At 33.3% G+C, this 59,328-nt stretch overlaps 4 protein-coding genes across 5 annotated transcripts; 1 reads left to right on the forward strand and 3 right to left on the reverse strand.

Moving 5' to 3' along the window:
- The first annotated feature begins 15,330 nt into the window (after positions 1–15,330).
- Positions 15,331–23,480, forward strand: LOC120249976 (CD2 antigen cytoplasmic tail-binding protein 2). The gene is given in 11 exon segments (XM_039258696.1): positions 15,331–15,489; positions 15,573–15,780; positions 17,526–17,651; positions 17,727–17,879; positions 18,986–19,115; positions 19,391–19,432; positions 20,574–20,593; positions 20,595–20,775; positions 20,945–20,990; positions 22,587–22,664; positions 23,242–23,480. Coding segments are annotated over 11 exon segments (1,149 nt in total). The 5' UTR covers positions 15,331–15,409; the 3' UTR covers positions 23,327–23,480.
- Positions 23,481–24,068: 588 nt separating this feature from the next.
- Positions 24,069–26,248, reverse strand: LOC120283732 (pentatricopeptide repeat-containing protein At3g16610-like). Its single transcript, XM_039290457.1, is given in 2 exon segments — positions 24,069–25,430; positions 25,432–26,248. Coding segments are annotated over 2 exon segments (1,791 nt in total). The 5' UTR covers positions 26,224–26,248; the 3' UTR covers positions 24,069–24,431.
- Positions 26,249–27,330: 1,082 nt separating this feature from the next.
- Positions 27,331–31,575, reverse strand: LOC120250294 (UDP-N-acetylglucosamine transporter ROCK1). Of its 2 annotated transcripts, none has more exons than XM_039259093.1 (7): positions 31,387–31,575; positions 30,158–30,206; positions 29,869–30,014; positions 28,702–28,900; positions 28,478–28,621; positions 27,807–27,881; positions 27,331–27,714 (listed from the first exon to the last, which is right to left on the reverse strand). In XM_039259093.1, the coding sequence occupies exons 1-7, from the start codon at positions 31,548–31,550 to the stop codon at positions 27,553–27,555; spliced, it is 939 nt and encodes a 312-aa protein (XP_039115027.1). In that variant the 5' UTR covers positions 31,551–31,575; the 3' UTR covers positions 27,331–27,552. The 2 variants fall into 2 exon arrangements, with proteins under 2 accessions (XP_039115027.1, XP_039115026.1); XM_039259092.1 differs by having other exon boundaries at positions 29,788–30,014; positions 31,387–31,574.
- Positions 31,576–32,266: 691 nt separating this feature from the next.
- LOC120249429 (copper-transporting ATPase PAA1, chloroplastic-like) lies at positions 32,267–55,275 on the reverse strand. Its single transcript, XM_039257935.1, is given in 18 exon segments — positions 32,267–32,826; positions 33,527–33,607; positions 34,917–35,120; positions 36,465–36,702; positions 37,124–37,221; positions 37,896–38,013; positions 38,872–39,044; positions 39,129–39,179; positions 40,214–40,360; positions 45,037–45,186; positions 45,348–45,446; positions 45,896–46,129; positions 48,025–48,162; positions 48,165–48,307; positions 48,438–48,512; positions 54,062–54,215; positions 54,529–54,582; positions 54,728–55,275. Coding segments are annotated over 18 exon segments (2,766 nt in total). The 5' UTR covers positions 55,175–55,275; the 3' UTR covers positions 32,267–32,664.
- Positions 55,276–59,328: the final 4,053 nt, after the last annotated feature.

Consider the following 59,328-nt stretch of genomic DNA (forward strand, 5'->3'; position numbering starts at 1 on the left):
TGTGGGATCGAAAATCACGGCTCGTGTCGAGACAGGGTGATATTCGAATCGCAAATATTATTTTATTTCATTTATTTTTTTATCTTTTGTAGGTTCTTCATTCTAATAGATGCAAGCTCGATTATTAATCTACCTGGTGAAGTCTTGGGAACCTCCGTTAAGGGCTCAAGTATAAGTAAAGGCGGAAAAATTTGCGAATTATAAATTTTATTATTATTATATATATATATATATATTCATTACATCCCTTATATATGAACATATAACTTTTATATATATATATATATATATGTCACTGCTACTTGCTTGTGCACATTATTGCATTCTTATATCACTGCTTGCATTTGCTTGTGCGCTTATGCGCGTTGCATGCCTCGTTGTCACCTTAATATATAACTTATTATTGCCTTGAAATTTTATATATTTATTTTTTAGACATTCGGTTGCTTGAGATAATCTTTCTTTGCTTATTGACTTTTAGGATGAGTTCAGCTGCATTGGATTGATACATCGATTCTAGATAACTCAATCTTCACTCGGGTTGATATTTAGTGAGAACTTTGAAGTTGCAAAGCGTGTGCAACAATATAACGTTAAATGTAGTCGGGTCATGCATCTTCGAATGATCATCATTCTCAAAAATATATAATATATATATATATATATATTAATCCATGCTTATATATATATTGGATTTACCATAGGTCAAATGACCACTTCATCCGTGCCATGCATATGTATATATATATATATATATATATATATATATATATATATATATATTTTGATCATAACCGTCAACTTAGTCTTCACTGTCACATTTTATTCATTTCCATGAAAAGTGCACAAGTATATATATGTGCATGCATGCCATTACATGCATCTCATCATTTCTTATGTTTATGTGCATGATGGTCATGTATATATATATATATATATATATATATATATATATATTTGCATAGGTTCAGCCATTAATAATTATTTATTTTTTTATGGCCCACCATGTCCATTCCATGCAACCATCAATGGAGGCCCCACTTAATGAAATGGATAATTAAGCCTTCTTTCACGTATTCTTTGCAAATTTTCATGCACATGGGTAATGTCCATTTCTCCTTGAATGATATTTAATATATGGCAAAATTAGTCTTCTTGTCATTTTGTAATTCAATCTTGCATAATAATATGCTAGCAGCTTCTGTAACTCATGCCATTGTAACATAAATATTTTATATCGTTCTTTACAAGTTACATAAAGTTTCCCTTGGACTTGGCCTTGTGGAAGTTCATCAATGCTTCAAACAAGAGACTAGCTAGTTGATAATGCCAGGTTTGGATTTTCTATATGATTGTTTGCATACTTAAAAAAAGAAATGTTTCACTTTAAGCACAAGGTTGACTCCAAAACAAGTGTCTTCATATCTCTCAACGTCGGTCTTTATTAGGATTGCTCTGTAAAGCTTGACATATCTGCACAGGTTTTAGCTTTCCATGACAAATAACTATGGTGCAAAACAAGTTTTCATTGACCAACCACAATTTTCATGGCTTATAAATTACTCTGTATCAAGTTAATATCAAAGCTTGGAGGCCAGAAAATCCACTTCGTACTCGTTACTACATAAGCACCATCCACCGTATTGCTAATCAATTAGCTTTGCCTTCCTGAGTCTTTGTGATAACTCATGCAAAATGCTTGGGTTTTATTATTATTATTATTATTATTATTATTATTATTATTATTATTATTATTATATCCATACATACCATTTATTTATTCTCATGTGCATGATGAGACTTCTTTTCTTTTTATTATTATTATATTTTTTTTACTGAATCATGCACGTGGGTATATTACATGCAATTTCAGTTTCTTCTTAAACATATTTGCATGTGTGTCTCTAATCATTCCTCTCCTTTGATTGAGCAGCAGATTGCCTTTGAACATTTCGGCACAAACAATCTTGCCACTGCTTCAAGTGGGACTACAAATATTAGTTCAAATAACATCACGATGACATTATCACTTGGACCTTCTTTAGCTCGATTGCAATCAGTTTGCATGGCTCAAATGATAGTGGCCTCAGATTCTTTAGCGGTTTGAGATGCACCAACCCAACATTGGTAGTGCGAGTATGTGAAACATTGAGTGAAACCGAAGCAGTAAATTCTGAAACCAATTTCACAGTCTTATCTATGAGGTTGTTGTTTTAAGAAGTCAAGGAAGTAAGGTCTTTGATGTTCTTCACACCAGCATTAATTAGAGATCTACCATATGACTCGAGAGATCTGATCAACACTCTAACATATGGGTGGCCTCTGTCTTATAGATGGCAAATTGTATAAGGTAATGTCCTCCTTGGAAAGACTTTGAGATTTATGACATGTTTTTGGCAGGGATCCCTTTCGCGAAGATCTTCATGGAGTTCAAAAACCTTCGTTATGGTAGCAGAGGCCAGTCCTAGATGGAAAACTTGCAATAGGACTCTGGTGGGGATTTACGGTCTCAATATGGAGATTTCTGCCGGATTCCAGAAGGGAAACAACGCCATGAATGTGAGATTCATGATCTGTGTCTAGTATATGGTAATCTTCGTTGAATGTGGCTACTAATAATTGACGCGCGCATCTCCTTCTGGGAATCAGATCAGTATGACTCCTCAACAGCATCAGTCTTGCACTAGCAGTATCATCTTCTTCGCGACGGCAACGGACTTCAGGATACTTCTGGCTTCTCCATGAACTGATGTCACCTTCCTTGTCAGTCATTTCTCTCTTTCCGGCGGCAGCTTCAATATTTTCTATACGACGACGAGCTGCAACAGCAATGGTGGAGACAGCAACGACAATGGTAGCAATAATATCAACAAGCAGCCTCGGCAACAAGCAGCAGCAACGCCGGCGGGTAACGTTGGTAGCAACAATGGCATCAGTGATGGCGACCTCTCTCTCTTTTCTTTTTTTGTCCTCCTTCACAACCTCTTCCAGTCTGTTTTTAGAGTCCTTTGTCTTCATGACCTCTTCCAGTTTTTTCAGAGTCCTTCGTCTTTATGACCTCCTCATCAAGGGAAACAGCAATCAACGATGGCTAAGGCAAGCGGCAACAACACCATCGCAGGAAAGGCAACAAGCATCAGTGGCGAGCAGCAACAACATCAAGTGACAACGGCGACACCAGCGACGGCATCAGGCAACAGCAGTGACTTTGTTTTCTCTCTACATGTATATATATATATATATATATGAATATAGGTTTAGAGAGAAAAATGATGACCTTCTCCTTCTTCTTCGTCTTTCCTTTTTGCTCTTCCTTCTTCGTTCGTCCTCGTTCTTCTATCGTCTTTCTCTGTTCCTTCGTCTTCTTTCCGTCCTCTTCAAATCTTCCTCTCCTCTCCTTCCTCTTCTTCCCCCTTTTAAAACATTTCTGGCAACTGCAACCGCTGGCATCATGGGGCAACCGCACAACCACGCCACCACGTTCTCATGAACCGCCCCACGTCTCCCTCTCTCTTAAACACACACACACACACACATATATATATATATATTACATTATATATATATTTTTTTATTATATTATATACGTATATATGATATTTATTTTTATTTATTTCTATTTTATTATTTTTATTTTTATTATTTTTAGTTATTATATTTATTACCATTATTATATATATTATCTTTTTCATCTGATTTTTATTTCTGTATATTTATTAGATATGTATTTTTATTTTTATTATTAATATTTTTATTATTATTTTTTTAAGATATATATATATATATATTGTATTATTATTTGTTTTACTTGATTTGCTTAATTGATTTGTTGTTATCTATATATCTATATCTATATATATTATTTTTATTTAATATATATATATATATAATTATTTTATTTTATTATATTTATTATCATTATGACTATTATTTGATTTGATTTGATTGATTTTTAATTTATTATCGGGTTTTTATTTTTATTTTTAATTATATATTTATATATATATTACTTATTTTGTTTTAATTTATCTTATTATATATATATTTATTATTTATTTATTTTTCTTTTACGATTTGATTTATTTTATTTTATTTTATTTTGTATTTTATCTTATTTAATTTAATTTAATGTTAATTTAAATTTTTATTTTTATTATATATATATATATATATATATATATATATATATATATATATATATATTTGCCCGTGATTAGTATTCGCGGTTGATCTTGGTATTGTGGTCGCATCAAGATCATTTGCTATAAAGCTAGTCTTGAAATTTGGATGCCTCCGAGATCGGTGCTCTTTTGCTTATCCGGAGATTTGAATATTTAGATCGCCTCGAGATCGGTGCTCTCGGTGATCTTGGCATTTTGAATATTTAAGATTGCCTTGAAATATGTTTTCTCGGTGATCTTGATATTTGTATATTTTTGGATCGCCTCGAGATCCGTGCTCTCGGCAGGATCTTGATATTTGGATATTTTGTATATTTTTGGATCGCCTTGAGATCGTATGCTCTTAGGGCGATCCGGATATTTGAATATTTTTAGATTACCTCGAAATCTGTGCTCTCGGCAAATCTTGATATTTTGAGTACTTTGGATCACCTCGAGATCGGTGCTCTTGGCTTATCCAGGAGATTTGAATATTTAGATCGCCTCGAGATCGGTGCTCTCGGCTGATCTTGGCATTTGAATATTTAAGATTGCCTTGAAATATGTTTTCTCGGCTGATCTTGATATTTGTATATTTTGTATATTTTGGATCGCCTCGAGATCTGTGCTCTCAGCAGATCTTGATATTTTGAGTATTTTAGACCGCCTCGAGATCTGTGCTCTCGGCTGATCTTGAGATTTGGATATAGGAAATTTATTTATTATTTATTTATTTATTTATTTTTTTATATGTAAACAAAGTATCCATTAGGTTTGAGATAGATAAAGTTATAGACCATGAGATTTAGTTTTGAATTTAAATTTAAATTAATTTTATTATCAAATTAATTCAAATTAATATATAATGTATATGTATATATATATATATGTATATGTATCAAATTAATTTTATTAGAGTTGCTTTCCATCATAAATGGAAGTGTCCAAAATGGCCCCTGGGCGAAGTGTAGCTGAACTTGATGGTACAAATCCATCACAATGAAGATCAAAACATCCTTTATCAGAATGATCACCAACATGTAATATTTTTGGTATAATTCTTTAAATGATCTTTTTTATTTTTTTAAATTTACTTTTTTAGTCCTTCAAATTGTAATTTTTTAGTCCCTCTACTAATTTTAAGTAAGTCATGTGTGCTTCACTTAAAAGCAGTAGAATGATTAAAAAGTTATACGTTGAAGTAACGGACTAAAAACATAAATTTAAAAAAATTAAATTAAATTGAAGTGCGGAGTGCCCACATCTCCATTACTGAGCCAAATTACAGATGCACTTGCTTGTGTGGTTTTAATTTGAGGTAAACCATAAATATTAAGTGATGCTTTAGTACCATAATATGTGAGCCCCACTCCTTAAATTAGATCCTAGCCCGTCAATGCAAGCTTTTTCAATCGAGCCATTGATTTAAAAAGATTTTTAAAACCCTTGCTCTTATCCTTACGAGTTTACCAAATATCACGATCGATTGCGACTCCACCACCACGATCTCTTATAAAAAACCCTAGCCCTCTTTTCCTTTATTTCATGGTGAGTGCGGTAGCGAGGACGAAGTGGATCTTCTTACTCGAGAGTTGTTTTGCTTCTTTCAAGGTAGGATCTTTTAAAGCTTTGTGCAATTATTATTGATGTCGGTTGGCTCTAGATTTTTTCTTTACGAAACCCTAAAAATTTGTTCCTATTTGTGATTCACCTTTAAAACTTTTAGATTTAGCCCTTGAGTTTCTAGGGTTTTGTTCCCAATTTGTGGTTTGAAGGAGTTTTTGTTTTCTCTTTTTGATGTGTGCACTTAGGATCTTGATCACTGATGTTTTTATGGATTAAATCACATCTCAAGGATGAGATCTTGCATGATATGTTTGATGTAATTTGAGTATAGTTGATTGAGATACAATCTTTCGACGTGTGAAAGGAATTGCTAGTTGTTTTAGTTTGATAGGTTTCGATTTTTCGTTTTGACTATAGCGAGAAATTCCTCTCGATTTTAAGGATATTAGAGGAAGAATTTGAAGGAGAGTAAAATATAAAAGTTGTAGATTCGATGTTACCTAAATACTGCAAAATTTCAGATTTTTATGCATCTATAGTCCGTGAGATATAGCACTTATTAATATAATTGTCTCGGATGATATTTACATGCGGAACTTGAAGAATCGTGACCAATTTTGATGATCGAGGGAGATTGAATTAGATAAATTGAAAAAAATAAGAAAGTCGTTCATTTTTAGTTGTCGATTGTCGATGAAAAGTTTCATTACTTTTTGGAGTTGTAGGGTTGAGAGATATGCATAGTTTAAAAGTATATATACAGATTATAAGTTTCTGCGAAATACTTGGAGATTGATTGAATGTTACTGAAATTGAGTAGTACTTTCTAAATTATGTAATTTCGGATATAGTCATAGTGTTAGGTGTCTATTATTCCCAGAATTTTAAAATTTGTGATTTGGAAAAATATAAGTGAAGTTATGAGAGTTTTAGTACTTTTTGATCATGTTGAAATTATTGATATGGCTTTTAGAGTGGGTAATGGCTATTGTACCCCCACAATAATCAATATTTGGGGGTGTAGAATAATAGTTTGAAATTTTTACATTTGTACCCTTCTAAAAATCTTTATATATTTATATATATATACTATTGCTTGTTAGCCTTGATTTTGTTATTTAAAGCTAATAGGATCTCTTCCCAAATATAGGACATGCCAAAGGTGTAAGGTTTGAGAGTATTTTTTGGGCGTTAATCAGGTAAGTATCCCACATATAAACCCTATTATATGTATATACTTGAAAATTCAAGTTTTGTGAACTTTTGGAATTTTTAAAGAAAATTTCTGATTATTTGACATATATATTTTGAATTATTTATTATTATTATTTTTGAAATCACTTTAAATTATTTGAAATTTTGAGTTAATGATATTTTTATTTTTGGATTAGAATTATACGAAAGGTTTAAATATTTATTTTTCTATTCGGATTATTTAATTTCTAAAATTTTTAGATAGTTTATCTAAATATGTATTATTCAATTATGAATTTTTAGATATGTTTTTTAGTTAATTTTTTTGATTAAAGAATATTATTATTTTTATTATTTGTTCATGTTTGTACTCCATTAACTGGTGTATTTTGATATGACAAAAATGAGTTCATGTTACTGTAAATTCTTGTACTTTGCTTGTTTTGAATTTTGTTAGTTCATCGTTTTGTGAACGGAAAGTATTTTGACATAGAAACTAGATCCCCAAATAACTGCGATAACCTTCAGCACTGGGGTTAAACGCTTTGGCCGTGTCGACCGTATTTTTGTTCTAGAAACTATAGTTTTCCCACGCTTTCCGTCGGTGAAGAATAACGAGCCTCGATGGTTTCACCGCTTTCAGGGTAAAAATATGACTTTTGTTAAATTTTATCTCGGTCACGGAGGATAAACATATGAATTTTTGTGATTTTTGTTTTTGGCGATAATTGCTTGGGGGACCTATATGCTCGGTTTTGACATCTTTGTTTCTGGAAATAATTACGGTTTCCGATTTTCTCATTTTTGATAAAATTATGATTTTTGTATAAATGATCCCAATATTTTTTTAGTGGAGTGCTTCTTTGGGTTGTCAGCTCATAAATTTTGTTGATATTTTTCGGATCGAGAGTACATGTCGGTGGCGAGATAAACCTATAGAGGATCATTGGGCCATCGCCGTTTTATTTAGCTTATAATAAGTCCCGTTGTTGTGGGCCTAGGTTTTTATTTCAATAAGTTTATATTGTTTTTGCAATCCACGAGTTTGATCCTGTTTTTGGATCGGGGATTTGGGGCCCTGTATGTCCTACTTGGTTTCCGGCCTTGTGGGTGTACGGCCGTTTGTCGACGTCCGGATCCATAAAAGCTGGGTTCGAGTGTGACATAATATGTCATCGAGGACTAGTTTTTGTAACCCGATCACTTTGTAACAAAAATTAAAAATTATATTAAAAAAAATTCTATTATAAAATTGCGGGAATTACATGATATCTAAGATCTGAATCACCTTCTTTAATTGCTCCAAACTTTTACTATTTCATTGTTTAATTTTGAATTTTCAACTTCCTTCTACAAATCAAAATCTTACTTCACAATATATATATATATATATATATATATAATAAATAATAAAATAAAATAAAAAACAAACAAAAAACTATACCTCTTCCAATTGCTCAAATAATGTTCCATGAACTTGATTGCCAAAAGACTAGAAGACATGTGAATGCTAAGGAGTGGATCAAGGAGAATGAGATGGACATAAACATGATTAATTTAAATTAATTAAGAATCTCTAAGCTATAGAGTTAATTTATAGATTATTAGTGGAAATTTTTGCTTTTTAAAGTTGAAAATATTGAGATTTTGTTTCCTTTATTTATTAATCCTTGAGTGAGATATTATTATTTAAGAAGCAAATGATTTTTGAGACCCCAAAAAGGAAAAGCCAAATTAAATACGTTGAAAAATTTTGAGATTCGTTTTCCTTTAGTTATATAATCCATGCTTGAGATATTATTATTTAAAAGTAAAAATAATCTTGGAGGCTAAAAATGATTGCCATATTAAATAAGTGCATTTATGGGTCAAAATTACTTGCTTGTTTTGGTGAAATTTTTTTTCTTCAAAATCTCATATTTTTAGGTGCTGTTTGTTTGCCATGAATGGAATTCAGTAAAAATGAGATAAGAATGAAAATAAGAGGGAATGTATTAGGAATGGAAAAAACTTTATTTAGTTGGAAGGTATACGAGAGTAATTCATTGGGAATGGAAAAAGTAGAAATATGTGAGAAGTGTATCTCTTGTACCTTTATTAAGTGAATGGAGTATTAAATAAATAAATATATTAATTAATAATATTATTTTATTTGTAATATGTTATTATTATTATTATTATTATTATTATTATTATATAAAATGTTTTTATTTTTATAATTAATTTTACAATTAATCTTCATTATTATTATTATGGTTGTTTTTACAATGTTATCATTTTATTTTTGTTATTTTATAATTAATTTCATTTTTTGTTTTTATTACTATTGTTTTTTTGGCTTTTTTTTTAAATATTGCATTTTTAATTATATACCAAAAATAAATGTCTTTTAGATTAATTCATAAATCTTGAAAAAGTATCGATGCGGTGTGCTTGCAGTAGCTTTTTCTGACCGTAAGTTTATATTTGATTTATTTATTTTTAATTTTTATAATAATTTTTTATAAGAAATTTTACATGTACAACCTTACAAATTTTTAAATTAATCTCAACTCTATTTAAATTTTTACAATGTATATATATAATATTTTACGTTTTAGTCCTTATAATTTTTAAAATTAAAAATTTTTTCTCACATCCCTATATTTACAATGGTTTTTTAATATAATATTTTACGTTTAAATCCTTATATATATTTTTTTAATTTAATTTTTTCTAACATATATCATTTGTAATAAAAAAAAGCACATATCATACTCTAAATGGATGAAAATGATAACATATATTATAAAAAGATTACGACAATCGCATATTATGAACGACTACTTGGACAGGGTACATTGGAACGATTCGAGCGACTATGACCTTCATTTCGACATAAACCACTGCAGCTTACTTGTCAGACTTCTTATATCCATTTCATTCACGAATTCTTATAGAGTTGGGACGCCCTCTGAAAGGTGCTTTGCATTTGTAAAAGTCGGGGACGTGAGACGTGGACCATTATACGATATGTGCTTTTTTTTTATTACAAATGATATATGTTAGAAAAAATTTAAATTAAAAAAATATATATGAAATGGATGAAAAGGATATATTATAAAAAGATTACGACAATCCATATCATTTTACGTTTAATGATGGCTTTTTTTTATTACAAATGATATATGTTAGAAAAAAATTAAATTAAAAAAAGATATATATAAGGACTTAAGCGTAAAGATTATATTAAAAACCATTGTAAATTTTTAAATAGGGTTGTGACGTAGCGTGGGCGTAACGAAAACAAAACCAAGTGGGTCTTTGGGTTTAACCTAAAAATAAATATATAAAATTAATTATATTAATCCAAACTTACGATTATAATAATTAATTTAAAAAAAATATAAAAATATGCATACCACTAATGAAGTGGAAGTTTAATCCTTTGGCTTTGCATGATACAAATCGAGACCAAAAATAGCTTCATCATCAATTGTTTCAAACACTTGCTGATTCGATGTGCATATCATCATATCATTCAACCATTCATCTCCTATCTTATTACGCAAATCGGTTTTGATGATATTCATGGCAGAAAGATCTTTCAGCTGATGTTGTTGCCATTTGGTAAGATTAAAAGCCAATTTAATAAGGTAATAAACCAACGAAATACCAAATGCTTTCGACTTCATCACCCTTCACCCAACTCATCAACCTTGATTGAGTTGATAGAAAGCAAATCCTAAATTTAGATAACATGGCATAATTAAAATAAATAAATAAATATAGTCATTGATCTACTCACTTTCACTAGAAAAGAGATCAAAGTTCAAACTAGTATAAATAATTGAAATCATTCCAAAATGTGTAGTTTCAGAGTTTCAGAATATTTTGACAAAAAATAATTCCAAAAATAGCATTGAGTATTCATGTGATTAATTAATTGAACACGCACATGATTAAGCAAGCCAAAAATGGATTAAACAAACCGACTGAGTATTCATGTGATAAGTGATTAATTTATATGGACCAAAGCGTCCAGCTGTCCAAGACTCAATTGTCCAGGAGGACCCGAGCCACTTTGTAAATTTTGAATATAATGGTTTAAAATTGAAATGTCTTTTGAGTGGAAATTGGAAAATTGCAAATTTTCTTAGTGTGAAAATTGAATACTAGCAAATTCTTATTATCATGATATCATGATTATCATCGAAGTCACGAGGCCGAGACTAGCCATTGCTTTTCATATGTCATTCATAGTCCAAAATTCCATGATTTCCATGATTCCATAATTTCCATCAACCGATTAAAAATCCCATATTTTTACAACCATGAACCATCCAAATTCCAATAATTCCAATTTCCAAACACATAAACACTCCATCATGTCACTAGATCCCTTCCAAAAAAAAAAATATATATCACTCATGTATCAAATACCAAACTAAACAAGAATAAAAATCAAATCCAATAGACCCTTAAAAAACACACAAAAAAAGGAAAACAAATAAACAATTAAAGCACCACTCACCAGCTTGTCGATTAGGCGATCACCAATGTCCGATGAGGCGATGACCCGATCCGATGAGGAGATGACATTGAGATTTCTTGCTCAACGGTCCAAACTCCGACCTATCTTGGTCGATTGTTTGTGAATTATGATTGTTGTGTGAGATTGTGAGTTTTAATTGGATGAAAAACTTAGAGAGAGAAGAAATATCGAGGGCAAAGACACAAAGTCACATGCTTCAGGTTGGTTGTTTAACTTTTAACAACATCGAGATTTGTGTACGAATCTCATCACACAATATAATAAGTACATAACCTTGATTACTTGACTTTAACAAGCCATTATCAATCCATTTTATATGCTTAATGGTGGATGTTAACATAGGGCGATGGGGCTTAAATGAAATTTAAAGGGTGCTACTCTTTATTTAGGCAAGGAGGGAAGGATTTTTCCTAAACAAAGGGGTGCTCAAGCACCCCATGCCCCCAAGATAAGTACATAACCTTGATTACTTGACTTTAACAAGCCATTATCAATCCATTTATATGCTTAATGGTGGATGTTAACATGACCAGTGGGGCTTAAATGAAATTTAAGGGGTGCTACTCTTTATTTATGCAAGGAGGGAAGGGATTTTTCCCATGCAAGGGGGTGCTCAAGCACCCCCATACCCCCTCCCTTCGCCATTTGGTGATGAGATTTAATTTTTAAAAAAATTATAAGGACTAAAACATAAAATATTATATAAAACCATTGTAAAAATTTAAATAGAGTTGTAAAAATTAATTTAAAAAAATTTGTAAAAGTCGTAAATGTAAAATTTCATATAAAAAAACTATTATAAAAATTATAAATATAACTATGGTAATAGAAAAAGTATTATACAAGTACACTGCATGACATTTTTTGCGCATTTTAGTAATTAATCTAAAAGATACTTATTTTGGTATATAATTAAAAATGCAATATTTAAAAAGCCTTTTTGTAGTATTATTTTTATTTATAATATGTTATCTTTATTATTTTTACGATGTTTTGTAACATTTTTCTAAATATTATATATATATATATATATACACACACACAAAGAAAAGGACAAACCATGATGGAAAAAGCAATTGAAGTCGAGGGTAAAATGGACGTTTTCGAAATCCGGATTAGGCGATCCTCAAAGAAAATTGGAAGAATCCCGATAGAGGTTCTCCCTCGTTTCATTCCTCAAAGACTCCTCCCTCATTATTATGGCTTCCAACCAAATAAAGGATTAGACCCATTCCCAATCTAATCCAACTCCACTCCTTACAAACAAACAATACCTTAGTAAAACTATACCATGGAATCATTGTCAGCTAAGTATTATGTTATGAGTACCAATAGGGACTTTGTTGAATATTAATGAAAATAAGTAATTTTTGCATAACGAATGGTTATGTTCATAGGGTGTAGATAGTTCAAGGTTATTTTTTTTTTTCCCTATATGCCTCTGAAAATAACTATAAATTTTTTATTTGACAAAATTAAAAAAATAAAAAATAAACTACGGTGCCTCTATTTAGATTTGACTAATCTAATATGAAATTTATAAAATGACTAATAATTTATATGAAATATGAGAAAAGAATTGTTTATAATTTTAAGTTTCTAAGCCCTTCCAAAACTTTATTAAGTGTTTCAAGATACTTCAAAAGCAATCATTTTATTGTTTATACTTTTATAAATAATTTAATTTAACATCAATTTTTTGGGAGATATTTAAGAATATAATAACATTTATCAATATATAAATTTTGATCATCCTTTCTTTATAAATCATATCATCAAGCGAAATAATTCTTATAGATTAGCCATATAAATTTAGTGAATATATATTTTTTTCTTATAATTAGTGACAAAAACACCTTTTTATTTTTCATTGCCTGGAGGGTTTTGAGCTCGAGGGCATCTTAAGCACTAAGGTAGAAAACCACTAGCCTATGCTCCGTTTTTTTCCTGAATATTTTATTTAAATTTTATTGGTAATTCAAATTTTTATATTTTTAATTGTGTGAAATTACTTTTTGGTCTTTGTAATTAATTTTTTTTTCTTTATTCCATCTCCACAATGAGGTTGGAGTGAGCACATTCAACCATAAAACAAACCATTGGCGATCTCAATCTAACTCTTGAGCTCAATATAGTAGGTGTAATTAGCCTTGCTTGGTTGAGCTCTTTGGGAGATGAGTAGCTCTCCTTCCCCTAAATAAGCTTGGCCTAGACAAGGGAAACCATCCATGTATGTGGCCCCTCTATGTTGAGGCAAGTGTAACCGATTCTAACATCTACCCTATTCCAATGAGCTCACCTATACATACAAGCTCACCGTGTCTCGGGTCCGACCAACTACAAGCAAGTCATAGAAGTTTTTGGCTAGGGCAAGCTTGTTGCAACTAGTTTGTCGCATGAGAGAATATTTTTATTTGTTTTTAGTTAAGTGCAACTTGCACAAAGGTCTCATGGTTCTTTATTGTATAATTAACTCATATACTATCAATTACATGATTTAATAGGAGTCACTATAAATAATTTGTTAATTAGTAACAATTATATATCCTTACACTTCTGTCATCGATTGGTATAGTTGTTTTTGTATCAATGGATTGTTGTATATGTTAATAAATGAATTAACTACACCAACATATGATGAATATGTGTCAGCATAGAACTTAGGTTTTATAACCCTGCTCGCTATAAAAGTGTAAGTGTAGACATGGCTATATTAACAAAAACAATTAACCATTAATATAGTTTATATAATATACTCACAGTCCTAGAATAAGTGTTGGTGCAAGTTTAATATATATATATATATATAAAAAACATCCATGAGTGTAGGAGTTCTACACCAATCAAGTCTTACATTACATATGTTGGTAAATTCATCGACAATACTAATAGATGTGAATATGCGTTACTGTTGACATAGGTTTATATCAAGGCTCGTTATAAATTTTATTTATTTGAATTGCGGAATTAAATAAATTCTAAAACTTCAACAAATAGATATATCAAAGACATTGGTGTGAAAAGTAAATGGCCATCAAGAACAATTCTAACCAAATATGCAATGAAAGAAGATCTTATAGTAGCCTAGGAAGCTACTATTAACAAATTATTGTAATACTCTCTCTGTTCTTTTTTATATGTCGTGAATAATCGAGATCTCACATGATCAGAAAGTTGGTTATTTCACATAATTTAATAAAAAAATTAGTTATCTTTCAAAAATTACATACAATTTATATCTTGGCATTTCTCTCTGTATTAAATTTCGAAAAAAATTGAAATTGAGTCTTTGAAGTAATTTTGGATAATAAATATTTTTTTGATATTTAAAAAAATGACGGATAAAAAGAAAGCATGAGTTTGTGAGCGGATAAAAAAAGAGCGGAGGGAGTATATCCTCTTTTAATTTAGGTGATATTATTAGTTATATAAATAATTAGTGCGCATATGTTTCAATTAATGAAAACAATATATACAACCACATTTATTCTTTTTTTTTAACAATTAGAGACGAGTCAAGAGTAGGATTTGAACATTAATTTTTAATTATGAAAACTATATAACAACTATCTTCTTATAGGAGGGAGGGGTACATCTTAATTGGTCAAACCATGATGTAACTTAATTTTTTTAAAAATTATTTAAATAAATATATTTACTTGTTATTTAAAAAAATATATTAAATATAACTAAGCATTTACTCCTTTATTTAAAAAATATTTTAATATTAAAATAATAATTATTAGTAGATACAATTTCAAATAAAGCCTTTTTTTTTCAAAAAAAATTATTTAAAATTTTGGAGAAGAGCACACACAAGTCTTCAAGATTCGTGAACTTCGATCCAGAAAGGACGCGAATCTTAAAGAACAAATGGCGATTCTGAGAAACACGAAGAAGCTCCACCGCCTCACCGCAAAGAGGAGCTCGGAGAACGTTGGAGAGAACGGTGGCCATGGCGGAGAGCTCCAAGAGTTCTCATCGGAAGCGCTCTCTCGATGACCTCGACGATGTTGATCTCGAGCCCGCGCCCTTGTAAGATTGCTCCTCCTTTGAAACCCTAGGTTTTGGTTTCTTCTCATTGAGTGAATCCTCGTGTTATGCTGGCTTGGTTTCAGGGAGAAGAAGGCTAGGTTTCCCAAGGGGAGGAAGACGAAGAGGGGTGATGATTTCTCGGAGTTGGAGCAGGACGAGCTTGCCACTAGTCGTCGCGCGCAGCAGGCAGCCAAGGAGCGTGCTCAACGGCGGAACCAGAAAAGGGAGCAGGATCTCCTCCTCCGGGATAGCGATCCGGCTGATATCTTCGGGGCCGAAGTTGATTATGAGGTTTTTCTTCTTTTTTTAGTTTCAGTTTCGTTTTCAATTGGCACTAGTTTGATGGCTTGTTCCTGCTTTCCATTTGTTTGGAGATGTTTGTTATGTAGCTCCGTGGGAGATCTTCTAAAACCCTAGTTTTTTAGTTGCACAATAATCAAAACACTTGCTTATGCACATAGGAAGAAAAACTGTGGTAAACTTGAATAAATCTTGGAGCAAAATGGTGCTAATATTGGGGAGCTGTTTTTGAGTTCTTAGTGATTCCTATAGTGGGTGATAGCGTAGGCGTAGTGTGTTTTTTTCCCCTTTCTTTTGGCACAGGATATTTTGGCCTTGGATTTCAAGACATCGTTGGCAATGCGGATGACAACTTTTTCCTGTGCGGGGTTTTTTTTTTGGATAGTATTTGAGTCTTTAGTTGAATTTGGACTATATCTATCTTTATCTGATTTCTTCAACAAGAATGAAGAATGCACAAATGACACAGAGAGGATTAAGATATGTCTGAAAAGCATTGTTTATGTTTGATTGTCTCTTAAAACTTTACTTATTAGGCACCTCATGTTTGGTGTTATCGGACCTAAACATGAAAGCTTCTTGCATGCGCAATGCATGATTCGTTGATGGTATGTATTTGAGGAAGGACATGGCATTGCTGACATCCTAGGCTCATGTTGTTTACTCCTTTGTCTTACATGATGCTGCGGTTTCTCAACCTGGACTTATTGATCAATTGTTGCTAAACACGTTCTTGTATTAAGGAAGACATGTCTATTGAATAGTACTCTAATATTTTGTTGTAATTTGTGCATTTTAAAAATTTCTCCTTCAGCCAGTGTTTTGGAAATATTTATAGTTGAAGGTTGATGTTAAGATTACAGAATAACACAGATAAATTAAACTTGCACTGCAGCACTGCCACTGAAAGTATGTTGAAACATACGTCCACTTTGTCATTTAGAAATGTTCTTTGATAAATAACTTCCGGAAAAGCAAATCAAGTTGGTTATCTAAAACTATTCCCAAGTTTTCTTGTCTTTGATTTGTTGCTTTTATCTTTGTTAATGCTGTTAGGTGGTGTCAAGGAGCTAGTTTTTGTAACCACTCAGATGGACCACTTACTGGTCTTGGCAGTGTTTTTTCTGTTTCTTTTTTCTTTTTTCCGGAAGAATAAAGTAGAATACCAGGGCAAAACATACTACATAACTCAGAAATAGCAAATCATCTGCATAAGGATATATGGTGGATGACCATATTTTAACACTAAACTTTGTAGGTTTTGATGACTAAGGATTATACTTTTTTTTGTCATATTTGTGTTGCGGCTTTGCAATTTTGTAATGTTTGTACAAATAATAGTTTTTGTATTAGTTTTATCACATAATGGCTTTGAATTGAGTTATGTTGAGCTTAATAGGTCTGAGTTATGCCAGATATTCACAACTAATCTGCTGCCTTAAAACGTTAAGGTGGTTTTAATTGAGTAATTATCTTTAGTTACCTACTCAGCAATCTAAAACACTGTGCTATAACAAGCTTAAAGCCTATTTGGCACCTGGGTCCCCTTCAACTAATCTGCATACTCATAATTTCTTGTTACTTTTTAATTAATTTGTTTATGTGGTAATTCCTTTAGAGTTTGAGGTTTCTCAAACTTATGTCTCTTTTTTTTATTCATCATTTAATACTGTAGCAATAGCTTTTAAGTCTGCCAGTTTGTGATCAAGGGTAGAACTATGAATTGCTTGTGGCAGGAAAACACAAATTTTGTTGATGATGGCATTCAGATAGAACCGTTCAATCTAAAACAGGAAAGGGAGGAAGGATATTTTGATGCTAATGGGAATTTTGTTGAATATGCAACTCAAAATCAAATAAAGGTACTTCTGCTTCCCGCATTTTTTTCCATTTAATTAATGAATTCTTTCGCTCGAGTTTCATATTTAGTGTTCTAGGATGCATGGTTGGACAATCTCGAAGTTGATGCAAGATTTGTAGAGAAAAGCCAAGCAAAAAAGATGCCAGAAGAGGATTACCAAGACATTACCTCAGAAGAGATAGGAAGGATAAAGAGGAACATTGCTAATGTACTTGAACCTGGAGAAACGGTAATCCGATGCTTGCCTACTAATTGTCTGCTCTTTCATATGTTTAGTGTGAATAACCAATCAGCCTGCATGATTAATTTGATCAACTCCCTTTCCTATGGTTGTTTCTTAAAATCCCCTCTATGAATTTTCCATGCAAAAAGCTTTGTCCAACACCTTCCCATTAAGAACAATTGAATCACTCACTCATTCTTTATATCTTAATTATTTATTATTTATTATATCCAGTATGGTACACAGCCAAAATACCTTCTTAAGGAAAAAAACCTACCTCTGTTTGTGACAATAATAATCCAGTACCACCATCTCTGTGCATTTGTTACCACTATGTAACTATTTTAGGGTATTTAAGTGCCTCTATACTTTAGCACTAGGTTGAATAGGCATCAGTCGGGAATTTTTTTTTTCTTTTTTTCTTAATGAAATGAAAGTTGGGAAAAATATATATATATATTATATATTTTAATAAAGATAAGTAAGGAAGGTCTTTGATAGCAATTATATAATGCAAGGGTTTATTGGCAAAAACACTATTATTACAGCAACCCAGTTAGAAATCAAGAATGTTATTGATGAAAACTACAATGAGCTTGTTTATGTGAGAATGAATTTCATGTTTGCTCATGGCTTCAAGTAATACACAGGCTGCTCTGCATCTTTTTTGGGTGTAGTTTACAGTTCTTATCTTGTGCGTGTGTGTGTGTGTGTTTATGATTATTATTTTTTTATTTTATATAACTAACTTGTTTACTTAATTGTACCAGGTAGGTTATTCTTTAGTATGTTCTAATGATGTTTATGTCCCAGTTTTCATTAGAAAATGATTGGTGCTAATGTAGGTTTCTCATATATGGTGTTTACACTGTCAGATTGAAGTCCGGAATGCTGACTAACAATCATGGTGCATTTAGTTTTAGCATATGCCAGGAGATGATTTTGTTGCTTGATGTTTTTGTTTTCATTAATTTGTTATATTTTTTATAAGTTACTTGATTAGACTAAGGAATTTGTTAGGTTGCAATGTAGTTTTGGCTCTATAAAGCATAAAGGGTTAGAACATACTGGGAAAGTTAAAGTTCACCCTGTGCCTTGTTTATGCTCTCTAGATTATACAAGCTTTAAAAAGATTAAAAGGCACTTCAAGTGACAAACGGGGTAAGATGTCTGAAGCCACTAAACAAATGTTTGATCAACTCACTGAAGATGCTATGAAACTCATGGAGAATGGTGAATACAGTAAGTGTCAATTCTTTCAATTGAAATATTATCTATCAGTCTGCACCTCCTGACAGTTTTTTTTCCTTCGTGAAAGATTAAATATCTGGATTTGCTCTTTAAAGTTCATGTTATGTAGGTCTTATATTCTAACAGGTGATCATATTAATATGCCTAGTATTGTTTATTTGTACCTCTTGTTTGTGGCTGTTGACTGTTGTTCTTAGTTCCTTGTTACCTGCCATCCCTTCCTATGTTTGGTTGTCTGGGTCTGATGTAATTTTTACTCTTTGCAGATGTTTACCATGAGGAACGTGAGACCTTTGAGAGAGAGGCAGGTTAGATGTTCCTTTATTCTTCTCCAATTAGACCTTGAAAGTGTAATCTTATGTCTGATGTTTATAAGGTTGTCTTCTCATGTTGAACAGCCTGTTTGCATTCTGTATATGTGGTGCTAATTAAAATTAATATTCTGTCTCTCTCAAGATTGAATATTGAACTGATCAGACCATTCACTTCTGTGTCCAACCATCTTTAGGACTTGAAATTTTGTATATCAATCCCAGAAGTGGTGAAATGAGAGGAGTACATTATAACCCTTTTTTATTCTCTGAAGTGATGCTGTGCTTGAATCCTCAAGTTTTGAAATGTCAAGATGTTTAACTCTAATATAAATAATATATTTTCTTTGAAAAGGGATTATATGATAGAGGAAGTGTAGCTCATGACTTGATATTGGCATTTTCATAACTTTGGAGCAAGCATTCTAGCATACGTGAGATTCCTGTGCCTCAAAGACTGTCTTTGATAATTAAGTAGAATTAGATAACTTGTAGTGATAGCATTTCTTCAGTGAGCACATTATTTATTGGAGTTTTTGTAAAATATGTTAATGCCAATTTTACAAATTCATGAGATACTGTTCAGGATCTTTTGTTGTGATATTCGGTGTCTTACTATTCGTACTTATAGTGCTTGGAAGTTCATGAGATTCAATTTTTTAATTATTTTGTCAGCACTTATATTCTATTTGCTGATTGGTTTGAGTTTCAATCTGTGTTTGATAAGTAGAAATCTTACTTCAAATTTTGGCTTTATTTTTTCAGTAATTCATTTATGAATTTGTTTCTTGCAAATTGGCCTACTACTGTACTGTGTTTTTAACGTATGTGGCAGACCCTTTTTATTGGTATAGCTTTAATTCAATTTTCTATGAATGCATGGATCTATTACATGCACTGCTTTTGGCATAAGCTTTTTGTTACTTTTATTCTCTTTTCATTTCTAAAAAAAAAAAACTTTTTCTTACTAACATAAGTTCAAAAATTTTGATTTTTCTGTTACAATTTAGTTTCATGTACTTTCTATCAATTTATTAGACTGCGATTCATTAGTCTGTTTTTATTAAAATAATTGGTGTTCTTTTTTCTTGAATTAGTCTCTGAATGTTCCCTTTTTTTCATTATGACTTGTGTTTAGAGGGATATGAACGGTTAGTTTCGTGCCAAGGAGGCTTCACCTAAAAGCAGTGAGAATTTTGATATGTTTGGGGAGGATGATGAAGAAAATGATGTGAATGCGCAGCTTGATGCTAGTGTTGTGGATTCTGGTTCAGGTTCTGAACAACTGCCTAAATTGACATCAGAAAATTCAGACCCATCTCAAGAGCTACATTCTGGAAGTAAATTGTTAACTATATTGCATTTTACTCTATTGTAGCTGGACTGGCCGTTCTCTATTCTATTTATGAAAACTTATTTCCTCTTAGAAATTCCTTTTTGGTTTTCGTATTTAGATATTTATGAGAACTTATTTCCTTGTAGTAATCACCTTTTGTTTTTTGTATTTAGATGTTAAAGGGGGGAATTCAGATTATGTATATGATCCAGCATCTGGGTAAGTTGTGCCTCCTGTTGATTTAGTCTAGATTACCAATTTATAGTGATGAGAAATGTTTGATCTGCCAAGCATAGGGATATAAGAATCTATAAATTTTTGTTCACATCTACATAATGCATTAAGAGAATGCTAAAAAGATTGTTTTCTAAATGGTACATGTTAGCTGGCAGCTTGTTGATCATGAGCCTTTCTCCATGTTCAGCACTATTAACCCTATTTTATTGTAAACAATTTGAATTTCATGTTTTGCTGTTCTTATTGGAAGTTTTTTCCGTTTATGTGTTGTAACAATTTTGTTACCAAATATCATACAACCCAAGTTTCTTCATTATTTTTTTCAGAGAAATGTTGATTTTTTTGTTTGATTGATTTTTTGTATTTTGAGGAATGATGGTTAAATGATAATGAGTGATGTCTGTTAGAAATTGGTTGATAAAACTCGCCATCAAGATGATTAATACTAATATCCATCACCCACAAGTTATATTTAGTACTTTGAGGATTATTTAATTACTCATAAGCAGAGAATATCAACCCTGGGGGAGATGTTCCTCATCTGCCAGTAAATTTCACTCCTTGGGAAAGCCCTTGTTTTGCAAGAAAATGAGCCTAACCATTTTACTTCATTTAAAGCTTCTTCATATGACTCTGTCACATATATTAGCTGTAATGTCCCAAGGTAGACTAGGATTATATTCGTCTCATTAATTTATGGCAAGAAAACTAATCTAAAGTTAGCTAGAAACTTACATAAAAATTTGTAACCTGTGCATGTCTTGTCCAGATGGATGCTGTTCATCAATGGTGTTAGATGATTCTTTTTTTTTTTCTTTTGACTCGTCTTTTCTTACTGGTTCCTATACAAACCACCTGGACTCTTTATTTAGTGGTAGAAAACACCCTGATTCAAATGCAATTAAAAAGCTAAGGATTATAGGCTGTTGTGGAGCAGATCAAGTTAATGTTTGTCCCTTCCCCAAGTTTAGTGTTTAACAGGATTAATACACTTAGGCATATTTAGTTGAAATCATTATCAAGTGGTTATGGCTTAGGACATAGGAGATTGACTTGGAAAAAATTTGATCTACAAGGATTCTTGATCATCAAGTCTTATGATGAGTGCCACAGGACTGTATATTTTTGCTGGCTATGTGCAGAAGCATTGCACCGGCTCATATGAGATTACACTTAATTAAGAAATCAAATCCTGCATCTGTGTTGCCGTTATTTTGCAGAACACATAGCCTTTAATGGAAACTGAACATTTGGATTTTGAGTTCTATGAAGATTTTGATTTCTTTAGCTTGTTTGAATTCATAACATCTTGATGTAATATATTTTCCAAGCAACAATTTGTGATCAGTCTGTTGCACAACTTCTGACAAGACAATTATTTAACATGGTTCACAATGTTAGCTGTAAGTATCTGTAAAACCTTTGTAACAGCATCCTTTAATCGTGACTGTTTACGCAAATGTAATGGTTATGATAATATTCATTCTCATTTTTCTTTAATGTTGCACAATTTTAACATGCACTGTTGCAAATTTGATTGTCTCATCATTATTTGTGTTTTGGTCTCTTTTCTTGCAGTTATTATTATAGCAATACCTTGGGATATTATTATGATCCAGCTTCTTGTTTGTATTGTTCTGCAACAACAGGGAAATGGTGAGTCAATTTACTTCCGTATTTAATCAGCTGATATTGTTGCTAATAAACTATTATTCAAATGATATTGCATGGACCGTGCAGTAAATTCAGAACAAAAATTAATTTTATGACTACCTATTTTTTGTTCTTTACCCTGTTGGACCTCAAGACTTTGTATATCACCTGACTTGGCAATTATGTGTTATAGGTTTTCAATATTATTTCAGTTAGGCATCTTTTAGACATTTTGGTTTAAGATATTGCATGGACCCTGCTGTAAATTCAGAACAAAAATTAAAACCATGACTACCTATTTTTTTGTTCTTTACCCTGTTGGACCTCAAGACTTTGTATATCACCTAACTTTGCAATTATGTGTTATAGGTTTTCAATATTATTTCAGTTAGGCATCTTAGACATTTTGGTTCAAGATACTCATAGTTTGGAAAACCTTTTATAATGTTTGAGCAAGATAATTTTCTTGTGGACTGTATCTCAGGCATTTAGATTATTCATTGGTTACTTGCTTTTCCCTTGTTTCTATTTCGGAGGTTGTTTAAATATATACAATTACTTCCATTGTCCCCCTTTGCAGGTACTCATTTGATGAACAGAGTGGTGAATATATTGAGTGCCAAAGTAATGATGTGTCCACTGAAACTGAAGTTGCCCAGTGCTGACATTTGCATTCCTGTTTTCTCTCTTTCTTTAGCCTCTTGAATTTGTCTGATGTATGTTCATTATATAAGTCTCTTCGCCAACAAAGGTGCTAGAATAGTTTATAAACTTTAAATGTTATGAATATTAATGTTTTTAAGATGTGTGTTTTATATATTTATTCGTTGAGTGGATGAAGGTTAAAATGTGACATTAGTGCTAGTTTGCATTCATGTGCTATTTCGTCACAGATGTAATGTTTGTAAATAAGATGCTCTGATGCTGCTCTCACTTGGAAGTTCAAAGTTCTGAGAATCTCAAATGGTGAAGTTAATTATATATGGTCAATTAACTTATCTGGGAACCATCAGATTGTATACAGAAAGAAAAAGATACAACCAAACATCAAATATTACAGATTGAGGGTAATAATCCAGAAAAATGGCTTAGGTTGCCACCATTCTTCAAGTGGAAGAACTTGCAGATTAGTTGTTAAATTTCTGCCACATTATGTCAATGTATGTAGAAATGATAGATTTTGTATAAATATGAAGCAATAAGAATTTATGATTTTGTACTCCAGCCAAGTATTGGTTTTAAGTGGATGAGAGGCTTAACAGTGAATAAATACAACAATGCCATAAAAGGTGGTTTTGGTGTTCAAGTGATAGCTCTGTCCATCTTTGTAATGAAGTTGGATCTATTGATTGATAGTAGGTGAAATCACATCAAAAAGCATAAGCCACACACACACACACTTGGAAATGATTAAACATTCTATGATTCTGAATACTGTTACAATAAGGTTTCCCAAATGCAATTCTTCAACAGTACTTCTCATCAAACTATACACAAGTCATGAGCATAATATACATCCAAAAAATGTTGGTGTCTGTCATCCCATTGATTCTACTTTTTGGTCTAAATTTACAATCCCCACCAATCCATAACAACTGGTCTAAAAAATCAGGCCAGAATGTTGTTGCATATTCCTATGTTAATATGTAGGGACAAAGGAAGGTGATCAACATAATTGACATGACTAATAATAATCACCAACCTATTGTTTATATATATATATATATATATATATATATTAACAATGATATAAAGGAATATTCATTCCAATTATTTGAAGCAATCTCTTGATTCAATTCTACTCCATCCAGGCTCTTTAAACAATCTTCTCTTATCCACCAATCCTCTCAACTCTGATGCTTCTTTCCACTTCCCCAAAGAAGCACAAATATTAGCCATTAACACATAGTCCTCACTGGAATACTTACACTTGGAATCTAAAATTCCTTTTGATGCAAACTCTGCCAGTTTATTTTCATGATGATCTCTGAATACACTTAGCAAGCAATGCCACACTTGATTTTGTGCTTCAATTGGTACTTCATGGACAACTTCAATTGCAGCATCAATGTCACCATTTTTACCAAGAAGTTGAACAATGCAACAGTAATGCTCAACACTAGGCTCAATGCCATAGTCTCTTCTCATGCTGTAAAAAAACTTCAGTCCTTCATTTACCATGCTGCAGTAGTCACAAGCCAGTAGAACACTAGTAAAAATAATTGCGTCCGGCTTGATGTTGCCGTTGTTTTCTGTTTGCATTTTATTGAATAGAGACAGAGCTTCTTGTCCCATTCCATGGCAAGCATATCCATTGATCATTGTGCTCCATAATGCCAAATCTTTACAAGGAACTCTTTCAAAGATTTCCTTTGCTCTTTCAATGTTCCCACACTTGCAATACATTTGAATCAAGGAGGTACACACCTGCAAGTCGAGAATGAGATTGTTAGCTTTTGCATACTCTTCGACCTTTTCGCCAATGCTTAGTGATCCAAAATCAGTACAGGCTGAAAGAATGGTAGAAATTGTGGCTTTGTTTGGCTTGATGGATGAAGTTAGCAAGTTTTCAGATAAAGCCAGTGCTTCACCAGAACACCCAACATGAACATATCCACTTATCATGGAAGTCCACAATGATACATCTTTCCTCGGCACAGAATCGAATACTCTTCTCGCAGATATCGTGTCATTGCTCTTTGCATATGCATTAACAAGTGAGGAAGCAATAATGGTTTGTCCTCCATCAAAACCGCATTTTTTTATCAAACAGAGAATGGACCATGCATACTGCAAACAAATTCCCAAGCAAAACACAAGCTGAAATAACACCTAAGAATGCAACAGAGTCCAATTCAATCGCTTCTCGAAGCATTGTCTTGAACAGATTGAACACTTGATTGAAATCTCCGGCCTTCACATACCCACCCATCATCACAGTCCAAGTGACAATAGACCTTTCCTCAATAGATTCGAATAAAAGGCGCGCATTTTTGAACAAACCAAGCCTCACATAAGCACTCATGACAGCATTCAAGAACCTCAAATCTGAACCAAAGCCAACTTTGATCCCATAAGAGTGAACTGATGAGGTACATTGCTTCAATGCCAACATTGAAACAATACTAACCAAAGTGCTTGCACTGGGTCTAATGCCGACACTCCTCATCTCATTGAAAAGCCCCAGAGCTTTAGGCATGTCAGAGAGGACACTGTAAGCATGGATCATGGAGTTCCAAGAAACTAAGTTTCTTTGAGGCATTTCATCAAACAGCTTCCTTGCATCAACAAAACAAGAGCACTTGGAGTACATGTCAAGCAATGAAGTCTGGACAAAGGCATTAGATTGGAAACCAAGAAGGATAGTGTGGGCATGGATCTTCATCCCATCCAAGATGGAACCAAGTTTTCCACAAGCTTTTGCAATGAAAGGAAAGGTGAAGCTATCTCCATGGACATTGGAGTTGATCATGGAGGAGTAGAGGTGCAGGGACTTAGAAAAAAAACCATTTCTTGTTGATGCTTGGATCATTAGGTTCCATTTCTTGTTAGGATTTGGCATTTGGGTTTGCTCTTTTGGTTCTTTTTTAAATACACTTATCATATAATTAGGCATTGAAATGTATATATATAAATATATATTTATATTTATATGAAAAAAAAATCAACTGCAGACGTTCATAGAATATCCAGTAATTAAGCACATTGGACATTGAAGAGAGAGACAAACATAAAAGATTTATTTAGTTTAATTGTTGTAGATGCTAATCACAGTAACACAAAACAATACTATGCATTTGAATCATTCAGATTGTTGTTTGACGATCCAACGACTGAGACTTAATTTGCCTATATTTTAAATCTAAGTATGTTTATAGATAATACAATCTATATATCTATACGAGGACCCATCATCTAAGTACGTCTCTAGATTTAAAATCTATAGACATCAACAATAACCGTTGAATTACTATCAAACGACTACTACGATCCATTCATATAATTTCAAATAGTGTTACACAGTAATTATGCACGGTAAATATGTATAATATCTATATGAACAATAACGGTTGAATCATCATTCAACACCTGTAAATAAACATTCATAGCAAATAGTCATCTACATACATATACAAATGACCTTTTAAACCCTATATGTTTTTGTTGGTTCCGAGGGTCACTATTTAGAAATACCTAATAAACTCTCACTACCTTATATATTTAAACCTACATTTTTCAAATTAACCAATTTGAGGCTATTAATTACTTTAACAATAAAGATGTTGGTTAATTAGAAACTACCACAGAGGAGAGAAGGCCTGCTGCAGGTACTTCTAAACAATTGCATGATTTCTGTAATTATTTATTTTAAATAAATATAAACATTCATAGCAAATAGTCATCTACATACATATACAAATGACCTTTTAAACCCTATATGTTTTTGTTGGTTCCGAGGGTCACTATTTAGAAATACCTAATAAACTCTCACCACCTTATATATTTAAACCTACATTTTTCAAATTAACCAATTTGAGGCTATTAATTACTTTAACAATAAAGATATTGTTAATTAGACACTACCACAGAGGAGAGAAGGCCTGCTGCAGGTACTTCTAAACAATTGCATGATTTCTGTAATTATTTATTTTAAATAAATATGTTAATATATGTTTTGAATCAGAAAACAGTGCAAGCGTTTTCTCAATAAGACAAGCAGTATAGTTCTTAGTTCACTCATACAACCGGTAGAACAAGCACCGGCAATAGGCAATTACATCAGTCATTAGAAACAACAGCTGCAGTTTATTGTCTGAGTGGGTTAATTGGATTTCATCATGAATCTGGATAGGCAGAGAAAGACAACAAAAAAAAAGTAGCTCTTCCATTGTTAGTCTTTCTTCTTTCGTTCGATATACGGGTATTTCTGATATATGATGATGCTTGTGACAACGAGAGGCAGTGCCAAGAGGCAGTAATGCGATGGAGGTTTGCCGTCAAAGACAAACTGCAGCAGTGCTGTCACAAGTAACGCTGAGACGATCACGAAACCCTGCACAGGATGAAAAGGTTGCAGGGATGATTAGAGAATATACGGGGGAAGAGTTGCGAGGTTAATGATTCTTTTCATGTGCATCTACTAACCTTTCGAACACCCCCAGCATAGGCTGTGACAAGTCCCACAAGAATCCCACCAACTGCATTCATTGTAACTGGAACCTGGGACAAAAGGTTCATGTAAGAGAGAAATGGCCATAAGATTTTCGGAAAAAATATGGGAGGAGTTCAAGGAGCATTCTTCAATGCTCATGCATATCATTATACTTTCAGAGATATAAGTTGAGACTTCTTGTCAATTTGGAAACCCAGAAGCTTGAGAGATGTCACGAACATTCGGACTAAAGCTCATTTCTCCTATGAAGTAGAAGTTAGAAGTTTAAAATGTTTGAGTTTTCAATGTGAACCATTACAAGAGTCTCATGAACTTTAGTCATGAACCTAGGCTTGGTGTTTATTTAATAGGAAATTTCAAGGGGAAAAAAGCATAATTCAGTAACTTCAACTCACGCTCAATACTATCAAAGGAATACTTATTCAGAATTTGCCACGCTATAAAATGGTCCTACTTGATAAGTTAATTATACATGATAACTGCATAAATACAAAAACCATATTTGGTAAAGTAAAGAAGGTAGTATTTTATGTCCATGGCATCAGTTCACCAACAAAGGAAAAAAAAACTTCATAATGGTCGAAACTGAAACAGGAATACAGCAACAATAGCCATGAATAAAGTATGGTGGCAAAAACATTACCAGGGTCCAAATAGTCCACCCATGAAAGAACCCAAACTTTCTGATGGCCTCTCCATCAGGTGATTTGTGGGTGCTTGCCAACAAGCACAAGCTTCCAATCAATGACATTTCAACTGTCATCAAGTATGAGGTGTGTTTCTTTACCTGGATACAGAAATACAAAACAATACGAATATTAAGACTGAAAAAGAAAACATTTTCCTTAGTAAACAGCCACAACTAACCTGAGAAGCCCACTGGCACAAAGAAGAAGCCAAGCCAGAGAGAACAGAGGCAACAAGCACAGGAATGATTCCTAACAGTACAACTTGATCAGGGTTATTACCACTGGAACCTTTGCCAGAGCCCTCGCCAATACTCAAAAGAATAGCAGCAATAACAAGCAAGACTAAGGCCCCGACTTGCTGACGAGATTGCTTATGCCTGAAGATTGCACCCAAAAAAGTTCACAAATGATTGTCAGAACATATATTCTCCTACTTTACCTGCATTAGCACAAACAAGCTAGAATGTTATAAAACACGAGCATATATCATTCACAATTATAGATTATAATTTCCTCTGAAGTGAAATAGAAGACAAAAATGCCAGAAGATGCATTCTCTTCTAAACCAAGTAAATGCTGTATTAGTTAACCAAAATTGGCAAGTCAAAGAGTAAATTAAACTAGTAACATAAATGGTTCATGATTATGAATGAAAAAGTGAGAAAAACTGATACAAATGAGCACAAATATTAGGAACATATTCAAAACATTCGTTGTGGCACTTCCATTCAACCTTATTAGACTAAGGAGTAAATTAAACTAACAGCATAAATGGTTCATAATCAGGAATGACAAAGTGAGAAAATTAATAGAAATGAGCACAAATATTAGGAAAAAAAATTCAAATCATTCATTGTGGCGCTTCCTTTCAACCTTATTAAACTTAGGAGTTTGTGCAAAATATTATATGTTTATATCAGTGGAATGACAATGCATTTTCAAATTAAAATTTAACTTGATGTTCTCATCATAAGTGGTAGAAGTTAAACAATTGAAGTGCACTAATTTCCAAAGCCTCACATTATGGGAATTTTATAACAAAATCTCAATAACCTATTAGTTTTAAATCCAGGAAGTTAGTGGACAGCAGATTTAATGTAATTTCTTTTTACTTGTTAAATAGAAATAAACATCTGTATTGACATATAAAACAAGTTCAGGCAATTGTCAATTTTAAAAATATCTAGAAACCAAAAATAATAAGCATGTGATATTAGATAAAAAAAATATATATATTTTTCCTATATTCACACCAAAAACATACCCCAAAATAACATATGTAAATAATGCTGTAAAAATCAATTTCGTCTGGTTTAGAATAGAGAAACTGAGTGAATCTAGATTCCTGTAGGAAATCTGCAACAAACTGTTCTGCAAGGCATAGATTGCCGCAGGAAGACCTGAAGCAGTCAATGAGCCAATCAAGGTCCACTGATTGAATGACCTCTTCAAACTGCCTTCTTTGGCTAGGAGAATTAGTGCACATATAACCTGCAAACAAATGGTCACTTCAATGATAGGGAATAATCTTGAAACGGAAATGTAAAAAACACACATGCACAAATAAATAAATAAATAAACAATGTAAACAATAACAACAACAACTACCACCAAAAGAGAGATGTTAAAGTTACCTTTGCTACCTCACATGCTAAAACCAATGAAGTCACAATAGCTTCCTTCCTGCAACACAATAAAAAACAGAGTCATTGAGAATAGCAATTGCAGAAGGTCAGCCATCAATTTAGAAAGAATAATAGAGAAAAGCAAAGTTCCAATCACACAGTTAATTGTCAACAATCCTCATCAAATTGCGGCATAAAAATTCAATTTGAAAACAACTCATGTGCGTATTAGAATTAAGCATATAAAACTAGAAAATGCACCTTTTTAGCAAAGCTGACAAAATATACAAAAGCCTGACCACACAGAACCCTACTTGCTTCAGATTGAAAGAAGTTTATCGGATCTTTAAGGTTACTTAAATCAGAAACACCGTGCTAATTAACAGATAATCAACAAGTGAAGCTGAACGAAACCATGAATAAAGCATAATGAATTCGAAAGTGAAGCAGAGAGCAGTAAGCAAAGGTGTAAGCTTATCATACTTGGCATTCACATTATAAAATGCAAAGATAACATTTTTTTACGACCAGGCAGCCAACAACAAATTTGATGATGCCAGGGCATGCATTAGCTTGAAGAAATCAAGCAGATTAGAACAAAAGAAGACAAGCAAACAACTTTATAGAAATATGAAAAGAATAGACTGGTGCAAAAAAGCTCCTGCATGTGCAGATGAGATAGAGGGAGGATTAGCTGTATGCAATTGCACCCTTCTCTCTCTGCAAGCAAAATGACAATTTTCTCTACACAAACCTATGATGCCCAGGTCTTTGACATGCAAACTCAAAGATACACAAAAGGCCATCTTTGATGCATGTCTCAAAAAAGATCAAGATTGAGGTCGACTAATATGAGACGAGATTAATATAAGACACCAAAATCAAAATACCGCATGTTTCCATATTGCCAAATCTCTCTAAAATAAACAACCTTTAACAGTGCACGAACGCAACAATGCCAGATAACCTTAACTAATGCTAGAAAACAGTAATAAAGGCAGGATTAAAACAAAGAAAAATTGCAATAATTAGTCTTTAACTTGAAACCCTAAAAGCAAGCAAAGCATAAGACAAAATGAAATGTCAGCAAAATCAAATCAGCTCACAATCAAATGCCACAACACATCCAGTTTTAAGAATGAACTAAATGAAAAGAACGAAACTAAAGATTGGAGAACAAGAGGAAGTGAAAAAAAAAAATTAGAAAGTCACAAGAGATGAGGAGAAGGGAACGGCACCCGACGAAGCGCTTAGAGACGAGTGGCTGGGAGCCGTACTGGAGTGTGAGGAGCACGAGGTAGAGCCAAACCCTCGCCTTCCGGGCTTCCGATCCGCGGGCGGCGCCACCGCTGCGCGGCGGGGGATCGACGGAACCCATCGGTGGCGCGCGAAGCCCTTGCATTGTCAGCAAGAACTTGTTGCTTGCTTTGATGGTTAACGTGATAAATGTTTATTCATTTTTTTTTTTTTAATTTATAATTTTTACAGATATTTACATTTATGCCACCTGTAAAAACAAGTACAGTGCCTTTTAATGTGAATTATATAATATATATATATATATAATTTTTGTTTCATTATTTTTCCATTGATTTCCTTTAATTATCTTAAATCTTATGAAGAGATGCTTTTTGTTTTGAGAATGAGAAAGGAAATTACAAAGATTTAATAATGAACAAAATAACCAACGACCAAATCGTCTATTGGCGGTTGAATCTCTATTAAAACTTTTAATAAATGACAAAATTTTAATTACAGGTAAGTACTTATTTTTAAAAATATAAATAGTGATTATATACAAATTGTACCAATGTTTATATATGCACTAACCGCACTCTTACTTGTTTCACTGAGATTTGCACATGCCTCTACATTTTTATAGCAGCCTAACAACTTATATTGAAAAAAAAAATACAAATAAATTGATATTACAATAAATGAATTGGTATTTTATTTCAAGATTCGAGAGTTAATATTTTATATTTTTCTTTAAATTTGTGGTTTGCTCATATTTAAAATAAAAAACACTTTTTTTTTTAAAAAAAAAAAAGTCACAAGAAGTTTTCTGAGTTTTAACCAAAAGCAAGTCATTATAAATGGAACAAAAGCAAAGTGAAGATCCATTGTAATTGTTAAAGTACTAAAATAATGTGAATATCCTCGGTCATAATGACGAATAATGTCAATTGGTAATGCAGATGCCCACTTATTAAAAGTAGGGGACATCAACAACGTTCATAGCTGATGAAAACTTAGCCTGTGGAATAAGAAAACAGTATTACATCATGAACTATGAACCATAAGTATATATATATATATATATGATCAATTGTTAGGTTGATGTAATGGATTCACATCTTCATTATGCTTGATTTTTTAGACCGAGGGGTCCTGAGGTTCTTATTGCTGATCAAGCATTTCTCCATTTTGCGCTGTGAGGTCTCGCTGAACTGCTATTGATGTCGATGATAACATTTGAGACCGACGCGGAGTCGATTTCCTCCTTGAGTACATGATCATTTTGGTGTTTCTGGGTTTGAGCCTAACTTGAGTCGTAGAAGAAGAGAGTTCGTCATCACTCCCACTGAACTCAACCCCATTAGAGCTCCGGCAATAGAAGGTGTCAACATTGTTCCGGTTACCGGCAGCAATGCTCCAGCAGCGATCGGAATTCCAACCTGCATAATGGATTCACTCCATTGAAAAAGTATGTACATGCCCGAAAACATCTTATTCTTGTACTATTGGAGAATTATTTTTTCAAGAGGCTAATAATGCATGAGAGCAACATCTATCCATTCATTTCACTGTTTTACGCCTTCCTGTTTTTTTATTTGTCATATTTACCTAGTTCACACTGATTAAAAAAATTTGGTTAAAGTTTGTTAGTTACCTATATTTTATAAATAATTTCATTATTTTTCAAAACTACCCCTATTTAAAACTCCACTAAGTAAAGTATATGATTTAATATTTAGTTGATTGTGATTTATTAAAAATTGTACAAGTACATTAGATTAAAGTATAAATTTTTAAAAAAATTATTTAATATTTTATAAAAGTAAAAAGGAACAAAGAAAAGGTCCAAAACGTGACAAGTAAAAAGGTACGGAGAGAGTATCAGATTGGCATGATTGATGAGATGATAGCAACAATATTTCTCACAAAAACCAGTTTAGAAATGTGAATATTGTATCGATGTCTATAGTGAAAATATAATTAACTTCAATCAACAAATTACTGAGAAAATTGATGGGCAAGAGACCTTCAACGTAACGCACTTCAAGGTATTTTCTTGAATATAATCCATAACAAAAACTTAATCAATGTCACCAGCATAAAAAAATCATTGAGAAAATGAAACGCAGCAAAACTTACAATGTTATATGCAAACGCCCACCAGAGATTTTGCTTGACAGTCTCCATTGTCAATTTGCTCAATTCCAGTGCATCAATCAACTGAACAAATGCAGCAACATTGCGAGAGATTGCAGAATGCATTAGAAAATGGGAAATAAGGAGACTGAGGTTAGCTTAGCAAAGGAATAGAAATGTATGCATATGTTCCTTTACTCACAGTGCATCAATGCCACATTGTTTGTTAAATTACAGGGGATAATCGAAAGTAAGTTAAAAATTTCACATCATAGTAAGAGCTGCTGCAACTAAAAATATCATAGGCTCATGGTCTACTTCAACAATGTCAACATCTGACTGTTTGTCTATGGTTCCTACAAGTTGAGAACATTAATGGCAGTGAAAAGGCTTCACATTTTGTAACCTTTTAATTAACTTGTTTCACACCAAAGGCCTAGAGATAAACCAGTTCACCAGGATGAATATCAATGACCAATCTATTGCATCAGCAGTGAAGCGAAGCAGTTTATGAGAGGCTCAAAGTTATGCAACAATATAGCAATTAATACAGAAGCCATGTAATGCTTAGGCAAATACAGAAGAAGACTATCAATTATTGTGAGAGATTTGGGATTAACTAAAACATCCAGGGAAAATTGGTATAGGTACCCTAATAATTTCGATTTACTAACCGTTTGAAAAAATGGCATGAGACAGTATGAGAGTAATCAAATTGGCAATCTTTTGACCATCAGAACACACCAGATAAACAGAGTAGCTTCATTACTATCTCCCCACAAGTATACATCCAAGACACAACTCATAAACAACCAAACATATACAAAGTTAACCAATATGAGAGGTAGACGGTGCGAAAAAGATGAAGTGAAAGCGGAACCTTATTTATCAAAGGATTTGAAAGGATCTTATATTAGAAGCAAATCATCAAAGACCTGCAGACTAATTTCCTAAATTACTTCAAAAGAAGCCAGATATACATGAATAAGATAACAACAGCTAAAACACACTAACCACAAAAAAGAAAAAGGAGGAAAGCAAAGTTAGGCTATTATGCCAGAGCATGAATTCTCATGAACCACTAAGAAGAAAAAAAAGAAAAGAAAAAATTGGTAGGTAGAGAAGGCCAGAAGTCAGTCATGATGTATCAAAAGAAAGAAACAAAAAGCAGATTATTGGGTCAGATATCAATGTTCTTTCATCAGTTGGCATCTGTTAGTAAGCTAAAAAGATCAACAAATGATATATATATATATATATATATCTAGAACATAAAAACCAAAGAAGTGCAACTTCTTAAGGCTATAAAAGAAATCGTGGTCTTTCAAAGTTTAAGCTAGAAAATCACCACATCAAATAGAAAAAATAGTTTAAAATATGTCAGATCTAGTACCTGTGATAATTTGTTTCCCATAAGGACAATGGACGACACATCACTAGCTGCACCAACACCTTCACCCATGGCAATTCCAACATCTGAAGAAGCCAACGCAGCAGCATCATTAATACCATCACCAACCATTGCAACACCTTTTCTCCCCTTCTGAAGTTCACATATGAACCTTTTCTTTTCTTCTGGCTTGACACCTGAAAGCACCTGACAAATCCAAATTCACATTCAAAAGCACATAAATATAGATATCAAATTCTTGGGAAAGAAAAAATTACTAAGGAATCAATGGCAGGACTCTATTTCAACTTTTGGCTTCCATTTCCTTGTTTAGTCCTTTTACAGTTCACATTTAACATCTGTTACCCAACAAACATCATAATTGAGTAAAAACTGTGAAGAGGTACCTACAGGAGGAATAGTCACCTTCCAACCACTGACACAAATGTGCATTTTTCTGATTTATAAACTGGAGTAAAGTTGACAAGATATGCCTTTTGATTGAACAATCAACTTTCTACGTTCATAATTGGATAAGTTCATTTTTTCCAACAAACTTTGAACCATCAACTCTCAATCAGTTTTATGGGCTACGCAAAAAGAACCATCTGCTCTGATATGCTCTTCTTCATTATAACACGATGTTATAATCTCCCCAAATATTTATACTAATGGTGTTCCCTAAGATATACATTTCCTGTTTGGATTCCTTTTTGCTACAATATAGGCATCTAAAATTGTATTTAGTCTTACACTTTAGGCTAGTCTAAGTATTACATCCTCCAAGCAGAAGTTCATATGCATGCAAAATGCGTCATATGTCATAACCACTGCAAAGTGACATGTCCTCACCAACCATTTTAAGTAATTATATTTGGAATTGGTCTTAGACTCAAGCTTTCATTGAAATCCTTGTGCCAAGACAACGGCATCTGGGGTATGATTTTCTTTGACATGGCTAACTCATATAAAAAGTGTAGTTGACAACTATGACTTACAAAACAATTGCTTTTAGAATGAAGTTTGTCTGCTAGTCAATTGCTGGCTACCTCTAATACAAATATCAGACAATACTGTAAGACATTACACCAAGAGGTGCCAGATTGCCATACATATGGAGCATCACTGAATGAAGTCACTAATTTTGAGAGAACACTGCCCATGAGGAAAATGTATGTTATCCGAAAGTGACCAAGCAATAAAATGTTAAACAATAAATATTACTTAATGAGATATCATGTCCATAAGGTATGTGATCTCCAAATTCCTTTCCAACTCGACTGAAATACAGAAGAGTTCACAATCATAAATAACTAAATAAGGGAGAGAGTAAGGTATCATCGTATTTGAAAATTAAGGAATGCACAAATATTAAATTTTTGCAATTCAATGAAACTTTAACTTGAATAATGAGCCTTCATTGATTTTATAGGAAAGAAAGAAATCAAATCCCTAACCAATAAGAATCAAAGGTAAACTTCACTGTATCTGTAGGCTCCAATAATTTTAATAAAGGAGGTTAAAACTTAAATAATTAGAAAAGAAACAGACCTTGTCCTTCGGTATGCCAACCACTGATGCTACATATTCAGCAGTACTCTTCCGGTCTCCAGATAGCATATAAGTGGATAGTCCCTGCTTAGTCAAGGACTCAACAACTTGTCGAGCATCTTCCCTGATTTGGTCTTCAAGGTAAATAGTTCCAACAAACTCGCCATCAACTCCCACATATACAACCGATTGATTGTTTAGTTCTGCCTCTAATGGCATGGGGTGATGAATTCCGTGCCTGTGAACAAAGAATTGATCATGATTTACTAATAGTAAAACTTATTCAGTTCATCAGCTATGTTTTAAAATAGTAACAAGCTTTGTGCAAAACAGGATCGTCATTTTCTATGAATCAGGTTATAAGGTCGACAGGCTCAGCAGATAAGTTGCATTCTCAACATGAGTAAGAAACTAAGACCATTCCATTATAGTTCTGTCTCTGTCATCATTTCTTCAAATACACAGCTTCCACTTATTAGTTGTTGTGGGTGAGCTAAAAGAAACCACTGATACAGGTTATCAATAAACAAGCCAAGAGCAGGGCTTGGTAGTAAAGATTTAAAACAATTTAACATGACACATTTCATGGTTTACAAAATTATAAAGGAGACCAATAAAAGTCAGAATGAATCTAATAGAGAAACTTTTTACGGGGATACCTGCTAAGCCAACTAAATGTCCCAACCACAACCATCTTGCCCTCAACGGTAGCCACCGCACCAGAACCAGGCTCCTCCTTAAACGTTCCATCAGTGGCCTAACCATAAAATTTTCATATTGAAATTAAGGAATAATCTGAGGAAAGAACTGTGTGTGCGAGTGAATTTGTTCCAATACTAGCAAAGACAACAATTGGGATCAGAAGCACTGGGATTACAAATGAAAGAGCTAATATAACTATGCTCATGACAAAAATAATAGCTACAAAGAAATAACATGAAAGACCAAATATAGTTCAAGTGCATTACTTTGGAGGAAAATTCTACGAGAAGCTCTGCTTACAGAATATCAAGATGATCATCATACCAACTCTTTGAAATGAAAATTTCCCACATCCACTAAGCATGATTCTAGTCCTAAGATTAATTATTTTTATTTGTTCCAAGGCTTGAGTAACTGGACTCTCCTACAAAAAGATTTGATTCTTTTACATATGCAAGAAGACTTCCAAAATGAACATGACTTAACTCTTTACTTTGAAATTGTGCCTTTGAATTATTTTTTAATGATCTATCATACAAATCTTTATTTGTCGAAATGAAACTCCTTCACTCTTCCAAGCCCAGCTTGATTTACAAGGCTATTCAAATGAAGGAAAAATGGATGCAGGCATGTGATTGAGGTGATGTCATATTCAAGATTTTGAAAGGAGAAAAGACATAAAAAGCTGTAAAAAGTAAAGTGAAGCCAAGTGCCAAGGACATAAATCACCTTCACATTATGACAACCGGCAGCACGAGCAGCTTCTGTTATAGCTTTTCCAACTGGATGATTTGTATTTGATTCAACTCCAGCAGCCAAGTTTAAAATTTCATTTTCTGTCCATTTTCTGTATTCAGATATCATGTCCATAAATGCTTATGCTCAATATGGAAATGCAGTATATAGTATAAAATCAAAGAAAATTTAGGCAAATACACAGTTAAAATTTATGACAATGGGAAGTCCAGCTTTCAGCTTTCAGCACCAGATAATAACATTATATGCTGAATTCTGACACTCATGACACAACACTCTGAAAAAGATCTTTGCAAACAAAAGGAAGTGTTAGAAGTATCATCCACCAGTAATTGTGCAACAAGTTACAGTAGAATGAAAGAAACTTCTCATTTCAAAGGAATTTTGAAGAAAACACTCCTTGATATAATGTATGAAGGACACTGTCTTGCAATTTACTATAATCTAGGTTTACCTATGAACACCAATAAATGCATAATTATTTCAACAACAGATTATTAATAATAATAATAACAAAAAAAAGCATTAAGCAATGCTGTTTAACAAAAAGGACATCCTACACCATTCCTCAAGAAAACAAGGATGATAACTTTGTACAAGGCCCTTGAGACAAAGCAATAAAATCATTGTAATAGAACTTGAAAATGAGCTAAAAAGTAGACAATTATTTTGTAATTTTTCCTGCAACCACCTTTCTTACTAAGAGGTGAAACCAAAGGAGCTTCTTGTGGCATATCATGATAACAAAAGAAAGGATAATTTTAAATGTAGGAATAATCTAGCCATAGAATTTATTTTCTGGACTATTAGTCAAATAAATGACAAATCAACAATATTCTGAAGATGATACCCATCAAAATAACTGAGGATGATGTATCCAGTTAACAAAAATAATAATAACTAACATAATGGTATTTGGTCAGATGATTTAAAATTGCTACCACCTAACTTTGAAAACTTATTTTCCTCAGGTTGGGTAGTCAAAATGCTGGTCACCACAGGTTTCCCAATTGTCAAAGTCCCAGTTTTGTCAAATACAATGGTGTCAACACCTGCAAATTTTTCAAGGACATTTCCACCTCGTAAGAGTAATCCTTTGGTTGCTCCTAAGGATGTTCCCACCTGAATATTTATTTTCAACAAGATAATATTTTAAAATAAGAAATTAAATTGTTTAACATGTTAGCTGTGAATGTAAGCAGGTACCAGCACGGCAGTTGGTGTGGCAAGGCCAAGTGCACATGGACAAGCAACAACCTGCACATGAAAGTGAAGGTATAATTAAATAGGAGCATCAAACTGATTACAAAATCATGTGAAAAAGAATGATAACAGCATCAGTGATGCAAAAGTATGTTAGTCAAGCAATGGCACTATGAGTGTGAAGAGGCACAAATACAGCAGAATTTACAACCATCTGATGAGTCAATTTCTCTCATGCTTAAATGTGAAGCAATGGTAATGCTTCTTCACTTGGACCAACGTAAATAAAACTTTCTTAATGGACTTACAGAGTCTTTACTAGGGCTTTGAAACAATTGAGCAGCTCTTTATTAGATTACTAAATTAATCTAGGTTCGATATGATTATTAATTAATGAACTGAGCTCAAGCAGGATACGTAAAAAAAGACTGATATAGCCCAATTTGACATACATATATATATATATATATATATGTATATATATGCATCTACAATTCTATATATGCACTTTTTCAAGCTAGCACCAAGTTTGGCTGAATCAAGCTAGTGACAAATTTAAATCATTTACAGCCCTAGGCTATAGGTGTATGGAAATTTCAATGATATGAGCAACATTTAAATTCTTAATATTTGAGTAAACTCCAAAAATATTTAAAAACATTGAAATATATGGGAAAAACCTTCACATTCTTTCCTCGCTAAGAGGAATCAAAAGATACCATTTAAATGACCTGGATTAGATTAAACCATCTGAGGTCTAAGACAGGTTGATCATTGTTAAATAATTTCTAGATAGAGGCTCAGTTTATGCTAAAAGGGAATCATATTTGGGTTGGAACTTGGAACTACTCATTTCAAACAGCAGCAATGATTAACCAGATCAATGCAGCAATCATCCCCATGCCTCCCTTCATCAGAGGTGAAGGTCAAATAAATTTATTATTGGCCTTTAAATCCTTTGAAATTCTGAAGAGCATGCCTGGCAACTAAAAGCAATATATGTGATAATTGCAAGAAAATTATTCTAGCTTAAAGAGGCATAAAATACTTTTTATATGACAAATTTCACTTGGATAGAGTGTTTGTACCAAAACACTGCAGGAAAGTTGCAATGCCAAAGATATAGGACTCCCATGATAAATAGCAGCTGGTACAAGTTGCGAACCAAACAAACTCCAAAACATAAAGGTTGCAGCAGAGAAAGCCATAACCCCATAAGTAAAATGTCCAGCAACCTGCAAAATCAGGTCCCCAGCATAAGATGTAATGTGATAGAGATGTATGTCACATGACAATTACCTATCATAATTTTGCAAAGAGTTATTCGTCATGCAAACCCAAATTAATTAAATGGAGTACCAAAAAGAAAAAAGGCGAATCGAGAATGCATACATTAGCAAGCATTTTAAACCCTTCCCCAAATTTCCATATGGTTTATTTTTACACAGTATGTTTAATTATGATTTGATTCTTGAAATATTATTCATCACAAGTGGAAAAATGTGCGGACCTTGTTAGGCAATTGTAATACCAGTAAGAGTGTCAGACTCTAAAGTTCAACTCAAGTCAAACATGAAAAAAATGTTAGCTGTACCAGCATAAAGAATAAGATTACCAGGTGATATTAAGAATTTCAAAGAACATTCTGTCACAAGCTTAAGTGATGATATATTTAATTTTAAACATTATTGAACAAACTTTCTGAAATCAACAAGTGTCAAATTATTAGGAATATTAGGCTATTAATCCAGAAGGCTAGTCAATAAAGGAGATCCTTTGATTAAGGAGATTTGTTTGTTTTAGAAAAGTAGATTTGATTTTATTGTGTAAGTCATCTCATACCTTATTGGGTTTTAAGATTTTCTATAAAGCTTGCAATGTTTATTCAATATAAATCAATAAGTGAGAAGAATTCAGTTTTACTTTTCTCTTGTAGATTCACATGGTATCAGAGCTAGATTAGTGAGCAAAATTGTCCAGAGTCATTGTAGCCCATTTTGATTAAACCAACAATTTCTTGATGAGAACCCCTTTCTTAAGTGGGGCCAGGCAAGTAAGGAGACTCGCCTGATAAGAAAGAGACCAAATTCTCCTTTTGGTCCTTCAACTATGGTATAGGTAGAAGAAGCTAGTATGGAAAAACTATAGCCAAAACAACCATGACTCATGACTGGCGCAAGGAGATCCCTATATTCCTCTGAGAGCGAAAGTTCAACACTCGGTGGGACACTTTGGACAGCCACAACCCATGGGGGAGATCACTTCTCTCAGGTGATGTCAGTGATTAATGGAAGGAGCAAGCTCAAGCATCTAACTTGAGCAGTGCCGCAACCGGCAGTAGGAGACAATACTCTGATTTTGAGGGGAAATGAATATGAAAATAACAATAAAAAGCCTTGGTGTAATCATTGCAAAAGGCATTGACGTACATGAGAAACTTGTTGGAAGATTCATAGAAAGCCCCAAATTGGAAGAATAAATAGTTCTGACAACCATGCTTTTTAATCATCTAGAAAAGAAAATCAATGACACAAAGTACTCAGGAAGCGTCTCAATTCACAAAGGAACAATGAGAGCACTTGTACAAACTCTTCCAATGTCCAAATTTTCAAATATATCCCTTTCCTTAGCTCAAAAAGATAATTGCCTCTGTTCTTCTTGGATCATATATTCTGGAACCACAGATAATCTGACAAGTTGCTCCCGTCTTTTCTCTACTCATACTCCTTGTCAAAGAACCAAAAAAAATCAAAATTGTCAATGGGTCATTGTTGGCAACTTCTGGGACCAGATCCATTCCGATACCCCACCTATAACTTTGCATAGTATCCTTTGTTTTCCTAAACTTTCTTGTAATCTTTTTTCCTTAATAAAATTGTTAGATTTTATATTTTTGGTACTAGTGGGCCCTATATGGGCTCTATATTGGCTTAGGGGTCTTACACCAAAAAGTCTCAAGACTTAGTGGCTCAACCCCTATACCTATATATAAACCCATTACACTTCTATCACACAACCGATGTGGTACTATATTTTCAACAAAAATAACTAATGATCTCAAGTGTCAAGCTAATTTCTATCTTCTCGGCGTGCATTTCAAGAAATGGTCCCAAGAAGGACAGTTGGCAGTGCTAAAGCAAGTGCACATCTCACTTTCCTTGAAGATAGGACTGACCCTGGAAAACAAGTTCAGCATACCTATTTTAAATCTGCTTTTATTTCTAGTGATGTTGTGCTTTGGCACTAAAGATTACATGCCAATTTTTATTATTTAAAACACTTGTTTCCTAGTTTATTTAAAAATAAAAGTCCATCTTCATTTGAATGTAAAATTTGTGAACTGGTTAAGAGCTATCCAAGAGTTCGATACTCATGTCACCTCATCAATCCATTAAACTTTTATCCATTATATTATCTACAATAATAGTTATATTATATGGAACCTACAATCATTTCAATTATTCACAATATAATTTCATAAGAAATATAGTTATCCAACAAAAATATTTCATTATTATATGAAAATAATTAGTTAATATATCCAAAAAATATATATATTTTTTTAAAATACATTATTACAATATTTTAAAAAAATTATACAAATTTCCATAAAATAATATATTGTTAATTTTTTAAAGACTATTTCTATCCATAATAGAGTGAAAGATTGAAAGTATAGTAAAATGGAAAAAAAAAATTGAGAATGAATCATCTATTTATAGACATAAATTTAAAATTTAAAAAAAAAACTGCAGTTTTACCGTTTCAAGTTCATGCAACACTACTTTTCAATTTACACCCCACAATTAAATGCTTGGTGGCCGACTAAATGAAAATTTTCGTAAGATTTTAACTTAGGGATTAGGTTTAATTCATTGATAAATCTGGTTGATATTCCTATTTGAATATTATCCTTTTGGTTAGAATTACTACTTTCCAGTGTTTTATATGCAGATGGTTAGAAGTCAGCATTAATTTCATGATTATTTGAAGCATTCTAGAAGAGAAGCTGTGAAGAGATAAATGATTATAAAGGAAGAAGACAGCATGCAACATGGCTAACTAGTGTCAACCACCGTAGGTATGAAACATAATGCAGGATCTTTTAAAAGCTCCAAGACCACCCTGTGATACACACCACACCCGTCGCTTAGCCGTCAAAGAAAACCCTAACTTATTTCACCCCATATAAGGCAATGGAAAGGTTTCATAGGGCATCTTTGGCTGTTGTGGTTAGGGTTTGCAGTTTAGAAACACCAAAAGGCCAAAGCACACATCGGAGAAGATCAAGGCTTAAGTGAAGATCTATCGACTTACAAGCATGGAACTCATCAATCAAACAAAGTTTTTTCTTAGTTTTTTTTATTTTTGTTCAGCAATGCTTAGTTTGAACATTATGGGTTGTAAATCAAACATGTGTGAGTAGATCTACTTTTCTAGGATTAGGTGATTAGTGCTTTTGATAAACAAAGATTTTATATTGACTTTTCTCTCTATTTTAATGTTTAAATTAACTTTGATTTAATCCTAGGATATTTCTTGTGACTAGAGGTTATCCAGGCAAATCCGGAAATGAATAAGGATAATGAAAAGAGTAGAGAGAAGCCATTCAATTGATGGAAAGATTGCCATTCTCATAGTATACATTGACAATATCATTCAAACTGAAAATGGCATAGCTGAAATGGAGCAGTTGAAGCAATGCCTAGCCTCTGGGTTTGAAATCAAAGACTTGGGATCACTAAAGTATTTTCTTGGAATGGAGATAGCTGGATCAAGAAAAGAGATTGCAGTTTCACAAAAGAAATATGTGCTTGATCTGCTTAAAGAGACTAGCATGAGTAGTTGCTGTCTTGCAAAACACCAATCGATGCAAACTAAAAAAATTGGAGACAAAAAGAGAGATCCAGTGAATACATCTCACTACCAAAAACTAGTTCAGAAGCTGATTTACTTATCCCATGCATGGCATGACACAACATTTGCTGTGATTTTATAAGCCAATTCATATATTCTCCTCATGAAAAGCATCTTAAAGCAGTCTATCACATCCTGAGTTATTTACAAAGCTCTCCAGAGAACAGGCAATTTTTTTAAAAAAAATGAGCAAAGCATTGAATTCAGACTGGGCAGGATCAGTTACAAATATTAAGTCAACAATGCACTACTGCATGCTTGTGTGGGGAAACTTAGTAACATGGAGAAGCAAGAAACAAAGTATAATAGCTCGTATTAGTGTTGAGGCACGAAGGCAGAACATAGATCGATGGCTCATGGAATTGCAAGCTAGGACAAGTTTGGGAAGAACTTAAAAGGATTTGTGACTACATCTATGAAGTTGTACTGTGATAGCAAGGCAGCTATTAGCATCGCACACAATCCAATCCACTATGACAGAACAAACCATGTTAAGATTAATAGGCACTTCATAAAGGGAAGACTGAAGCTGGAACTGTTTATATGCTGTTTGACCCAACATCACAAGCAGTAGCAGATATTCTTACAAAGGAAAGTCAGACACGATAAATATCTATGCACCAACTTAAGAAGGGGTGTCAACCAGGATACTTAGCAAAACCTGATTAAAAAAAGGCTATCAATAAAGGAGATCTTTTGATTAAGGAGATTTGATTGTATTAGAAAAAATAGATTTGATTTATCATTTAAGTTACCTCATACCTTATTTGTTTATACAATTTTCTGTAAATCTTGTAATATTTATTCAACATTAACCTAGAAGTGAGAAGAATTCAGTTTTATTTTTTCCTTTATTCTAAATTCGCACAAAACATTAATTCTAAATCACAAAGTGGAACCTAAAATACAGAATTAGACTTTTCAATCTTTAAGTTTCGCTTAATGATGTTATCCATGAGATATGATGTGACATGAAAGAAAGCAACCAACAAACCTTGTCAGCAAGCCGTTGCACAGGAGCTTCCCTTGTTTGTGCTTCTTCCACCAAGCGAACAATATCTCCCATGGCAGTTTCACCTCCAGGCCTTCTCACTTCAACTGTAAGTGTGCCATTCAAGTTAATACTTCCAGCAGTTACACTAGCCTGACAAAGGAAACTCTCAGATTACAAGCATGGAAAGAAACAGGGAAATGATTTTCCAGGCACGGATGTAGCCTTAAGCTACAAGAGGCTTAAACATTCAAATGAGCTGGGATGAAAAAATTGATAAATTATAAATAAATGAAAAGATAACTAACGCATACCCCAGGAAGTTTTGTTACTGGCATAGGCTCTCCGGTGAAGCTTGATTCATCAACAGTGCTCCTTCCAGCTTTAACAATTCCATCGGCTGGAACACGATCCTAGATTGTTTATTATTTACAATAATTAAATCAACAAAATAAATGTCCAACACAAGACCAAAGCCAATAGGAAGAGTTAAAAATCAAAAAGAAAAGGCAGAACATGGCTCTATTAATTGATATAGAAAAGATTGGCTAACAATAATTAGCCAACTTATATTGTAGAACACATTTGCATAATTGAACAAATAAATTAAACTAAATTAAATTAAAACAACCCAAAGCACAACCCTTCTTGGTTATTTCATCAAAAAATTTTCTAAAAAACATAAAGACCATTTGGCTTACCAACACAATGATCAACACATTAAAATGGGCTGGTTTTATGAAACCGACCACATCAAAAGTTCCTATTCAGAGGCAACTCAAATAAATTGGGAACTCTGCATTTCCTTTCTAAGTGATCGCATCCAAGTTTTACAAGAGAACACAAAGGCCATTTAGCTTACCCCTGGTAGAACAACAATATGATCTCCAACAGCGAGGGTATCGCAAGGAACCTCAACAAGTGAGGAAATTTGCTCAGTATCATTATTCACCATGAGGCGTGCTTTTGATGGAAGAATGCTTAGAAGTCCAGTCATGTCACTGGTGGCTTTTAGTTTTGCTCTTTGTTCAAGATTCTTTCCTAACAGAACAAATGCTATTAACATTATTGGTTCTTCGAAAAATGTTTTCCATCCCTGCATACAAATAGAAGTGTCAACAAGACATGAAATATGATTCAAATATTCTCAACAAAATGAACATCGAAGAACATGATAATCCACAAGAATCAAGTACATGAAAATGTGTGTTAGAGGTGAATATGATTTATGAGCAGTAGATGCAAAGGACATAAATTATAATAGCCACGCCCAATGGTTGAGTTAAACAATGTGAATTTGATTGAGAAAACAAAAGTCAAACAAGTGCTAATAATCTGTAAATTTCTGTAAGAACTCCAAGAAGACTTAAAAAGTGTAGCATGTCCCTCGGTAAAAAAGAAATACTCTATCTTCACAACCACTCACCTAATCTTTATGAGATCATTACTATTTATAAAGCACACAATTCAAAGGTTGAACATATTGATATTATTAAACAGAATGGTCAAAAAGGAATTTTATTCCACTAACTTAACATTCTAATGTTATGGATCTTGAATTAGAAAGTAATGCTTCCAAATCATGTAAACTTGATGACAGAATTATAGCACACACAAAACAAAAAATTTGACATTTTCTCATATAAATGTGAAAGATAACCTAGCAGGAATTGCTTGCACACCTTGATCAACATGCATCCAAATTGAACGTATCAGGAGTACAAATACCTTTAGCACGCCACTATTGATGAAGGAATAAATAAGGTTGTCTATGGGAATTCTGAAGTGAAAAATACAACTAGACTAGCATAAAATCAAACCAATCTGCAAGCAAATACAAGAAATATGCAATCAAAGCCTAAACACTTTGATTAAGGAGCAAGGAAAAAGATCAAAAGCAAATCATCTATTTAATGCTACCAACACAATTCAAAAATAACAGTAGCAACAGAAAATAATACAAGTTTTCAATCCCACACCAATTGATGGCATGGATTTCTTCAGGGAGTTGGCCCAAATTGACTTTGATTTCCTGGTCATCATATAAACATAAGAGAACCTTGAGACTATATTAAAGCACATGCATAGGTTCCTTCAAGAAGTGTAGTGAGCAAATAATGCAATACTAGTTGGTAATTTGCCCTTCTCTAGGATAGCACACTAACAATTTAATACCTGAATAGTTGGCAGCTCAAAAGGCCTATTGCTTGACTGCCATAGGAGATGCTAGCTATCTTGTTTTTAATCCAATGAGCGCCTATAAATTCTAGCACTTTACTAAATCATCATTATTCCTGTTAATGTAACTAATAGTCCACATAAGTTAATTTGGAAAATAGGGATCTGAATATATATAAGTCTGGGCTTCTCATCCTATAAACTTAAGTTTTTGGGTTGAATATGACTAGATAATATGCTTGATTTGCATCTAACATGATAACAGAACTTAGTTTGTTCGGTTTGTTCGCAAGGTGGCTTATTCAAATAGGCTAGCACTTATCAAGGGGGTGTGTTAAGTGTAACTAATAGTCCCACAATTTGACAAATATGGATTTCCTGTTGGGTTTAGAGCTACAGCAAAAACTTCCCAACAAAAAAATAAAAAAAAAAAATAACACAGCAAGCCATAAGTGAGAAATCATTCATGGGAACTATCAAACTTTCTTTACCAATGTCAGTTAGCCCTCAGAAGAACACAGTAAAGCACAAGTGGAAATTTTGAAAAGTAGAAAGCACTCTATAGAAGGTTGTATATTCCCAGCCTAATATAGGTATGAACTATAAACTTTTCTTTCAAGCAGTAAAAACTCAAAACATAATCTGTTCTCTTGATTACTTAATTATATGAGAAAACTTTATTGCTTCCAAGTAACACACAAAGACCACAACTAAAACAAAGTCATAGCAATATATGCATATTATCCAATCGATAAATGAATAAACACCACTAACTTGACTTGCAGCATTTGATGGAGAAAGGTTGGGACTTACCAGTCTAGGTAAGAGAGCTGCAACAGAGCTGACAGCAAAAGAAGATAAAGCGCCTAAACCAACTAAAGTATTCATATTAGGGGAGCCCTTGAACAAACTCCTCAAGCCATCAAGAATAAGTCTACGACCCAGGACCAATGAAACGTAAACAAAGATAGTGATACATGAAATCCAGTGGAATGGCAGGCATGCATCCACGAGGGCCCACTTTTTCCTAGAAAATGAGCAGCATGCCCCACAAGGCACACAGCACATAATACCCAGGATACAGCAAGCTCTCTACCTGGAATAACATAAAACTGACAATGGGCTTACACAAACTGAGGAAAATTTCAGCAGGTACAATGTTAATCGTTCTAATAGCTAAAAGTTCAAATCATTATTGATATACAGGAAATATGCAAAAGGCATACCACTCTGCTTCAAGCGTTGAAGCTTTTCATTGAACTTCCTTTCAAAAACTCCATTAAAGGTTTCTCTCGCTGAATCTACACACACACCAAAAAAAAAAAGCAAATTTATTATGATATACGGCATAATGAACCTTAAGATACATGAGATGTAAACCACATACAATAGTTAAACAGCACCTTGTTTAACAGTTCTACATTCCAAGACTAACATGATAGCACTCCAGCAAATAGTGGAAACGATGTAACTAAAAGTGAATACTACAGAGTTCAAGAAGACTTACGAAGAACCAGGATTTCAAGCTTTAAAAACCAAGAAAACATTCTACTGGTATTTACAAATTTGAGCCACATTTAAACAGCATATTGGTATCTTAAAAAATATGAGGGAGATAACGTAAGAATGATGTGGAGTAATAGCACATAAATCTGGTTTCTGCTTTGCATAGAAAAAAAAAAGTTTCCATAAGAGTTAAAATCTAGGATGTGTAGGTCTTAAGGCTATAAAGCATTCAGCCCATTGACTGCTATAAATACCAGAAATGGTGGTCTGGTACCAAACAAATCTTTTATCCAAACACATACCAAGAAAGAAAGAAGCAACAATTATAGGACGTCCAAATACTGCAACAACTAGATAACTATCAAGAGAACTGAATATAGTATACTTAATAAAAAGGCCCAACTTCGAGAAAGTTCATGGGTTCTTAGACATCAAATCATAAACCAAAACCTAATGAGCCAAATGATCTTAAGAACCCTCAGTATCATGTTAAAGGTCTATTCAACCAAAAAATTGTAAGCCTGAAACTGAGTAGTGTCGTTTTACATAGAGCTTACTATTCTCTTATGAGTTGAATACTTCATCAATAACCCATGCTCAGACTAGTACACACTCCTAGAACAAAACCGATGGCCTTCATTGACAGAACTGCATCTGACTAAACTCTCAGCATTAAACAAGAAAAATTATGTGCACTATATATTAGTGTTAGATTTTATATTTTGTACTAGTGGGCCCTATATGGGTGCTACATAAGCTTAGAGGTCTTACACCAAAAAGTCTCAAGACTTAGTAGCTCAACCCCTATACCTATATATAAACCCATTACACTTCTATCACACAACCGATGTAGGACTATATTTCCAACAATTAGATACCTCCATTAGTACGCTCTAAACTATGTATTGTACACTAAAAACACACTGTTCTCTAATCATGATAAATTGAAAACTTTGTCAAGCACTATATTATAGATAATAAGTGCTTCCCTTAGTATAGACAGCCTTTCTTGACAAACAATTGCATCTGCCTGAAGAACGTTCAGCATTAAAAAACTACAAAGCCATAAGCCAAACTACAAACTAGGGTTTTGACACATAGAATTAATTGAACCTCAAAACTACAGACTTTCCCATTTTAGGTCTTCACTAACCCTTTGTATCGAGGTAAAAGAGTGTTTCAATTCTTCTAAAGCTAGATCAGACATGTGGAACAAACATTTCGACATGTTGTGATTATGACATGGATGAAGCATGTATTCTTATTTGATATCTGGACGACACCATTATACAATCAATAAATACAGCTTAATTCACAGAAATCAGTAAAGAACTAACAAATGTCAAAGTCATATATAGACATTGTTACCCTTGTATGTTTGACATATAATAGGTCATCTACAAATATTGCCACCCTCATTTGTTTACCATAGTGCTTACCATTTCTCCATCTAGCATTTTGTTAATCAAAACAGCTTAAGGAGAAAGTTCTTTATAAACACCAAATCAGAAAGAGATTACAATAACTTTAAATCACAATTTAAATAGTTCTCTAAACAATACATATTGATGCTTGATGCTTCATCTGTAAGACACTATAATGGACTCAATGTAAATTGCCTGATTAAATGAAATAACAAAGAAATATAGCATATATAAGGAATACTAAGTAATAAGCGAATATGACTATTAAGCTTATACTTGACATTTAAAATTATTTTTGTGAACAGCAATATTTACAGAGCTCTTTGTAAAGAGCATATGCAAACCAGATTACAGAACTTCAAACACAAGGTTGAAAGAGACCACTAAACAATAGATAAGAATCCAAATATATCGCATCCATGTATGTATGGCACCATAACATACTGAATGCAGTTGCTAAATTAGCTGAAAATGTAAAAGAACTCCAATTCTATAATAACATCCATAAACATTCAGTCGCTTATTATGCATGACATTCTTATTATTATTTACTTCAGGATCAAGATTCAAAACTTAAATATAAGACAAGAATATATGACTATTGCAGATTGATCATCAATTTTCTAATGTAACAAAGAAATCGTCAGGAGTAAACAGTTAACAGGGACAATGACACAGCTGAACTGCATTAAAACCATATTAAAGCTACAAAAACAGCTAATTAATTAAAAACATACAAAAGCTGAACTGCAGATGGGTGGGTGGGTGTGTTTAATGGTGTAAAATCGATACGGTGATCCCACAGCTAATCACATCACTTGCTTAAAAGCAAACAATTAAATTTACTGAATTTACAAAGATATGCAAATGTAGAACCTAGAACTGTGTCAAGTAATGGTCTTGGATGACATGATATATGACTACTTCTGGGTTGAAACTTTGATTTAGTAGCTGAATTTAGATGCCACCAACCGTCACACAGTTAAGTGAACTCCATCTTTTATTTCCTTTGATATACATAAGAAAAAAAATATAAATGTAAATAAAAGATAGTAAATGGTGAGAAGTCATATGCATGTGAACGCTATAAAACTAAAAAAAGACTCTTTTGCTGGTGTTTAACAGATAACACGAAATAATGCTCACAAGCAACTATTAGTCATCTGATTCAATAGCTGAATTTAAATGGAAAATATTGTTGTACATAGGAAACATAAAACTATCAAATGGGGGAGTAGTGGAAGGGATGAAAGTAGAAATGCTAGAAGAAATGCTTTTGCAGGTGATCAACATCAGTCTTTGACCAAGTACAAAAAGCATGATACATGAGGAATGACTTTGCTCTTCAGAATTCTTCAGGTCAATCTGTGACCTCCCACCACTAACCAGAGTATAATAACCATCAAAGTTTCTGGCATGCATAGGTGCCTGAACCAAATTCTGTTCAGCAGAAAGATTTATCCAGAATATAAACTATCAAATAAGACCCAAACTTACTCCAGGTCCATCAATACAATCTGATAGAAGTGCAGCTCTAGGTGCATTCCTCCAAACTTCTCACCAACCACGTCATGCATCAATGATGAAAGGAAAACATTCAGTCACATGCAAACATGTATTGCCATTGCTATTCAATAGAAGCAAAATCAAAATACTGGGGCAGACAATGCCATCTAAAGAAGATGTCTATTTTTCCACAATTCTGAGACATCCAATTTCAACATTTGGCTTCACAACACACGCTATAGCCTAGATTCTAGCGCATCAAATAAGTGTATCAATGATATCTGTACAACATGACCATGCAAAACAGTAGGGAACCACATTCTTCACCAAAAGGATAAGGAAAAATCTAAGTTTAATTTTGACAAAGTCATCAAATTTAATTAGTGGTTGCTGAGTATTCTTTTGAGTGTAGCACAACTAATCGACAAATTCAACAATCAAAGAAATATTGTTTTGGCAAGACATGTCCCAAACATCTTAGAAGTACATGACCAAAGTCCCCATCGACGAGTTTCTGTTACTCATTCATATTTCTTAGGTGTAACTCTTTTCAATAGGAATAATTTCAACAATTAACTGATGATGTTTAAAATCTTTCAGCTACTCTCCTATTTCAGCCCAAAATGTCTCCACCAAATTACTCCGTTCCAGTTGCCAAGACCACCTATGTGTAATAGAAAATCTCATCAATCATATGATAAAGCATATGGCACTAAATTGAAAGAAGTGATAACAAAATCAGGATGTCAACGGCAGCATCTTGGGTCCACAAAAAGGAAAACCTAGTGGATGAAAAGAATATCACCTTGGTAGTGGGATATCTCAGCTCCATTTGACATCCACCCTCAAATTCCTAAGATTGAACCCCTTCAATTGGAAATCCCTCGCCTGCCAATTTAGACACAAGCTTCCATTTAATGACAGAAACCTCAATGTATTTTTCTCAAGCGCAACAAATTGAATAATCTGACATGACAAGCTATGACCTACTCAGCCTCTATCAAGATGGTTTTATAAAGAGAGAAAATAGTGATAGAGACCCATCAACCTGACTTTCTTAGGTTCATGTTTAACATAACAAGCAGTTAACCACCACCGCCTCAAAACTAGCTGCACATCTGAAAATTTTCATCCAAACTACCACAAGACAAAATTTCGATTCCTGAGCTCTTCTCACAGCATATTTACCCTTTGAATTTCCAGTAATATAACTTTCTTGTGTCAATGTTCAACAAACTGAAGCAAGCAATTAACCTTAGATTGCCCAATAAGTATATCAAACAAAAGAATTTTCATCCAAGGTAGGAGCACTGTAGATCTCCCACGGCAGGCAAAAGACACAACAATGAATAGTAACTTATACCAAAATATCTAAATGAAGTCAAAAGTGGAGTTCCCTAGGTCTTAGCTCTGGAAGTTCAGTTAAATCAAAATAAGATGAGCAAGCATGGTTAGAAGGCTTTTGATTGGGGAGGGTCCTAACAGTAATTTTTCTATCAGATAGCAATAAGCTGCAGTAAGAGAAGTTTGGTCCAAGCATTCTTGATCCTGATTCTAGCCTGGCAGCTTAGATTGTTATTAGAGATAAAACATGAGTTATTTTAACTGAAAATGACCAGCTTCAGTTGGGCACAGCAAAATTTATGGGCAGCTCTATTTGCTTAATAATCTGATCAATACAATGGTAACCGCCAGACAAGTACTTCAAACTTAATTTATCATTTGAATTAATGTCTACCATGTCAAAGGCACTCCATAATACCAAATAATCAACAGAACTACATTAACAATTTTGGAAAAGAAAATCAAATATCACAGGATGTATTTTAAGTAGCTCCAAATCAGCAAAGTGACTTCTTGCCCATGAAAAATGAGGCGTGGTAAGAAGAAACAATGGAAGAAGTGCCTCCAAGATATTTGAATTGCCGATTAATACCATGCCTGGAAAGGTAGAAAAATGGCATGGAGCAGAAGGAAAAAAAAATGTAAACCACAAAAATCAGAACCCTACAGCTGCAAAACAAGGAAGCAAGAAAACATATTATACTTATGTTAAAGCCATCTTAGGACAATGTTGTTATATTGTTAAACAGTTCTTATATGTAGGTGGATTTGCATCATGCTAAATAGATGGTTTTAGCAATTTATGCAAATGTGCTTTGTCCGTGTATCTCCTTGACAAAGCATTAAAAATTACTTCAGATAAATTGGTTTCAAATTTTCAATATTAGGTAGGTTAAATGTGCATAACTATTCCAGCGATTAACATTTATAATGCACAGAATCACCAGCATGATGATACTGAGAATTCTACAACTTTTTTGTGCTGTACCAGACAACTGATATGGAAAAGAATCCCATGCAAAAAATGTTGCCTACAGCATTTTAAGCAAATACAGCAGAAAACAAGTTACCTCGGAGGCTGGACTTGAAACCGCAGGTGGTCAAATGCATTGCCAGTTTCTCCCCCAATTGCTGTTTCCAATTTTGGGAAACCTTAGCTTCAGGGGTAGTCCACACAACTGCCATCTCAGTCGCAAGGTTGACACTTGCAGAAGACACCATAGGCTGTAGATAGGAAGATAAGCATATGTCTGTCACACTATTAATAACTTTATTTCATTAAAGGATTGAAAACATGATCAATCACCAAATCAAAACAAAGCCACTCACATCACAGAACATGCAAAACACCAAACGTCAGATCAAGCAACATGATAGAAGGTAACACGAGAAAGTCAAACAAACAATGCACAATGAAAAACATGTTATAAACGCATAACACATCATCAATCATGTTAAATTTTGCAAAACAATCAATGAAAATTCCAATATTTACAAATTGAACAAAAGCCAAAACTCCCAAAAAAATAATTTTTACCTGACTTTCCAAAATGCGCTTCACACTAGCAGCGCATCCACCACATGACATTCCCTGCACATTCAAAAAAAAAAAAAGACATTTTTTTCAGAAAATAAAGTCTAGATACGAATTTTAATTAAATTTTACTTGCGCACAAGAAGCGAAGTAAAACACGGCACAAAAAAAAACGAAAAAGAGAGAAGAAGAACGCACTTACTCCAACATCGAGGATAATCACATCGGCACCCATCCCCGACGCCTCACCAGCATCCACAGCAAGAGGCGACTTCACCTCCCCATCTCCCGCACTCTGACCCCCACTACCATCTCCTCCTCCACCACCTCTCCCACCTCCAAACCCCTCACCAGCACCACCTCCAGCAACCCCAGAAAATCCCGCAGCAGAGCTCGAGACACAAGCAAACCCAGGCCGCGCCAAAGCCGCACTCCGCAGCACATTCCCGATAAACGAAATCAAGAAACGCTCACGGGGCGTCCTCAAACCAACGAATGAGGAACATAAAGGTGAGATCGAAGCCGGGAGAAGTCTCTGCGCTCGGATAGGAGGAAGCGGAAGGCGGCGGTGGAGAGAGGATTTGGATGCGAGCCTCATGGTTCTGGATAAGGCGAGCATAGGGATTCCGGGAAGCGAAGCAACCTCCATCTCTTCAAGAGCTCTCCTCCTTCTCTTGGTTTGGAGCTCGGAGCTCTCTCTCTCTTCTTCCTCTGTTTCTCTGTGGACTTGTCGTCGTAGTTGGGGTTTTAATGGTAATGGTACAAATGAGCTGTTGTTGTTAATGAAACGTGTTATAAATGTGGTAGTTGCGTGCGTGACAAGCCTCAACGGTTGGATTGAACGCTCTATCGGTATCTGACCGTTCATTCGGAATGATGGGTTTTCATAATTTTAAAATAAAATAAAATAAAATAAAAAACTTTTTTCCCCTCTCCTTTTTTGGATAATTAGTAATTATGCTTATATCAGTGTAAGATATTTACGTCTCAACAACTATGTGAGTTTAAATTTTTTTTTTTTTTATCCCAAAACGATGAAATGGTTTATTGATAGCGGAATCTTCATTAAATTTTTTTATAAATAATAAAAGTTCAAATCATGAATAAAGAAATATTTTTTTAGTATGAGTAGCGGTTGTGCATGAGTTATTTTAGTATTCATATATGTGTAAATCTAGTCTTTTTGTGTACATCCCTTATTTTTTTTTAGTGGTTTTAATCACTTATTTTTGTATAAATTAAAAAAAAATAAAAACCTTATGTCACACGGGTTGAGATCATAAATATATATTGAGGGAGAAATTAATTTTCGATTTATGTAAGTAATTAGCCCTGTTTCCAACATCTACCTAAACTTTTTTTTCATTTTGTTAACTCGAGATGCCAATTCGTTAAGGTTTTCACCCTCTATTATGTTATGCAATGTTATTTTTAATTGGGTATCCATATTTAATTGGTATAAATTTTTTATTTAAAAAAAATTAGATAAAATATTGATTTATTAAAAAAATGATAAATATAAAAATAAGAACAGATAAAGAAATAAAAACATCACTTTATTTGTACTTTTTTATTAATTTTGTCTTCTCTTTTCTTTTTATTTGATTTATAAGTTGTATGTTTTGTGTAATCATTTATAACTCTTTTTTATTTTTAATAAAGTAGTTGTTAATGTACTTTTATTTAAAAAATAATTAATACTCCTTTCATAAGTGTCATATTTAAAAAAAAAAAATTGATCCAATTTTGACTTAATTAACACTGATAAATTTTAATATTTTTAAAACTAAAATTTTATTTTCTAGATAATAATAAATGTTATTAATATTAATTTTTTTATAAAAAATGTAATTATTAAATTTTTATAAAAACAATATTTTTAAAATTAATTTTTTATTAAAAAAAATAATTATTTATATATTCAAATAATTTTAAAAATTTTTTAATAACCCAAACTCCTTGTAAGAAAATTGGTATTTCATTCCCTCTCCAATCAAAACACTGAGTATTCTTTTCATCAAATTTTATTTTATTTCATTTTTTAATAATGCGAATAAGTTATCCCAAAACATAGATGTACAATTTTATTTTTACTCCTTATTCACGCATTGAGAGAAAAATTAAACCTTTAATCTTCCGCATAAAAGTCAAGTATTTTAACTGTTAGGCAATTACAATGCTAGCTTATCTTTTGTATTTTACAAAAATACAAAATAGATAAGACAAACTATTAACATATAAAAAAATAAAGATTGTTTTAAATAAATGTAGACAAATTATAATCCTCAACTCTTCTTAAGAGAGAGAGTCAGAACCCTTGATCTCTCATTTGAAAGGGAAATAAGTTATCACTTTCTATGATTGACATCCATTTTTTTTAAAAAAAGGTGAATATATAAATCATTTAAGACGATTGTTTGGCTTGCTATAAATGAAGTTATAGTGTTAAGTTAAAGTGTTGTACTTTAACTTACATAACTGGAAAAACGTTAATAAAGCTAAAATGCACTTCACTAGATAAATGATGGGTAAATTGCCTCGCTAGGGAATATAATTGCGTGACAAGCCTCAACGGTTGGATTGAACGCTCTATCGGTATCTGACCGTTCATTCGGAATGATGGGTTTTCATAATTTTAAAATAAAATAAAATAAAATAAAAAACTTTTTTTTCCTCTCCTTTTTTGGATAATTAGTAATTATGCTTATATCAGTGTAAGATATTTACGTCTCAACAACTATGTGAGTTTAAACTCTTTTTTTTTTTATCCCAAACGATGAAATAGTCTATTGATAACGGAATTTTTATTAAATTTTTTTTATAAATAATAAGAGTTCGAATCATGACTAAAGAAATATTTTTTTTAGTATGAGTAACGGTTGTGCCTTATTATCATTTTGGTCATCCAATTTCAAAACGTATTAAAGTGGTCACTCAAGTTATAAAAACTTTCACCGGGAAGTCACCCGAGACTCTTCGTCGCCCAATAGCTTATGTGGCTTGTCCACTTCAGATTAAGTCGATGAGTCATCAAAACAATGACACCTCAGCCCTTTCTTCTTCTTCTTCTTGTCTTCTGGTTCTTCTTCACTACATTCTTCTTCTCAGTCCTTTCTCCTTCTTTTTCTTCTTTCTCTGATTCTTCTTCTCTACCCTCTTCTTCTTTGCGCCAGTGTTCTAGAGACTTTTGAATCTAATATCTTTTTCTTTATTTATTTTTTCATGTTTCTCAAACTGTTTTCTAAGATAAAATGCTCTTTATTGCCATGTCAGACCGTCATCTGTTCATTTCATTGTCAGGAGATGATCAGGAGATGATGGTGTTCGTCCACAACTATCATCTCTATTGACTCCACTGGTTGATGTGATTCAACTGGATAAATTTGTAAAAAAATGTTTTTTCTTTTGTCAAGCTTTGCATTTGTCAAGCTTAAGCAAGTCACCCTTACCTAGTGAATGATATATGCATAATATGTCACACAATTTCGTGGAATGTAGGTAGCGGTTATGACCGATTCGATAGAAAAGAAGGAATAGTGTGTATTTTTCGTTGGGGATTTCCTGGAATAAATCGCCGCATCTTCCTTCGCTTCCTTATGCGAGATATCCAATCAATCAGAATGCAGGTTAAAGAGGGTCTTTATCCTCGTCGTGTCCTTTATATGGAAATCAGAGGCCAAGGAGCCATTCCCTTGACTCGTACTGATGAGAATTTTACTCCACGAGAAATTGAACAAAAAGCTGCTGAATTGGCCTATTTCTTGCGTGTACCGATTGAAGGAAAAAGAAACTGAAAAATAACTGTATTTCTCAGTATGAGGGAAAAACTTGCTAACCCCCTTTTATTTACTACAACTGAAGTTTCTTCAGAATGCTCATTCGAGTAAATTAAATTCTATTTTATGTTGCTGTTCTGTTGGCGCGTAGCGCCCCCTAGAATAAAACAAAAGCGGAGAACCCATATGGGTAACTATAATGAAATTAACTATAAAAAAAAAAGAAAATATTCTTAAAAAGAATAAGTTATTTGTATACCAAACCTATTTTGTATATGGCATCTCTTTTCTCTTTTGCTTTTTTGTGGGGGGAAGAGAGAGAGAGAGAGATGATGATGATGATGATGATGATGAAGGACCTTATATCATCAACGCCATAGAGGTGTGAGGAGGAGCCTGACAAGTTGACGATGCCAAGCTGAAGGTTACAGCTAACCCGGCGAGACCTCCACCATGCACGCCCTCTCAAGTGCTCCGTCTCTCATCCAAGTCCATCCTCAACATGAGCTCGAGATCGACCTCGAGCTCCGCTACAGCTTCCATCGAAATGCCCAGGTTTTCTCCTCTCCTTTTTTTTCTGTGGATAAGAACCATGCTTTTGTGGATTTAGGGTTTTGAGAAGACTCTTCACTATTTTGGTTGTTTCTTTTAACTCATTTTGTAAGACAGGACTTGCATTGATTTCTTCAAGTCTCGAGAACAATGGCACAAAGAAGAAGAGGGTAGAGAAGAAGAATCAGAGAAAGAAGAAAAAGAAGGAGAAAGGGCTGAGAAGAAGAACCAGAAGACAAGAAGAAGAAGAAGAAGAAGAAAAAAGGGCTGAGGTGTCATTGTTTTGATGACTCAATGACTTAATCTAACGTGGACAAGCTACGTAAGCTTGATAATGTTTACATCAGCGGCTGACTGGGCTTTTACGGCCGCCACGTAGGCTATTGGGCGACGGAGAGTCTCGGGTGACTTTCGGGTGAAAGTTTTTATAACTTGAGTGACCACTTTGATATGTTTTGAAATTGGATGACCAAAA

The sequence above is a fragment of the Dioscorea cayenensis genome, chromosome 19, assembly GCF_009730915.1.
Source record: "Dioscorea cayenensis subsp. rotundata cultivar TDr96_F1 chromosome 19, TDr96_F1_v2_PseudoChromosome.rev07_lg8_w22 25.fasta, whole genome shotgun sequence".
NCBI classification, from domain to species: Eukaryota; Viridiplantae; Streptophyta; class Magnoliopsida; order Dioscoreales; family Dioscoreaceae; genus Dioscorea; species Dioscorea cayenensis.

Excerpts from the sequence above, each read along its gene's own strand:
- LOC120250294 (XM_039259092.1), bottom strand. The coding sequence starts at position 31,550 with ATGCAAGGGCTTCGCGCGCCACCGATGGGTTCCGTCGATCCCCCGCCG. Across the intron at positions 30,015-30,157 it reads TAGCATGTGAGGTAGCAAAG|GTTATATGTGCACTAATTCT; the intron begins GTAACTTTAACA and ends ATTTGTTTGCAG. Across the intron at positions 27,715-27,806 it reads ATGCTGGGGGTGTTCGAAAG|GGTTTCGTGATCGTCTCAGC; the intron begins GTTAGTAGATGC and ends CATCCTGTGCAG.